Here is a 72,089-nt window from a genome sequence, read left to right on the forward strand (position 1 = left end):
ACTCATCAAATTTAAAATCTATTAGTCAATCTATGAGATAGTACTCCCTCTACTTCAAAATCATCACTTGTGTCTCATAAACTATCTTTGAATATTTTGTGTATTTATTCTAAAGATAGAGTGGGAGAAAAATGAAGACACAAAGAATACAAAGAATAATTCGTATGCTTGAGTAAATGAGATCTACGAAAGAAAGAATGATTTGTATACCTAAATAGATAGTATACATAAATAGATGAGATCTATGGTCTCGAATAGATGAGATCTACATGACAAAAGAGACCAAGTGAAGTAATCAAAAGAATATGTTCTCAAGATAACTACACGAGGAGACCAAAAGAAAGTTTTGAAAGAAAATGACTAAAGAAAAGTCTTAACAAGAGATTTGGCTAGTTTATGAACAACATATGACCAAGAGTTTCAATATTGATATTTACTTAAGAGCTTAAATGAAACAAAGTTTCATCCTTGAATATAAATGAGATTTATGATTAAAAGTTGCAAAGGAAGATATGCCGATATCTACAAAAGCTAAGTTAATTGTTAACCACGCTAGTGTCATTACTTAACCTCATTATGAAAATGAAATGGTTAAACCTCCTTCCGGAAAAGGGTATTTTGAGAAGGACGTGTATTAAATGGAATTTTACATTTAAATAATGACATTGCTACGCATCATTATAAAAATGAATGAGTTAGAGATTAAAATCTCTTTCCATAAAGTTTAAGACTGAAACCTTTTCAAAATAGGTATTTTGAAAGGATATGTTGGGAATATATATGGTTTTAATCTTAATAACTTGGCAAAGAAAAATGTATTTCAATTCTTGAAATGTTTCGATTGAGTAGTCAATTGCGAAACATGTGGAATTAAGTGGGAGTTTGAAATTATCATGTGAAGACATGAAATTTAGTGGGAGCAATCATCTTGTAAAATTTATAACTCATTACTCATTGAGAATGACGAGCTAGTACTATCTTTCACAAAGAAGTATTTGAGTTTTCAATTCTGGATGAAAATGGACTATGATGAATCCAATCACCTCATGGGATGTTGGATAGGTATTGAGATATACACATCAAATCAACGAGAAACGTAGGTTATTCATATCGATGAAAATGGAATTACCATAAGCAGTCATGGTCATTCATTGAACCTAAGAATGGTTGATCACATGATTACAGATTACTAATGTTTCCGCCATTAGAATAATCATGCACATGTCCAATAATGAATCATATGCATAAGAGCATGATGAGTCATTGGTAAGCCATAGAAGAATCGTCATGAATTCTCGAGGACAACTAATGAGCTATTCTAGTGTTTGACAGAACACTCTGTTATGTGACAAGAAGTTGCACATATTGAAATTCAAAAAAAAACATATAAGCTAATTAAGCTTAAAGAGAAATAAGAAGTTGGAAAGATACTTAGTTATAGTAAGAAGTTACTCAAAACTAGTATTTTCTAATATGCTAGGACTTATGAGAAGTGCTAGGCTAATCATCTTGACAATTGTTGCAAGACCCTACAAAACGTATACCTAGTGCATTGCGAGTTGGTTATAGACATGACCAGTGCAAGTTATATCATCCACCACAATTCGTTGGTTATGTGATAAACAAGAAAGTTCTTTCAAGATAAAGAACCTAAACCTAGGTTGGGAACCTAGATGTGTACTTGGTAAGGTTCATGCTATGTGAGACAAACATGAAAAAAAAAAGGAAAATGCAATTCAAGAGTTTGAACACATGGACACATGGTATGTTAAACTCATGTTGCAAACGACTAGTGTTTACACACTTATGATATACATCACAAGGTTGTAATATGGTATTGACTACCCGAATGTGATGTCGACATTCGTCGTTTGAGTTATTATTAACTCACCTTATACTTTGTTACATCCAAACGGGTTGTAGAGACAATTGAACCCCGTTAAAGTGAACACGGATTAGCATTGTATTCGCCCATAGTCACTTACATGAGGTGACGTCTCAAAGTGACTAGAGTGTGATGTGATTGATGGCAAGTTCAAGTGCCATGGAGTCATGTGAGATGACTAGTCAATCACATAGGCAGACTGTTAGGAACACTTTGTCGGGCCTTATGACCGCTTATAGAGTTCTGGAAAATTTATATAGATTGGTCGTGGCGAGAGCTACTATAGTATTCTAATAAGTCGATTCTTTTTACTAAAGACTGTTCGCCTAAGGTGGCACAGTTTCGGATTAACTTTGATTTATGTTACTACGACCTTCGTAAATGGGGTCAAATGGGCATATTTTGGGTTATGATGGCTGTGGCTAGTCGAAGGGAATAAGTGCGATAGGAATTGTCCACCCCTTGTCAGGGTTATAACAATATCTCAGGGCCACTCGAGGAGTAATGAACTTGAAATGCGTGGCCACGCTCGGAAGGTATCCATGGTGGATAATTCCGGTCAATCAGTTATTCTCCAGATCGAGGAAACCACTCTCGATATGATCACTTGCAAGTACGACCCGAAAGACACCTTGCATTGAGTGGGAGATAGTAATAGGACAAGAGAATTGGTGACGCACACTTGTCGAGGACAAGTGGGTGATTGTTGGAATATGTGTCCTCCGACAATAATGCGATCACAACTGTCGATCATGATGATCACATGTTTAAATCTCATTTTAAGAATACATGTGGGATGTAATATTTTACAGTCAACTGGTCCACACTAGGGATGGCAATGGGTCGGGTCTGGGTCGGGTCCACCTAGACCCGGACCCGAGATTTTTCCTTTGGACCCGGACCCGACCCAGACCCGCAAGGGTCTAAAATTTGAGGACCCATACCCGGACCCTATGGGTATGGGTCGGGTCCGGGTCTACCCACGGGTCTGACAATTAGATGCCATTTTTAGCTTTTTTGTACGGAGTAGCTTTTTTTAGCCTTTCAAACTTTCACTGATGCAAATTAGTATACAAAAACACATCTTTATATTCCATAATAGTATACAAATCAGTGCTAATTGAATACCAAAGACCCTAAAATCAAATCAATATGACTAAAATTAATTGAATAACAAATTAACCTAAGTTTAATACACAAATCGAAACCAAATTACCCTTAAACATTCAGTATTGACTGACATTAATCGAAAACAGTAAACAAACCCTAAAAAAATTGGGTTGAGTTGTGGAAGGAACGGAGTTCAAGATCTGGCCGGAGTTCTAGATCAGTTAGTTTGGCCGGAGATGTCGAACTCCTTGCGGTCGTCGTCCTTGGCGGTCTCCGTTGCCACTGTCCAATGTGTCAGTTTAGTGTTTTTGGGGATAGATGTGGCCATGTGGGTTTAGAGTGAGTAGTCGAAGGAAAGAATTGGGTTTACTTGTGAACGGAAGTAAGGAAAACGGCGTGTGTTTGTTGGGTTAAGAGTCTTTTTTTAATTTTTTTTTTTTTTTTTTCAAATTATACGGGTCTAAGGGTCGGGTCCGGGTCCCATAAATCAGACCCAGACCCAGACCCAAAATATTTTATCAAGACCCATACCCGACCCATACCCGTTGGGTCTCAAAAATTCAGACCCAAATCCAACCCATTAGGGTCCGACCCGAAGGGTCTGGGTAGGGTCCCCGACCCACTGCCATCCCTAGTCCACACATATCGGTAATGATTGGCTGACTAGAGTTTGACATTACTGTCGTTCGACGGTGGTGATCAGTTGATCCTCTTAGGTCATACCTAAAGGATAACACTCTTAATTGATTATTTAATTGATCGTATGTCGATACGGGTTAATTAAATTGCTTAAAATTGACGGACGATTTTGTGAGTATTATTGACGTATCTTATTGTAATTCGATTAAATAAGATACGGTCTAAGTAATCAAATTGTTTTATTACTTAGATAAAATTATTGTTTACGAAACAATTGGAACTGAATGAATAATTTATTATAAATACAAGACGTTGTGATTTATAATTGATAAACCGTTTTGGTACAAGTAATTATGAATTACTAAGTCAATATTGTACATGACGTATTTTTATTAATACGTTGATTTTTAATATGTTAAAAATACATGACAATTTCACATGACTAGTAACATGTGACAATTGACAAATGACAAATATAAAATGGACCTTCCATTTTATATAAGTGCCGAAATGGAGGGATTATTAGGTTAAAAATCGTGTTGATTATTTTTAAGTGGAAAGCATGATGATTGCAACCTAATATAGCCATGCATACCTATGAATTCTTGGGTAGAAAAACTTGCCCATGCATTGGCTCTCCTCCACCCTTCCCACCGGTTTTCAAAGGGAATAATAGAGGGTTTTTCCCTCTAATTATTCATTCACTACTTTACATTATAATTTCTAGTGTAAGAAATATAATTTCCTCTCTACATCTTATGAAAAATTAGAGAGATAAAATCTCCAAAATTCCTTCCTCTTGACCGAAATTGCAAGAGACCAAAATAAATATTTTGGGTCAATTTTAGTAAGATTAATATTGTTCTAGTTCTAATGATATTAGTCTTTTAAGAGGTTATCTTGGGTATTCACTTTTGGGAAGGATTCTTTTTTGGATCCTTTGTTCATCCATATAAGGAAAGCTCAAGAACAAGTGAGAAGGAGACTCATTTGTGCCCAAAAATCTGAAACTCCCATAGTAAGAAAGACGATTTCTTCTCTATTCTTATTCAAGTTTGCATGCATAAGATCTAGTTTTAATTTTATGACTAAATTAAAATGTCACATATATGAATATGTTGATTAATGATATTAATATTTCTAACAGAGGAAGCTATAGCCAGCCTCTCCGAGAGGATTACCCGACTTGACGATGCCTACCGTCGACTTATCTTTAATCCTCCGACACCACGCCCGAGGGAGAGTCCCCTGAGCGCCCAAAACTACCCTCACCGGAATGGATTGCTCCCGCGACCATTCTGGCATGCACCTCACAATAACCACCCTCACATTAATCACCCCCACAAAAACTACCCTCACAAAAATTACCCTCACAAAAATATCCCTCATAAAAACTGTCCGCCGAGGAATACCCCTCCAAGGTGCCTTCGAGATCCTGAAATAAATGGCATCTGGAGAGATGATGTTGAAGATGTATACCTTTTCCCAGATAAAGGGAAACGGGCGAAAGAGATCGGTCACCTTACCCGGTCCGGACGCCTCTATCAGAACCCGAACAATCCAACGGTCGTTCCAACAACGAACGACCAAGTCGTCCCGGACGTAGACACTCAACCAAGAGCTCCTGAGAATTCAATCCTCAAACAACTTCAGAAGGCAAAAGCCGAAATCTCAATTTGGCAACTGATCGCGACATCTTTTGAGCATTAACAGGCTTTACTGCAAGCTTTGGGAAAATTAACCGTGCCCTCCACCTCTTCCCCTGAAGAAATAGTGGCGCACATGACGAGGGACGCCCCTGATTTGAACAACCCAGTCGTCTTCTCCGACGAAGATATCCCTCCCTTCGGAGCCAACCATAACCTTGCCATGTACATTACCGTACAATGTCTCAGGAAGAATGTGCCCATGGTCCTGGTAGATGACGGGTCCGCGGTGAATGTCATTCCCTTCAAGACTGCTCACAGGCTGGGTATTAAGGATGCTGATTTGGTCCCAACAAATCAAGAAGTACGCGCATACGACGGCACTTGTCGCAAGGTCGCGGGGCTCATCACTCTGACCGTCGCAACCGGACCACTGGAAAGACAAACCAGTTTTCAGGTGGTCGACATCGACGCCTCTTTCAATATGCTCCTGGGACGACCCTGGATTCACGCTGTCAAAGCAGTTACCTCAACTCTCCACCAGAAAATCAGGGTCCCCTTCGACGGGAAAACAATCACGATTCCTGCTTCTCCGATCAAAGCCGTCATGAGAAAGGGAATAGCCTCCCAAGTCATCGAGGAGGATGACAATGAAATGTGGGGGATTCCAAGCCGTGAATGCCATAACTGATGAATCAACGTCCTTTGATTGTGACCCGTTTGCCAACCTCACGGTCAACCGTATCATGATGCGCCAGGGTTACTTCCCGGGTTTACCCTTCAACCTACTGAAAAACACCTTACCTCCCTTGAAACAGGCTAAGATCCCCAACGTTCCCTTCAAACTGGGATATGAGCCTACAGATGGAGATATCCAGGAGATGAACCTCCTTCCGTCCCTATCATCTAACCCTCAATGGATACTTTATCCCCGAGGGGGAATCAGAGCTCTACCATGGCTTTCCGGAGCCGATCTATGACCCTGTGGCCAAGGCCAAGTACCCGGGTGTGGAAGTCTTCCAGGACTGCTACTTCATCCTCGACAACACCAAAGCTGCTTCAACCGAGTCTAGGCCGTCGTCATGCCTTGACGGACAAGCTGTCACTCTCCTCTTTGGAGAAGATAACATCAAGCACCTCGACTATGAGGATCATCAACATCGCCCTGAAGGACAATCAATTCGACCCAACCGCCTTGATATCTGACACTGACCCGGAGAAAGCTACACAGGGCTAGAGGAAGACCGTCAAGTGGACCGATCGCCAAGGCCGCATTCTCAAGATCACAACTGGAGAAGGCCCTATGTTCAAGGAGGGAAGTGAAGAAGAATCAGAGTCTGAGACGGAGTCAGAGTCTGTCATAGCTCCTAACACTCCTGATGTCCCAGTCAAGGTCCCCTTCCCACTATTTTATCACAAGGTCGTGGCTGATTTAGAGGCTGAGTCTACTAGGTTCATCCCCACTCCCACGAAAGGTGACAACCTGGAGCCTGTTCCAGGGGCCACCTCCTCTGCTGTGTCGCCTCTGACTGACCACGAGATGTCTGTCCTCTCCGAGCTTTTCGCTCGTGTCAACTTAATGAACGCTAAGTTTGCTTATAACTCGTCTCAATTTAAATGCAATGCAATTCTGAATGACTATGAGGAATTTGACTTGAGTGACTACCCACCTCACCTAGCCAAAGAACTTGACAAACGGGAAACCAGAACCCCCATCATTGAGGAGACCGAACCTATTAACGTAGGAACCGACGACACACCTCAAGAACTTAGGATAGGGACAACCCTGGACCCTTCGGAAAGACAACAGTTCATTGACCTCCTCCACGAATACAAGGACGTATTCGCCTGGTCCTACAGAGACATGCCTGGGATTGACAGGGAAATTGCAGAGCACCGGATACCCATTAAGCCCGGAGCTAAACCTGTGAAGCAGAAGCTACGCCGGATGCGTCCTGAATGGGCCCTAAAAATCAAGGAAGAAGTGGATAAACAGTTCAAGGCTGGTTTCATCAAAGTGTCTGAATACTCCGACTGGGTGGCCAACATTGTTCCTGTACCGAAGAAAGACGGGAGAATTCGGGTTTGCGTCGGCTTCAGGGATCTGAACAAGGCGAGTCCAAAGGACGACTTCCCTTTGCCACATGTTGACATTCTGATGGACAATACTGCCGAGCATGCTCTCCTATCATTCATGGACGGGTATGCTGGGTACAACCAGATTAAAATGGCTGAGGAAGACATGCACAATACTACATTCACTACACAGTGGGGTACATATTGTTATACGGTCATGCCCTTCGGCCTCATCAACGCCGGAACAACCTATCAAAGAACCGCTACCACTCTCCTACATGATATGATGCACAAGGAGGTGGAGGTATATGTCGATGACATGATTGTCAAATCAAGAGAACGGGACGGCCACATCAATGCCCTCCGGAAATTCTTCGCTCGTCTGCGGAAATATAACATGAGACTAAATCCTCAGAAGTGTGCATTCGGGGTCACCTCCGGAAAACTCTAGGGACATGTCGTCAGCAAAAGAGGCATTGAGATTGATCCAACCAAAATCAAAGCCCTTCAGCAAATGCCTCGGCCTAGGAACGAGAAGGACATTCGAGGATTTCTCGGTCAGGTCCAGTACATCAGCCGCTTCATTGCCAAGCTCACCATGATTTGTGAACCAATATTCAAGAAACTTCGCGCCTCCGATCACACCGATTGGGACGATATCTGTTAAAAGGCCTTCGACAGGATAAAGGAAATCCTATCCAAACCTCCTGTCCTCATGACACCTCAACCGGGGATCCCTTTATCCCTGTACTTGACTATTACCGACACAGCCATGGGAGCAATGCTAGCACAAACGGTCGGCAACGAAGAACGAGCCATCTACTACATCAGCAAAAAGTTCATTGAGTACGAGACAAGGTACACTCAACTGGAAAAGACATGCCTTGACCTAGTATGGTCAACAAAGAAGCTGCGGCATTACATGCTCAGCTACACGGTCCACCTCTACTCCAAGATGGACCCGGTCAAATACATCTTCGAAAAACCCGTACTAAACGGAAGGCTGTCTAGGTGGACACTCATGCTGTCCGAATTTGATCTCAAGTTTGTACCCCTCAAGGTTATCAAGGGAAGAGCAGTTGCCGATTTCCTAGCAGAGAATCCCGTCAACAAGGATCCAACGACTGACACATGGTCACTTCCTGACGAAGACATCCTTTGTGCTGATTCCGACGCATGGGACCTATACTTCGACGGTGCATCTAATCTGAGGGGCTTCGGGGTAGGAATCCTTCTAATATCACCGGAAGGAGAACATGTTCCAATCTCGGTCAAACTAGACTTCGCCGTCACCAACAATGCCGCTGAATATGAAGCATGTCTCATCGGCCAACAAGCAGCCATCATACTGGGCATCAAGAGGCTGAGGGTCCACGGCGATTCCTCGCTCATCATCAATCAGGTGTCCGGATCATGGAAAATCCGATCTGACAGCTTAGCTCCCTACCGAGCAAAGATCAATCAAGAGGCCAAATTCTTCGACCAAATCGACTACTTTCACTTGCCGCGAGAGGAAAATCAATTTGCTGATGCCCTGGCGAAACTTGCCACGCTCGTCAACATACCTGACGACATGACATCGATGCCCCTATGTGTCGAGAGAAGGAGCGAGCCAGCCCACATTTGTGCCATCAACGACGACGAGGAAAGCCATGATGAACCTTGGTACCAAGCCATCCTCAACTACAAAACCAAAAACGAATTCCCTCCCAACTCTGATCAAAGAGGACAAAGAGCCATCCGTTTACTTGCATCACAATTCATGATAAACCAAAATCAACTATACAAAAGAACACCCCAAGGAATTCTCCTCCTTTGCATTGACCATCACAAAGCCAAAACAGTCATGGGAGAGGTCCACGACGGAGAATGTGGCCCTCACATGAGCGCAATGATACTTACCTGTAAAATCCTGCGGCTAGGTTACTACTGGACCACCATGGAAGCTGATTGCCATAACTACGTCAAACATTGCCACAATTGCCAAATATTCGCCAACGTACAACACAATACCACCATCCCTTTTATACACAATGACATCACCCTGGCCTTTCTCGTCCTCGTCGCCATTGACTACTTCACTAAATGAGTAGAAGCACAGTCATATGCAGTCTTGACCGCCAAACAAGTGGCCAAGTTTATCCAAAACAACATCATCTGCAGATATGGGGTACCCCATGAGATCATCAGCGATCAAGGCTCTCACTTCCGGGCGGAAACTCAGGCCTTGCTGGACAAATACAAAATCAAACGACATCGATCATCCCCCTACCGTCCCCAAATCAACGGAGCGGTCGAGGCAGCTAACAAAACTCTTGTCACCATTATCAAGAAAATGCAAGACAACTACCGCGATTGGCCGAGCAAACTCCCATTCGCACTCTGCGGATACCGAACCTCCATCCGAACACCGACAGGCGCCACACCCTTCTACCTAGCATACGGTATGGAGGCGGTTCAACCGGTAGAGTTAGAGGTCCCTTCTCTACGCATCCTACTGGAGAGTCAAGTCCCTGAGGCGAAATGGACCCGTCGAAGGTACGAACAACTCACTCTTCTAGATGAACGGCGACTCAACGCCTTGCACAACGTCCAGCTATACCAACGACGTATACAACGGGAATTCAACAAGAGGGTCAAGCCCAGGAACATCCAGGAGGGCGACTTAGTCCTCAAGTCAGTTCGAGCACCGTTACCCGTCGATCCGAGGGGAAAATTCAAACCTAACTGGGTCGGGCCATACCTGGTCAAGAAAATACTTTCGGGGGGCGCAGTGAGACTGAGTGACCTAGATGGGGAGGATTTTACAAATCCGACCAACCTAGACCAACTCAAGAGATACTACCCTTGAACCATAGCAACCAACAACCAAAGCCTAGTTCTACCACTAGCAACCCTCTTCAAGTCAAGTTCCTCAACATGTTCTGATTTGATATTGCATGTTTTATCGAGTCTAAGTTGCGGCACCTTGCCCGTTTCAAAGGTCCTTTGATCTGTCAAAGGCAACATCCATTTGCAAAACAAAAAAAAAAAACCCTGAACTACGAGTCTACGAGCATGGTTTGATTTCACCTCTTCAGGTGGATACGTAGGCAGTCCCTCTTATGCATGAGGGATACAACCACAAAACCCAATCAAATCAACAAAACCCCTGAACTACGAACATGGTTTGATTTCACCTCTTCAGGTGGATACGTAGGGAGTCCTTTCTTTCACAAGAAGGATATAACCATCCCCATAATAAAAAAAAAAAAAAAAAAAAAAAACAACAACATCCCCACATACAAAAAAACATCCCCATCAAAAAAAAAAGAGAAAAGGGAAAAACATTCCCCTTTCCCACAAAATACAAAAATAAGCCTTTCTCCCTTCCCACAAAAATTCCATTTTCCAAGTGCAAATGTTTAGGACGATTCATGCCGAATTGCCTTTACAAAATGGATGGAAGAAGCAAGCGCTCACAATTTTCGACACGAGCAATCCTCTTATTTAATTAATAATGGGAGGGATTACAATTTCAACAACAAATAAAGCTCGACGAGTCTACAACTTGTCAAAGCTAAGGTGTCGACTAAAACACCTCACATAATAAAACTAGCACAAAACACACAATAACTAGCTAGTACAACATAATAAAGGCTCACAACACTAATACAACATAATAATAAAGCGGGTAATGGAGGTCTTCACTCTTCCATTCTACCCTTGCCTTTTCCCTCGGGGTACATCTTCCCCTTGTTCTTCTTGTTGGCCCGCCTAGCATGGACTTCCTCCTCGGAACGGATCCTCAACGGATCTAAAACGGCGACGGCCTCCGGTCTAGCACAAGACCCCATGTTCGACCCAAAAAGAGCCAATGCACGGCCCACCATATTCTTGGGGCCGGAACTCCTCCTCTTCGGTGGTCTTATCACATCAGGAGTAGCTCCATCAATATACTCCTCAAAGAAGGCACGGTTGGCCTTGCCAACCTCTCGATACTTCAAGTCGACAACCTCGTCCTTACGGAATTTGGATCTCTCTTCCAAGGACGGAGCACGTGACCACTTGACATAAGCGGTAGTCACCCATGTCGTGGCAACGGGGTTTGGTACCTCCCAAAGCGGCCGAGTGGCCCACCATCTTTCGAAGAACTCCACGAGCTTGGAGTTCCGGAAAATATTCTCTTGGACAAGAGTATCTTGAGCGGGCACCTTTTGTTGACGCCCCATTTGCCTCATGAGCCTTTCGGGATAAATGAAGGAAGCAACCTTCAAACCCACCACCATCAAAGAACGAGGACTAGCACCCGAAGCAGTCAACCCCGTAAAGGACCTCAAATGCCACTATGGCACCACCCAACGGATGTGAGGACCACCCTCCTCCGTCAATCTTGCGGCCCAGTAAGCCTCGGTAGAAGCAAAACTATCCGGGTACAACTTCCTCCTCATGGTAAGGTGACGGAAGGAGTAAGAAGAAGGATTAACCGGAGGATCTACATACCTTAGCCTCTCCATTAGCCACACTTGAAGGATCCTTGGGGACCCAAATGAGGGAGCTTCTCCACAAGAGCCTTCCTTGTCCAAAGCTTGGATGATCTCTCCAAGCACCAACCACGATGGATCTCTACCATGCTCCATTTGCTCAACCACATGAATAAGGGTCATGCTACCATAGCATTTTGGCCCCTCCTTCTTCAAAACATCAACAAAGAGGTACACATGGACAAGGCAAAAGGCAAGAGCCCTTTTCCTAGCCACCTCTGAGACATTGACATCTAATCGGTTGGGAAATATGTTGATGAGAGCCAACATGTCCACACCATGTGGAGCAAGAAGGAAGTTGACTTGCCTTGTCGACAAACCCAACATGGAACGGAATTTCTCCTTGTAGCACAACCGAGTCGGAGGAAGCACTGGAACACAACCCGACCACCCACCAATGGCTCCAACTTCTTCGGTAAGAGGACAAATTTCACCTTTTGGGAAAACGAAAACATGGTGTTTCGAATCCCAAAACCGAGAACATGCTTCGAGGAATGAGGATTGCACCTTGACTTGACGGAGCACCAACAATTGACCAACTCCCATGCAAATGAGTTGATACTTTTCGGGAGGCGACAAATCCCGGCACCATTGTCGCAACGCATTCTCAAAGGCATCCATGAAATATTTTTGTGGAAGAAGAAGAGGAAGTTTTGTAGAGATATTTTTTTGTGTTTCGGATGATGAAACAATGAAGCACAAACATCACTATTTATACAAAAATGATCATCGCGTTTTTCAGAAAAAGGGGAGAGCTGGCTTCCATCGCCAGGCAGCTCGCGCCTCTTTGGGCCTTCCTCAGGATTCCCGTTGTTGACTTGTCTCTTTCAACTTGTGTTTTCTCCTGACACCTCAAACCTCCCGCCAGGACGCTCGCGCTTCTTCGGGATGATCCAGGACATTTTGTGTTTCCTCACACTTACATTTCCTTACTTTCGCGTCTTACGAAATCCGACACGGTTTCCATGACGCAGCTTTAAACAAACGGATTTTTCTTTCTTTTTTTAAGGGGGGAAGGGCTAGTCGCCCCGATCCGAAACGGATCGTTACCATGTCAGTCGAAAATTCCATGTCAGTCGAAATTCCGAAATTTTTTTCGCCTTTTCACAATTTTCCATCAAAATAAAAATCGAAAATTGATAACACGACCTCGATTTTCCTCAAATTTCAAGCACTCACAAATTCGAGTCTTGACCTCAAAAATTAAATACACTCGTAAAATACTTTTCTAAAATTCATCCGTGACGGTTTGAGTTTGAAAGTTTTCAAGTCACAAATCAATTTCAATAATTTCCGATGCAATTTAATTCAAGACACGAGTTAATTGCTCAATTTTCAAATTAATTCCTTTTGGGAGTCCAAACATGGCGACTTGTTGCAAAAATTTTCAAAATTCATTTTAAATTCCAAAAAACAAATTTTAACTTCAAGTCATCTTGGTTAATTTTTGTTTTTCAATCAAATACTTTTACGTGTTTGCGTTTATGTATATGTGCTATCTGTTGCCTGTTTTCTACACTAACGATGCAGGAACTGGTGCAAAGCAAAAGGAGAATTGACAGCCGACAGCGCTCCTCCGAAACACAACACAAAAAAGCCAAAAATCACAAATGAAACACAATCCAAAAACACATATATACAAACCGCCTCACGCAAAATGTAAATATGTACAGACAAGAGTCCAAGACACGGACAAGCTACTACAACTACTCAGCGCCTCCCGTCGGACCCGTCCCAGTCTCACGAGGAGTCGCCGCCAACGCAGATACTACCACCTGCTCAGACTCCCTCTCTGGGGAACTCTCCAGCGTCTCACACTCCATCTCGACGTGAAGCTCCTCCGCTGCAGCCAGCTGAGCCCTCAGAGAGGCAATCTCCGCGTCTCGGCTCCGTAACTCGTCCTCACGATGCCTCAACTCCTGGTCCCGACGAGTGATCCCCAACCCCTGGGCCTCGATCATTGACCTAGCTGCATCTAACTCAGCGCGAACCCGAGCAAGCTCTGCTGGATCCACAGTACTCTACAAAACGCAATACAGATCATCAAGATCTAAAAACGTGAAATGCAACACAAAATACACAAAAACAACACACAAAAAGTACCTGAGAAAGCCGAGCCTCCCTCGCAGCCAGGTCACCAGCAAGCGCCCTCTAGCGGTTAGCCATCCGCCACAAATCCTGATGACTAACGGTCGTCACCTATAAATCAAAAATGTCCTTTAATACAATGGAAGGCAAATCCCAAAATGAGGAAAAATGTTCAAGTCAGGAACTCACTCTCAAGATGATCAACCTTCACTCCACGCCGGCGTCGGTCACCTCAGCAACCGCAGGCTCCAGTAAGCACAGCTGAAGCTCCTCGCCGCCCGGCCCCTGAAAGGTAGTCTCCGTCGGGAAAGCTTGGGGCTGAGTCCTCATCAGCAAGTCGACTCCCTACCATTTGGATCCGTATCAAAGATGACAAACCCTCTTATCAAAAGGGGCAATGAAAACAAAAGAACAAAGGAAAACATACCTCGATCGGGTACCAGGCAAGCCTCGACAACCGGAGGGTGTTGTAGTCGACGTCCCGTAACAATAGCGCCTCACCTCCCTGACCGTGAAGGTGCTCCTCAACCTCATCAGGGGTCGACTCCTGGAACAACACCCTAGGCGGGTCGACCGGTACGACGAAAGTCTCAGTGAAGCACTGATGAGCCAAACGATCGCCCAGGTACCAAACAGGCTCAATCTCCATCTCCTGGTACAAGCGCAGGGAGCTGCGAGGCCGCAAATGCTCTGATGCGTGCATTTTATATAGGTATTATATACTTCATTTGCACGTATTCCGATGCATATTTAGTAGTGTTTAGCTACAAATTTCCCCCGAATTGTCTACTTTGGTTTCTCTTGTCTTATTTGCAGGAATGAACCAAAGAGAAGATAAATCAAGCTTAATACATGTCCCTATGCATGGATTTAGGAGAGGAGTTGAGTCGGAGCTTTAAGACTACTATTTTGAGATGCGCAAAGAAGTAAGATAGCTAGACTAGTAAAGGAAAAACTTCAAATTGCTAGTGCCTACTTTGAAGAGACATATCTCGAGTTCTACAACTTATTTTCAGGTTATTCCAATAGGAGATGAAAGCTTGTCCTCTTATCTTTCCAACGCCACTGGAAACGCCCTGTTTGCCCAAGTAACGAAGAAATGGCAGCCGTTTGAAGTTCAGTGCGCGAAGCAGGAATTGTGCGCTGGAAAGTACTCGATCGAGTACAATTATGTTCGATCGACTCCTTTTTCTACTCGATCGAGTAGTGCCTATTTAATAAGTGTTTGATCGAGTACCTAAAGTACTCGATCGAGAGGTTTTAGCTTGGTTTTACTCGATCGAGTAGTTTCAAATGACTCGATCGAGTGGTTTCTATTGGGCTCGGGCCTTTTTAGCTTTAATTTGTTTTTAGGTCAAATAAAATCATCTTTCCTATAAATAGGAAGACGAGATACACATTATAGCTCTCTATTATTTTTTTCTCTGTTACGGATCTTGGACACTGTTCCTAGACACTTCATAATTTCTTTCCTCTTTTCTACTCTTCACTGCTTTCCTCTCTTTTTCCGGATCTACTGTAATTCTCTCTTTTTCCCTTTTCTCTCTTTTTAATTAATGTTTATTATTTCTCTTCCCTTTATTTTCTGTTCTTTCCTTTATCATTATGTCTAGCTAATTATCCCTGCTAGAATTTAGGGGAGTCGATGATTATTGTTAATTGTTAATTAGTTTGCAGATCTGTCGTTGTTATTATGTCTCTGTTGTTTATCACTACTCTTAATTGTAACTAGTTGATTGAATCGATGCAATTAGCTTATTTAACATTGGTAAGCCTTGACCTAGACCGGAAGGTTGGAAGGGGTGAGACCTGCAGTGAGCATTAGGGCACTTTAGTGAGGGCGGAAGCTAAGCTATTAGTTTTTTAAGGCGAATTGAGACCGGAAGGAGATATTCATTGCCCCTTAGACTGACACATCGACTGATCTGTGACCTTAGCTGCAATTGACTGGCGTTCATTGATGACCCGACATCCTAGTTTTCTCTCTCTATATTTATTTTCTCTTATTCCTTTTTAATCTCGTTAGTTTATGTAATACCCGCCCCTTTTAGAGACCCGTTGACCAGCGTTGACCGACCATGGGAGCAGTAATAGTCCTTAGAAGTGCGTGCCAAAGTTATCCTATGTTTTGAGTCAGGGGTGGTACTCGATAGAGTAGAGGCCACTCGATCGAGTAGCTTGGATACTCGATCGAGTAGGGGCCACTCAATCGAGTAGGTGAGACACTCGATCGAGTAACGTGTTTTCAGCGAGGGTTTATAATCGTGTTTTGTTAAATCCGCAAATCATTTCCGCCTCATTTCTTCAGATCCTTAGGTCGCCTCTTTCCCTTCCCTTCACCATATAACCTTCATGGAAGCCTTTGAAGGTTCTTGTGCCTTAGAAGGGCATAGCTTGAGTCGGGTAGTGGTCTTTTGCCAGGTTTCTTCTTGTAGGTATGTCGTCATCATCACCCGTATCTTTGTCTTTGCAGTTAGGGTTTGCTTGGTAGTGATAGATAGTTGTGTTGTGTGTATAGGTGTTGATTGATTGCTGGGTTTTGCATGTATGAGCATGGAATGGTTGCAGTTGCTTAAAGGTAGGTTCGCCTACTCAGTTTATGTGGATGGTCTAGTGTGTCGGTTGTTGTGTCGTGGTTGTTGTGTTGTAGTTGTGTTTGTGTGGCAGCGTATGTGCGGTAATCGGTTGGTGTATACAGTTTGTTAGTTGTTGTTGTATTGCAGCTGTCTGTGATTGTTTGTCTCTGGTTCTCGAGGTGCGTCCTCGGCTGAGTGGAGTCACTTGCGGGAGTGGCTTCCCACCCTAGTTTCGCCCTCCGTGGAACCCGCCACATGAGGGGATGTGCACATTAATGGGACAGGGTTATCGCTCGGTATGATGAGCGGGGATTTGGTGGGTACGGCTGCGGTTCCCCACTGGCAGGGCTGGTCCAGTGGACAGTCGGTGACGGAGGTTGATTGGAGTGGGTGTGATTGTGTGTGACTGGTTGTGCTATGTTGTATTGTTAATTGTTGTTGGTTCATGTTGAGTCTTGCCTCGGTTACTGACCTTGTGTGGTTGTCTTGTTTGTTTTATGTGTCTACCGTGATCCCTTATGGTGAGCAGTCAGTCTTAGCAGGTGTTGATGTCGTTGATAGCTGGAGTCCTGGTGGGGATGAGTCCTCACGAGTTCTGATAGAGATAGTGTATAGCTGATGAGTTATATCTTTGTGTTGTTGGTTTGATGTAACACTTGTAAATATAACTATAAATGTAACACTTGTAAATATAACTATAAATGTTCTGTTATTGACCTTTGATGATTACTTTTCTCGGGCAACCGAGATGGTAGCGCTCTTATATGATAAGGAAGGTCTAGATAAGGCTCCTCGATATATGGGGGTGTTACAGTTTAGTCAAAACAATCAAACCCCCATCTTGTGACCGTAGACAGGCCGAATAGACAATTAGATAGTGACCGCCTCCCTGTGGAGATCGACCCTACTTACTGCTAGCTTCTGTTAGTGTAACTGGGTATTTTTATTTTTAGTACCCGACGACGGTATCAAATTTTGGCGCCGTTGCCGGGAAGGCAACTACTTTATTTATTTGTTTAATTCTGTCTGTTTTTAGCCTCAAGGGATTTTTCCCTTGAGGTCGTTCTAATCTTTTGATTTAGTGCTGTTTTGATAGGCCCTACAGGTCCTACCTAGACAGTTCTAGGTAAAAGATTGTCAAAGGGAAGGCTTGAGTACCTTTGACCCGTCACCTATGTTCCATTATATGGCGCAGCAGGTGATTTACTGCGGGAGATGTGGTGTTGCTGGGCACAATGCAGCTATTTGCCCAGCTGAGAACGACGAGGTTTACGCATTCAAGCAGCATAGACGAGCTAGTCAACCTCCTGTAGTTGTGCCGCCAGATCCACCCTATCAGCGAGGCTATCAAAAGCCTCCATTTATCTGGCCACCGTGACAAGAAGCTCCTCCTCTTGATAAGCGGAAAGAAGAGTTTGCCGAGTTGAAGTCTTTGGTGAAGGCACTTGCATTCAAAGTGCAAGAACATGATAGACGATTTTTTGCGCAAATTGATGAGCTCGAGTCCGACATAGCTCAGCTAGCTGCTGAGTCAGAAATAAGGCAACTAGAGGAAGCTTGCGTTACCTACGCAGAGAGCGGTTTTTCCCATGAAGAAACCGTGTTGCCTAATGCTGATGATGACTTTTATGACTCGGATTACGAAGTTCTACCAGATAATGATGCCTTACACGAGGATTTTAGCACTGTACAGCAAAAATCACTCGATCGAGTGACATATATTAGTCAATCGAGTGAAATACCTGAAGAATCGTTCGATCGAACACTTTATTCCACTCGATCGAATTGTTGCTTAGAGGAACTACTCGATCGAGCTGTTTCATGCACTCGATCGAGTGAAAATCAAAAGGAGAGTCTTCGATCGAGTAACATTTCTACTCGATCGAATGAATTGGCCAGTGTGAGCAATACAACGTCATGTGGGTTTGTTCTAGATGACGATTTTGCTGAAGATAATGGTTACGGTGAATCTCCCCTTTTCAAGGCCGAGCTAGATACGCTCGAGGCTGTGATTTACGGGACGGTTTACACAGAGGAGGATGACGAGGCAGCTGAGTCAGTGATTGCTCCGAGCACGGAAGAGGTAATATCTTCCTTTGTTAAGGATTCCATCATTGAGAGCAACCACACCGAGGTAGTTAGCGATAATTATATTATTGTTTGTTTGAATAGTACATTGCCTCATTTGACTCATGCTTCGTATTTCAATACTATACCCCCCTTCCAGTTGGACAAGTAATTTAACGATTTTTCACCGTACTTGTCATCTTAAATTTGTTAATCTGAAACGATACTCTAAATTATTGATAATTACTCCCGAGCTCCTTTATTTTGTGGATAAATTTAGGAGCTGTCATAGGAAATTTGTTAGACTCAAACAATTATACATTTTATTTTCCTATGCTACTGTTATACTATGGTGCTACTTACAGTTTTGTGTAGCACATGAGCAACTGTTTGATCGGCTACTGCGCGCTTTGAGCTGTTTTAACTGGGATAGATCAGGATGGCTGGAGGAAGAAAAGAAGGTCGAGCTGGGACCTGTCTGAAACTAGAGCTATCCGGGAGGCAACCCGGAATTTACGCTTTTTAGTTGTTTTTCTAACATTTCGGTTTTTGGTGTGTGTTTAATAATGTGTCTTCTCGATCGAGTGCCATACTTTCTCGATCGAGCACTTCTACAACCCATTGCACTCGATCGAGCAATCTTCTCTCTCGATCGAGTTGGTTTGCCTTGATTCGCTTCCTGTGATGATGTCCTGCAGCTGTTTGTGACCTCCCACGTTGCTGGCTGCTTTGGGGAGGTCCCTTCTTCGCGTATTTTTGTGATTTTTCCGCATCTCCACTCTCTATATTTTAGTTTGCATTTCCTTTCCTTATTTTTGAGTACAATGAGGGCATTGTACGGTTTGGTTTGGGGAGGTTATGCATCCATATCTGTGTCTGCATTCAGCTTTTATTGCATTCTTGTTATCACGTTTAATTTTCATATTTCATATGCATTGTTCTTTCCTAAAAAAAAATATATATAAAAAAACGAAAAATTAAAAAAATTCAAAATTCACGTTTATTTTTGCATATAGGTTGAGTCGGAATGGTAGATTTCCGTGATGAAATTGCACTTTAACTTGTCATTTTTACTTAAGCCTTGCATCTAATTGATAGTTAGTAGCTGAGTCTTACGCATATCTACGAGTTTTTGTTCAAATTTAGCTGACCGTGTAGACTTGACCTGATAAATTGGCAACCTACTTACAATTTCTGAGTTTTAGAGTTGTATAAACTGGTGACATTCATGACCAGTTTACATAGGAATTGAGAGTAGTACTCCTTGCATAGCATGTTCATCACTTTTGCACATTTATGAAATTCTATTTCTTGTCAATTGCATACATTCAGGTTTGTGGTCGGTGTCACATGCAGGGAGGCGCTTGCAAAATTCCCTTTCTTTCATTTTTCACTCATTTAGCTCCACTTAAGCCAAATGTAGCCTTTTTGACCCATCAGCTACACCCAAAATTTAGCCTGCTCATTCAAGCTAGTTTAGTGTGACTTCTTGTGGTATATATCCATGTTGCGAGTTTGGCTCAGTTGTCCAATTGATTGGAGTTGGTAGAAAAATGAGGAAGGATGACAAAGAAAAAAAAAACGTGAAAAAAAAAAAAAAAAAAAAAAAAAAAGAACACGTGTGAAAAAGAAAAAGAAATGAAAAGAAAACCAAAAAAGTGAAGTTCACGTGAAACAGAAAGAAGAAAAGAAAGAAAAAAAAATTGAATTGAGTTGTATGAATAAAAGAGACCGACTATTTTTATTTCTATCTTGTGACGATCTTACTCCTCTGTTTTATTTACATCTTTCTGAGGAGATAGTGTTTTGGGTAGTGAGATGTGTGCCAATGAAGGGCACTTGTACTTTATTTTCTAGCTAGTTGAGAATTGGATAGTCTTATATGGTCCTGTTTAGGAGCTAGCTTGACGCTTTACCTCCACATTTCCATAATTTGTTTTGCCTATTCTCGCCTGTAGCCTCACTTTCCCATATCTTTTGTAAGCCCTCGGCTGTGACGGACATTGTTGGTTGGAATGTATGTGTAGTACTTGAATCGTCTATCACTTTTGTTGCATCCATGTTATGTAGGTCGCAGTTTAGGTGAGTGACTGTTTCTCTGTCTCTCTTATACATATATAATTCACCCTTTGCTTCATGAGAGAAGAGTGACCCGTGAGAGTCCGATTTTAATAGTCTTTCAAGGTCAACAGGTCAACTTATTTATGGACATCTTATAACTCATTTGCGTATTGACTGCTGTGGCTATAACTGTTAATTGTTGACTGCATTAAATTGGTTTAAGTAGATAAGTTATAGCTAGCTCTGAGTTTTCTTTTCTGTTCTATTAGTTTTGCATATAGTTTGCTTGGGGACAAGCAAAGGTTTAGTTTGGGGAGATTTGATGCGTGCATTTTATATAGGTATTTTATACTTCATTTGCACGCATTCCGATGCATATTTAGTAGTGTTTAGCTACAAATTTCCCCCGAATTGTCTACTTTGGTTTCTCTTGTCTTATTTGCAGGAATGAACCAAAGAGAAGCTAAATCAAGCTTAATACATGTCCCTATGCATGGATTTAGAATAGGAGTTGAGTCGGAGCTTTAAGACTACTATTTTGAGATGCGCAAAGAAGTAAGATAGCTAGACGAGTAAAGGAAGAACTTCAAATTGCTAGTGCCTACTTTGAAGAGCCATATCTCGATTTCTACAACTTATTTTCAGGTGATTCCAATTGGAGATGAAAACTTGTCCTCTTAGATTTCCAACTCCACTAGAAACGCCCTGGTTGCCCAAGTAACGAAGAAATGGCAGCCGTTTGAAGTTCAGTGCACGAAGCAGGAATTGTGCGCTGGAAAGTACTCGATCGAGTACAATTATGTTCGATCGACTCCTTTTTCTACTCGATCGAGTAGTGCCTATTTAATAAGTCTTCGATCGAGTACCTAAAGTACTCGATCGAGAGGTTTTAGCTTAGTTTTACTCGATCGAGTAGTTTTAAATGACTCGATCGAGTGGTTTCTATTGGGCTCGGGCCTTTTTAGCTTTAATTTGTTTTTAGGTCAAATAAAATCGTCTTTCCTATAAATAGGAAGACGAGATACACATTATAGCTCTCTATTATTTTTTTCTCTGTTACGGATCTTGGACACTGTTCCTAGACACTTCATAATTTCTTTCCTCTTTTCTACTCTTGACTGCTTTCCTCTCTTTTTCCGGATCTACTGTAATTCTCTCTTTTTCCCTTTTTCTCTCTTTTTAATTAATGTTTATTATTTCTCTTCCATTTATTTTATGTTCTTTCCTTTATCATTATGTCTAGGTAATTATCCTTGCTAGGATTTAGGGGAGTCGATGATTATTGTTAATTGTTAATTAGTTTGCAGATCTGTCGTTGTTATTATGTCTCTGTTGTTTATCACTACTCTTAATTGTAACTAGTTGATTGAATCGATGCAATTAGCTTATTTAACATTGGTAAGCCTTGACCTAGACCGGAAGGTTGGAAGGGGTGAGACTTGCAGTGAGCATTAGGGCACTTTAGTGAGGGCGGAAGCTAAGTTATTAGTGTTTTAGGGCGAATTGAGACCGAAAGGAGATATTCATTGCCCCTTAGACTGACACATCGACTGATCTGCGACCTTAGCTGTAATTGACTGACGTTCATTGATGACCCGACATCCTAGTCTTCTCTCTCTCTATTTACTTTCTCTTATTCCTTTTTAATCTCGTTAGTTTAGTCAAAATAATCAAACCCCCATCTTGTGACCGTAGACAGGCTGAATAGACAAGTAGATAGTGACCGCCTCCCTGAGGAGATCGACCCTACTTACTGCTAGCTTCTGTTAGTGTAACTAGGTATTTGTATTTTTGGTACCCGACGACGGTATCACGCTCCCTGATGGCAGCAGGTACGCCCGTGTAGTGCTGCCAAGGCCGCCCAACAAACTACATTCAAGACAAAGCTACTCAGCCGATTGGGGGCTTCATAAGCTACCTAGTCATCATATCTCTATCTATTTCTATAAAGAAGGGGGAGAAAAGAACGAGAACTTACGTCAGCAATCCGAAGCTTGTTCACGCGGCACCTGCAGTCCTCGTATGTCGACTTAATCGACTTCTTCCGAGCCACCGTCCAGCCCCTCACAGCAGGGTAGGTCGAGGGAACACCGCCTGTATTCCCGGGACGCAGAGGGGTGAAGTAAGCATACAACCAAGCCTGTAATCAAACACAGCAAACACAAATCAGCCAATTTCTCAAAAATTGGCAAAATCAAAATCAAAATCAAACTAAAAAAACGACTACAAAAAATACTCGTACCTCAAAGATGAGGCCGGGACCAACCAAAGCAGGGGCACTACCGTCCCTCACTGACTCCGGACGCACCGCCGCGTGCAAGTATCGGGTGAAACTCGCCAAGGCCGGCGTAACCCAGTCAAACTTACCCAAAGTGTCAAGGTCAGTGAGGAGGGGAAGCACTTTGGTCGACAAGCGCTCACCCTTGTCACCAAAGTACGTGGCACCCAAGAAGTACCACAACCACAACCGCGCCTCCTGCGCGTCAGCCTCAACCTCTGCCTTCGGACTCTCCAACGGCGCCGGAGTAGCGCCTGCCACCCTCCCACTGAAGTGGTCCTTCACGTACGAACTCGCGATCAGGTATGGGGTAATGTCGGAAGGCTCCGGCAAAGCAGTACCGATCAAACGAGTAACCGCAGGAGAAGACACTCTCTCTGGCATCTCGGTAAACTCAACAGGCACCTCGCCGCAGGGAAGGCCGGATACCATGGCGAAGTCCTCTAAGGTCACACCGACCTCCCCGAACTCCATATGGAACGACGACGTCGTATCCCAGTACCGATCCAACATGGCCCGGATCAGACACAGGTTCGACCTAATCGAAGACCCGTGAATATCCCGCCAAGCGGCCACCAATGGCCCCAAAGCCGACCTCTCTATCAACGCTCTCGTCCCGGCTCGAAGAACGTCGTAAACGCCCAGACAGGTAGAGAAGCCCGAGAAAGTCCTCATGGTGCCAATCTCCTGAAATCAAAAACAAACAACGTCAGAATGCCTATTCAGGCCTGACACTTCAAAAAGTTCAATCGAGGGACACGACTCACCAAGCCCTCGTGGGCACGGTAAGAGATGTGCCTGTCCAGTCGAAGCAACAACTTGCTGCCATCAAAACCCTCGGCCCAAGCAGCGCGCGCCCGCAGTTCGCCCTCGCGGAGTCAGAGTCTGCCTAGCTCTCCAACTCGCGACGTCGGCATCATCCTCAACTGTCTCCGCCCTCCGTCTCTTCTGGCCACGAGACTCAACGTGGTGGATAGGGCCCATCTCAACGACCCTGGTGACGTTCCGTAACGTCCGTCTGGTCGCCTGGGGTCGACGCTGCCTCGTGGAAACCCTCCTCCGGGAGGTACCAGCCTCAGACCCAGTCTGAGCTCTCCCAGTGCCAGTAGCCCCAACGACGGGCACCCCACGCTCCTCAACGGCCCATGTGGCCCCAACAGTCTGCTCAAGAGGTCGCTCCTCCTCGGTAACAACCTCCACTACTGCAGCGGGTACACTAGCCGGAGTACTAACCGGCCCCGTCCCGAACAACTCCTCAAGAGTCGCAACAAGGGACCCAGCCTGTCCCGAACACTCTCCTGCAAACAAAAAACGTCAGCCGAAAGGCATTATGACGGCGTAAAATGGACAAATAAAAAAAACCAAAAAAACAAAACAACAACCTGCAAAGCAAAACAAGGGCAATCTCGCCCAAACCCAGCCAAACGAAACACCTCACAAAAATACACAGCCACAAAACAATTCACAAAAAAAAACGCACAAAAAACGACTCGCCCCTCTTTTCAAGCAAAAGACGAGTCAAAACAACCACAAAAAAAACGGCATTTCAAGACCCATACAAGGTCCGCCAACAAACCAAAAATACATTCCCGATGCAATGGAAAATTTTTCTACGGCCCAAAAAGGCAATTCATACGCCAACTTGAGCACAAACCGGTCAAAAATTCAAAAACGACGGCACAATGGCAAACGTGATTTTATCACGCCTCAAGGTGACCTAAACTACCATTAAGGTCCATTTCAAGGCAAACTGACTCAATTCAAGCCCAAACAGGCGCTTATTTTGTCAGACATAAGACCGTCACAAAAGGCAAAAATTGCAATTTCGCCCACAATACCCAACAAAGGTCCATAATGGCAAATATGATCTTTCCCGACTACAATGCAACCTAGTGGGACCCACTACCCAAGCAAATAAACTTGGCATTGTGAAATGAGATGGTTCCTTCGCCTCACTCACGTTTTTCGGGCATAGGGAGCGGGAACGAGGACCAAAATGCAAACTAAAAGCACCCCTATACTCCTAAACAGGTTTCTAACCTAATGCAATCATCAATTTCACTCGAAATGGGCTCAATAATCAAAAACGCCCAAATTGATTTTCTAGGGTAAAATTTCGCCCAATTCAATTAAGCTAAAGACCAACGATTTCAAATAGATTCAAGAGGAAATACATACCTTGAGATGACATTATGGTTGATAGCACGAATGGAAGTGAGCAAAGGTCCAACAATGGCGATTTTTGTGGGATTTTCGTGTCGAAGGTTGAAGATGAATGAGGAATGGAATGCAGCCGAGCCTCGCGTCTTTTACACAAAAATAGGGAAGCCCCTTTGGTTCGCAAGGTGGCTCGCGCCTCAATCAGGCCTCCCCTTGCTTTTTCCCCGAAATTTGGGCTTTAGCCCAATTTCCCATATTAAACTTCGAGTTTTCGTTGACGACATTAAGGACCGTCATTTTTCAAATACAAAAACAAATAGTAAAATTCCAAAATTCACTATTTCTTCAAATTTCAAAAAGTAATAGTGAAATAAAAATTCACTATTTCGTCAAATCTCAAAAATAATAGCGAGAACTCAAATTCGCTATTTCTTCAAATTTCAACGACGGTAATTAAAACCGTCAAATTTCAAAATAATAGTGAAATAAAAATTCACTATTTCCTCAAAATTCAAACGACGGCAATTAAAACTGTCAATTTCAAAAAATAATAGTGAAATCAAAGTTCATTATTTTCCTTCAAAAAATTTCAAAAATAATAGCGAAAATTCAAATCCGCTATTTCTCCAAATTTTAAACGACGGCAATTAAAAACCTCATTTTCAAAAATAATAGTGAATATTCCAAATTCGCTATTTCCTTCAATTGTCAATGGCGGCACATAAACCGTCACTTCAATTAATAGTGGAGATTCCAAATTCACTATTTCCTTCAAATGCCAATGGCGGCATATAAACCGTCACTCCAAACGTGATAGCAAAATTTAAAATTTGCTATTTCATTCAAAATTCAAAACAGACGGCGATCAAAACCGCCCCTTCAAATTCAAAAAAAGAACAACGAATGGTGAAGATTCCAAATTCGCTATTCCTTCAAATACCAACAGGGGCTTCCTCGTGGAACCCACTCATTTCAAAAACAGTGATAGTGAAGATTCGAATTCACTATTTCCACAGCGGCATCACGAGTTCGCTACTTTCAAAACAAGCCCATTTGACGCGGCTATCCTCACGGTCCATTAACCGACCGCCCAATGGCTGGCGAGCCTTACAACGCATCGCGGCTGGCGAGCCCTCCTCAGATACGCCCCATGGCTGGCGAGCCTTACAACGCATCGCGGATGGCGAACCCTCCTCAGATACGCCTCATGGCTGGCGAGCCTTACACCGCATCATGGCTGGCGAGCCTTACTACGCACCATGGCTGGCGAGCCTTACTACGCACCATGGCTGGCGAGCCTTACTACGCACCATGGCTGGCGAGCCTTACTACGCATCGCGGCTGGCGACCCTTCCTCAGATACGCACCATGGCTGACGAGCCTTACTACGCACCACGGCTGGCGAGCCCTCCTCAGATACGCACCACACCTGGCGAGCCTTTATCCGCAAACGTGCAAGGACGTATCCGAAGATGCCTCAGGTATGACTCCTTCTTATGGCTGGGGAGCTTTTGTACGTAGTCTAACGGACTTTAAACGACCCGCACGGATAGTCGACAGACTCTAAACTATTCTCGACGACAGGTCCTTGGCTCGTACCCTCGAGTCACCTTGGCGTCACCCTTCCCGATGGCAGGTCCTTGGCCCGAATCCTTTCGAGCCGCCTTGACGTCGCTCGGGTCTCCAGGTTGTAATCTTCGATTGACCTGGGGGCTCCACTTTGACTTTTGCTCTGTCCAAGCCTCAGTCAAAGTGGGGGCTCTGTAGATACCCAGTATCTACTGAGACTCCAACAAACACTCGATGATTATCGGACTATAACATGTTTTGGAATCGCGGCGTTTGATCGACAGTTTGTGTACAACTTTACATCGGAAAACTTAAAACGATTTCGAAAATAAAACATTTCAAAACATTTCAAAAATACCTGGAGTGTTTAATGCACAACGACGGGGTCGCAATGACACTAACTAGAGTCAAAACCGACACCGGGCCAAAAACCGACTCAAAAATTCAAATCCCGACTCCAACAACGAGTCAAACCGAGTCAACCACAAAAAAACAACCATTTCAAACCTTCTATGCTAAGATTTCCCGGTTTTATGTATGGTCAAGTACCAAACATATGACTACAAATCCTAGGATAGAACAAATCATGATTGCACTTGTGCGAAAGCGACAAGACACCTCGAAGACCCGCGACGTGGCTCGCGCCTCTTTGAGTAGCCCAGGTGGCCACGTCGCTCAAAACTCACACAACCACTCATTTTCCTATAAATACCCCTCAAATGCCCCCATTTGAGAAACTTACGCGAGTGTCCGCCTCCTCTTTTCTCCCTTAAAATTCTCGACTCGACTTCTTAAGTCACAATCCGACGCGTATTTAAGACCTACCGATCGTAAATACAAGCCTTACACATTGTTTGGTACCATCATCGTGCATTAAATCACTTGACCGACCACTTCGACCACTACACCGTCACTAATCTTAAAACACTCTTTTTATTTACCAAAACGGTTTAAAACCGAGTTTTTTCCGACCAAACGAGTTTTTACACTTACGTCGGTCACTCGTCATAACCAAACATGTAAGTATGAGGGTGTAAAAATCCTCCTTTTACCATGTTTTTATTTGTTTCATGACTACAACATGCTAAAACATGCTAAAACATGCATAATACGATCCAAAACATGGGAAAAACGAGTCAAAACTGATTTTTGGCCTCCGGCAGAAGCCCCTTGGTTCGCCGGCTTGCCCGCGCCTCAATGGGGTGTCCAGGTCAGAACTCAACCGTGTTTGTTCTCGTCATTTACCTTTAATTTATTTTCATATTTACAATCGGTTTTTACTATTTCAAATATTTTCGAACCTTTTTATTTTATTTTATGTGTTTTAACCATAAAACATTTTTCACCCTCGGTTTTTACTATTTCAAACATTTTATGTGTTATGGGAGCGGGTAATCGAGCAAAGGCTTAGGAGATATGTAGACATCTCGGAAAACCAATTTGGATTTATGCCCGGGAGATCGACTATGGATGCGATTTTTATCATGAGACAGTTGATGGAATACCATCGGGACAAGAAGAAGGATTTGCATATGGTTTTTATTGACTTGGAAAAGGCATATGATAGGGTACCAAGAGAAGTACTTTGGTGGGCTTTGGCGAGAAAGGGTGTGTCGCGAAAATATATTGACCTCATAAAGGACATGTATGAGGGGGCTAGTGCAAGTGTTCGCACTAATGTTGGGAGAACGGAAGAATTTCCTATTACCATCGGGGTGCATCAAGGTTCCGCACTTAGTCCTTTTCTCTTTGCTATAGTTATGGATGAGTTGACAAGGGATATTCAGGACGACATCCCTTGGTGTATGATGTTTGCTGATGATATTGTGTTGATGGATGAGACAAAAGAGGGGGTGGAGAGAAAGTTGGAATTGTGGAGGCAGACTTTAGAGACTCGTGGGTTCAGCCGAGCGGGAGTAAGACCGAGTATTTGAGGTGTCAGTTCACTAAGGTGGCGGGGTTGAGATCGACAGAGGCGGGGAGTATTATTTTCGATGGGAATGTTGTTGAGGTTCGGATTTCTTGAGATATCTAGGATCTATTATTCAAAAAGATGGGGAGTTAGACGGAGATGTGGCTCACAGAATTAAAGCGGGATGGTTGAAATGGAAAAGTGCTTCAGGGTTTCTATGCGATAAAGATATGCCCCAAAGATTAAAGGGAAAATTTTATCGCACGGCAATTAGGCCTGCCCTACTTTACGGCTCCGAGTGTTGGGCCGTGAAACATTGTCACATTCAAAAGATGAGTGTGGCGGAGATGCGCATGTTGAGGTGGATGTGCGGACATACAAGGAAAGATCGGTTAAGGAATGAGGTGATTAGGGAAAAGGTTAAAGTGGCGCCAATAGAGGACAAGATGATGGAAAACCGACTAAGATGGTTTGGCCATGTGAGAAGGAGACCTATGGACGCACTTTTGATTAGGAGGCCGGAAACTTGGAGAACAGAGAAAAAGGTCCCTAGAGGAGAGGAAGACCGAGACAGACATGGTTGAGAGTGATAGAGCACGATATGAGAGTTCTGGGGCTTGAGGAGAGTATGGTGACAGAGAGGGCTCAATGGAGGGAAAGGATACATGTGGATTTTTAGTATTTGATGTTTTTTGACAGATTTAGTGTTTTTATTTATTTATTTAATTTAAAGAAATTAATTTATTTATTTTTCTCTCCTTTATTACACACTTTTTCAACAACCACTTTCTTATAGATTTTACCTGGTTCATTCCGGACCCTTAACTCTATTTCGGTTTTTAAAAATCGTTTTAATCTTTTCTCTCGATTTAAATTTTAAGTTTTTATAAAAGAAAGACGGAATTCGATTTTAAAACCCCTAAGTTCACCTTGACTTTCCATTACATTTTCGTTCTCCCTTTTGTTTTTTATCTTCCCTTTTTTATTCGCATTTTGAGGCGTGCGTTCACCCATGGACGGTTCGAAAGGATGATTCATGTCAGCCGACCCCAAATCATTTTGGGATTAAGGCTCTGATGTTGTTGTTGTTGTTGTTGGTTCCTCATACCATGACGGTTAAATCCGTGTTTCGGTGATAATATTTGGTTAATGACATTTAAAAGGTATTTAAACCCTTTTATTTCATTTCTTTACATTTTGGGAGGTATTTTAAAGCCTTTCATCACTTCTTTACATTTTCAAAATAAACATATTAGTCACCAACACAAAGTAATCCTTGGTTCTACATACCATGCCGGATTTTAACCCGGGTACGATGATGAGTATCGACTAATTACATTCAAATGAACTTAAAACAATTAGTTCATAGTTATTCTCAAAACTATCCATGTCAAGTCGAACCCGACACCGAATATCGTCAAAATAATGATGATTATTCGGGTCTAGTTCTTCAAATCAACAAATGCGGTCTAAACGACCCTTTCAAATCAAATCGGATTCAAATACCCATTTCTCAACACATTTTATAATGTTTTCTAAATGGCCAGAATACGACATATAACCGTAGATTGACCCGCGCCTAAACAGGCCTTTCAATTCTCATTTTCAAAATCAGGGGAGGCCCCTTGTACCGCCGGCTGGCTCGCGCCTCATGTAGTCGTCTGGTACAGGGCCTGTTCCCTTTCCAGCACTCGTCTAGGACGATCCCGACTCCGGTTAGCCCGGATATAGGACGGATCAGATGACTATTTGCTTATTCAAAATCACATTTGCAAAATGCCTTACTAGGACAAATGGATCACGTTATGCACCATAAACCTAATTTGGTAAATGGATGTTTAATTTCCGTCTTGCATGCAAATCAATCATTAATCCAACTCGAATCTTATACTTGATACTTGGATTAAATCAACTGACTTAGAAAGCTCTCACATGTTAGGTTTAAATTATTGGATGCGCATTCATGCATTTAAACCGTTTTATCAACTTTTGCATTCAACCGACCAAGATCGATCAGTAGAGGCCGCTACCGCGGGCGGGATTGGGTGTCTGATTAAAGGGCTTCCCAATACGTACGTTCACCTCTTACTTAGAAACTTTGGATAGTGGACGACCTTATCCAGGGCGTATGAGAGTCATTCTAGAGATAGGATGCTAAAGAGGGACGATTTCCTTATCTTTAGTACCTATGTCAAACACTGCTTTGTGCTTCGATTTGACCGAGGTATAAAGTGGACTTCGAACGGGTTCCAAGCATCCCACAAATGCTTGGTGGCGACTCCGAACATCTCTGATCGTTCTGAGACCCTTACCGAGACGAAACCGACCGATCTAAAACGATCCGGTCGAAAGCATTTTTACGCCGCCGAGCGTGGCTTTCAAAAGACCGCTGCATGTCCACAGATTGAAGTGGGCTCGCAGGTGGGCCGCGTCCACAATAAGACGAGTTTAATTAGTCGTATACGTATTAGATTTGTATATTATACGTATTGGTATAATAAGATTCATATAATTATACGTATTTGTATACGGATTAGATTAGTATATTTATACGTATTTATATAATTATATTAGTATATTTATACGTATTTATATTATTATCGTATTTTAGGAAATGGGTTTTATGAGACGGTTATACAAGACGGGCCTAGCTTGTGTGACGGATTGCTTATGCGGATATGCTATGAGGTAGGTTTATCCTACTCAGTTTCATTGTTGCATTTATTTATAAAATGAGTCTTTTATCATTCATTTGCATTGAGTGAGTCGGTAATTGACATGTTATATGGTATAACATATTTGTTGTGTTGTCTTGTATGTTGGAGGACATGGTGGTTTGATTGGTTACTTATTTTGGAGACGTAAGACGGTTGGGAGACCGCCTTACGCTTGAGTCGCCTCTTGGAGCTTCCCACTCCAAGAGGGATGTGCACATTAATGGCTTGAGTCACGGAGGGACTCGTGTGGTTGAGACACGACGTCTGGCAAGGGATCCGTTTGGCTTCCGGACCCGGTACGTCTGGGCGTGTCCCGGTACCTATTTGTGGTTATCGGTATGTATGGGCGTGTCCCGGTACCAGTGTGGTTGTCGGTATATCTGGGCATGTCCCGGTATCGTGGTGGTGGTGGTTTGATAGTGGTTCATTCATGTATAGTCATGTTGTATGTTTACACACTCGAGTCGTGTCACACTTTATTTATTTAAATGAAACTGACGTTTGTTGTGGTTATGTAATTGTCACCTATCTCTTTTGGGGTGGCCTGTGTCGATCCATATGATATCCTTTGGTCATATAAGGAGCAGGTTAAGTACAGGTTGTTTGTATAGCACGCGGGAGACGGGACGAGCTTGATGAGTCACGAGACGAGTCTAGTTGCCTAGAAGAGTATAGATGTCATGAGTTGTACTTTTATTCATTTGTTTACGTTTTATGTAATTTATTAAACATTACATTAATAAAATGTTCTTTGATTGAAGTTTTGAAACATTACCTCAGGAAACTGAGATGGTAACGCTCCAATTATCTTGCTGGATAGTTGGGGTGTTACATCACAAGCTCAAGAAATACCGGTGGTGGGGGATTTCGAGGACGTGTTTCCGGAAGAGTTGCCCGGACTACCTCCACCGAGAGAAGTCGAATTTGGGGTAGATTTAAAACCGGGAGCGGGACCAATTTCTAAGGCCCCGTACCGGATGGGTCCAAAGGAGCTAGAGGAACTAAAGAAACAACTTTGGGAGTTAGCGGATAAGGGATGCATTAGATCGAGTGTCTCACCATGGGGAGCACCGGTGCTATTTTTGAAGAAGAAAGACAGAACCTTGAGACTTTGCATTGATTATCGGGAATTGAATAGTGTCATCGTCAAGAACAAGTACCCTTTACCAAGGATCGACAATTTGTTTGACCAACTTACTGGAGCCGGAGTGTTTTCAAAGATCGACCTAAGATAAGGTTTGATCAATTGAAGATCAAGGATGAGTACATTCCGAAGACCGCTTTTAGATCAAGGTACGAGCACTATGAGTTCCTGGTGATGCCATTTGGATTAATGAATGCACCAGTGATGCGGTCGTTTCTACACCAAAAATAAATTACCTAAGTTACTACTAACAGAAGTCAGCGGTAAGTAGGGTCGATCTCCACAGGGAGGCGGTGTACTATCTATTTGTCTATTCTATCCGTCTGATGTCACAATTGGGGGTTGAATTGATTGTGTTGACTAAACTAAAGACTAAAGCGAGGGAAAAAGATGAGAGAAATTAACAACAAGAGAGAAGGGAGTATGCTAGGAGTCGGTCCACCGTGGCAGCTATCAGATCTTACACTATCAGGAATATTAAGGCGATTAGACTATTAATAAGAAGAGCTATGGTCGTCACCTTTCGGTCCTTAAACCGCCCTAGAGCGTAAACAGCTTAACTTTCGTCCTCACTGCAATACCCTATTGTAATTAGGCAAGCCTTCCCTTCCAATCTTTCGATCTAGGTCGGGGTTAACTAGATTTATGGTCTCCTGCATGCATTCATTCGACCGGATAACAGTTAAATTGCCTAATACAATTCTTATCGCAGGGCTAATCTATTTAATACAATTAAAGCATCGCTACCACGGCTTCCCTAATCCTAACATACTAGGGGGAATTAGCTAGACATAAGTAAGGGGGAAACGAGAAATAAGGGAAGAACGATAAACATAAGTAAACAATAATTAAAGGAGAAAAGGAAAAGAAAGAATTACTGAATTAAGTCCGGGAATTAAGAGCAAAAGTGGCAGTGTATAAAGAAGAAAAGTAACGTAAGGTGATCCTTCGATGATTACAAATGACAACCCTTACTCCTATTTATAAGAAAATAGGAATAGGATTAAACCTAATGACGGAATTAGAGCTTAAAAGCCCAGCCCGAAGCAAAGTCCACTCGATCGAGTGGACTAAAACCACTCGATCGAGCAAACCCAGCCAGAAACTGCTCGATCGACCAAGGAAAGTGATCGATCGAGTAAGGGCATATAAGGAACTGGTCGATCGACTTAGAATAGTGCTCGATCGATTGATTATTGACTCCTAAACCACTCGATCGAGTAATAAATCACTCGATCAAGTGAAACTTGACTTCAGCAGCTCATCATTCTTGTCAATTTGACTTTGACTTGTCCTTTTAGCTCCCGAAACGCCTTCACGCATCCCAAGACAGCAATATTTCCCGCTCCAAATTATCTCTTCCTCCAAATGCATGCTAAACGGACGGTAAAAGGCTTGATTTCGCTACTTTATGGCTCATTCCTGCAAATAAGACAAGAACTTCCAAAGTATGCAATTCGGGGCATTTCGTAGCATGAAACCACGATAAAAGCATAGAAATACGTGCATAAAATAGGCTAAAAAGACTATATAAAATGCACGTATCAACCAGCCGCATTCATGGACCTCGTGAATAGGGTGTTTAGTCCGTACTTGGACAAATTCGTAGTGGTATTCATAGACGATATTTTGGTTTACTCTAAGACCAAGGAAGAGCACGAGGAGCACCTAAGAATCGTTTTGCAAACCTTAAGAGAGCACCAACTTTATGCAAAGCTTAGTAAGTGTGAGTTTTGGTTGGAGAAGGTGGCTTTCTTAGGCCACGTAATATCAAGAGAAGGAGTTGTTGTGGATCCTACCAAGATTGAGGCCGTGTCTAAGTGGGTAGCACCCAAGAATGTAGTGGAAAGTCGAAGCTTCCTAGGCCTAGCCGGGTATTATCAGCGGTTTGTGGAAGACTTCTCCAATATTGCTAGACCTTTGACCTCGTTGATGAGAAAGGAGAACCATTTCAAGTGGGACGGGAGTTGTGAGACGGCCTTCTTGACCCTAAAGGAGCGCCTTACCACGGCTCCAGTTTGAAGTATACACCGATGCTTCAAAGAATGGCTTAGGATGTGTACTTATGCAAAATGGTAGAGTCATTGCTTATACATCGCGACAATTAAAGTCCTATGAGGAAAATTACCCAACACATGATCTAGAATTGGGAGCCGTTGTCTTTGCCTTGAAAATTTGGAGGCATTACTTGTATGGAGCAACTATTAAAGTATTTTCCGATCACAAAAGTTGAAGTATATCTACACCCAAAAGGAGTTGAACACGAGGCAAAGAAGATGGATTGAACTCATTGGGGATTATGATATGGAGATAATATACCATGAAGGGAAAAGTAATGTGGTGGCTGATGCCTTAAGTAGGAAGTCGGTGCACTCATTATGTACCGCCTTGTCCATGTTAAGATTAAAGGAAGAGGAACGGAAAATGGGTATCCATGTGATACAAAAAGGATAAACAATGGGAAACTTTACCTTGGAACCCGAGTTGTACGACGAAATTAGGGAGAAGCAAGCAAGTGATGTGAAGATCCAAGAGTGGAAATGCGTGCTACAAAGGGGAGAGCCTTAATATTTGAGTTGCATGGGGATGAAAGCCTTAGATTCAAGGGGAGATGGTGCATACCAAATGATAAAGAGCTTAAGACAAAGATAATGAATGAAGCTTATAACACACCTTACTCGGTGCACCCGGGTGGTGATACGTTATACAAGGACTTTAAGAAGACCTTTTGGTGGTCAAACATGAAGAGGGAAGTGGCAGAATTTGTGGCAAGGTGCTTGACTTGCCAAAGAGTAAAGGGATAACACAAGAGACCACAAGGGAAAGTGCAACCATTAGATGTGCCGGAATGGAAGTGGGAGTCGATATCTATGGATTTCATAATAGGTTTACCAAGAACTCAAAATGGGAACAACATGATTTGGGTAATTGTGGATAGGTTAACCAAATCGGCTCATTTCATTGCAATGAAGGACACTTGGAGCAAGGTGGAGTTAGCTAATGCTTATTGCAAGTATGTGGTCAAACTTCATGGATTCCCAAAGGACATTGTGTCGGACCAGATTCACGATTCATTTCAAGGTTTTGGCAAGAATTTCAAAGCTCCTTGGGTACTCAATTGAAGATGAGGATAGCTTTTCACCCGGCAACGGATGGACAAACGAAGTGGACCATTCAAACGTTGGAAGACATGTTGAGATCTTGCATCTTAGAATTTGGAGGTTCTTGGGAGGTTAGGCTACATTTGATTGAATTTTCTTACAACAATAGCTAACATGCTAGCATTGGCATGACACCGTTTGAAGCCTTATATGGAAGGAAGTGTCGAAGCCCGATTTTTTGGGATGATAGCATCGAAGCCGTGTTGTTGGGGCCTCAAATGATCCAAGACATGATTGATCAAGTCCATGTAATCCGAGAAAAGGTGAGAGCGGCACAAGATAGGCAAAAGAGTTATGCTGACTTGAGAGGAAGTGACATTTAATTTGCGGTAGGAGATAAGGTATTACTCAAGGTTTCACCCATGAGAGGAGTTATAAGATTTGGAAAAAGAGGCAAATTGAGCCAAAAGTTCATTGGTTCCTATGAGATATTGAATAGAGTCGGGGAAGTGGCCTACCGTTTAGCACTTCCCCCGACCTTGGACCGAGTTCACAATGTTTTTCATGTGTCTCAATTGCGTAAATACATAAGTGACCCTTCTCATTTACTTGAGGCGGAGATGACCGGGCTAGATGATGCTTTAACATATGTGGAAACGCCCAAGGAAATCCTAGACCATACCGGAAGGTAAAGAAGACAATACATGGTGAAATGGTGTTGGTAAAAGTATTGTGGTCCAACCATCTTGTATAGGAGTGTAGATAACTCATTTCTGCACCTCCCGCAAGCCACCCGATGATGATTGGGACGCATGTTTGGTACGTGGAACGATTTATGACAGTTCGTAAGTTTATCGTCAAGTGATAGCTCAAATACTTGTGTCTACCCCTTGGTTGTCATCTACGCGCCGTTACGGTCGTTTTGACAGTAATTAGAGTACATTTGGAGTCCGGGTCAAAAACCGTCTTCATTTTCTAATAACCGTTTAAAATGCCGAGTCAGAAACCAGCTTCGTTTTGCATGACCGACCAATTTGACCAACTCCACATCAATCAACTTAATCAATTTTGTTCGTTTTCCTCTTAGAGGGCACTTTCGTCGTACATTCGAGTCGAGCATCACTAAACGTTAACTTAGTTAATCTCGTTTCGTCAAACATTTAAGTCTGAGGGTGTAAATCCCATCTTTTATTATTGTACTTTATTTTTGTAATCATTGTTGTAAGGTTTACGTCGAAAATATATTCAAAACCGATTTATAAAACCTTTATTCAAACCCTTTTTAACGGATTAACGGGAGACAGATGTCGAGAAGGAACGCAGCAACTGCTGTGCCTCTTCGAAGGGACGCAGCACCTGCTGCGCCTCTTCCTGAGGCTGCCGCAGTTCCTGCTTTCCTTCTTCTTCCTTCGTCTTTTGTTTAGTTCGTCTGTTTATCTTGTTTCGTCTTTGCTTGTTCTTATTTTATTAGCATGATAATTTTGACATATGAATCATTATTAATTTATCATCTTTTAATTCCCGACTTAAATCCCAAGTAATTTATATTTGCGGGTTTTTGTTATTAAAATCAATCCGGTTTTTAGAGATTCGATTCATCAATATCAAGTCTTTGAAATTCATCTATTGTATATTTTCATCTGTTAATTATCGTCATCATCATCATCAATAGTTTAGCATTAATAACCTAATTAACCTAACTAGTTTGTTAATTTGTAATTAACCTTGTAATTAATCTTGTAATTAATTTGTCCTAATTAGTTTTATCCCGTCTTTTATTGTTTTTATGGCTAATTTGCATGAAAATAATATATTAAATCACTTCTATCAGAGTCCAATATCGATAATCAAGCATTAAATTCACCAATGAACATTAACGATATGCAATTCTTGTTTCACAGCCAGAGTTCACCTCAGGAACAGACGCAGTGAGCACTACGCCTCTTCCAAAGGACGCAGCACTGCTGCGCCTGTTCCAGGTTGAGTTATGTCCCTGAACTTCCGTTGTTGCTTTGACTTAGTTATTAGCTTACGTATTATTTAACTATTATTCGTATTATCACCGATAATCTGTTCGTTAATTTCTTTTCCCTTTCTTTTCTAAAACCATCCGTTTTAAATGTATTTTCGACATAAATCAATTAATCCATTGTAATTATTGTAATTTTATTGTATTTCTTTATTATCATATTGTTTATATTTTCTCACATGCAATTAACCTAAATCTCTACTTCGATCCAATGTATGCTAAATTACATGTTCACCGACATAGTTTAATTCACATGCTAGGATTAATTTATTGGATGTTGCATTACATTCATATAATCTACAACATATCAAGTATAAATGATTTTCCTTAATCATTAGTAGAGGCCGCTATCGAGGCGGGCGAGATTAGGTGTTCGATCAAAAGAACTTCCTAATACGTACCCTCACCCCTTACTCCAGATCTCTGTGAACATCCGTGTTCATTGGCATCCACGAGAGTCATTCTAGACATAGAATGCTAAGGGTAGCGAGTTCTTGGTGTTCATGTCACTACTTTGTGTCTTGACATGACATGAGGTATTCGAACGGTTTCCAATTTTCCACAATAAATTGGTGGCAACTCCACAAATGCAAAGCTTGCTCGTTTTCACCGAGCGACCCCCGTGGGCCCATCATTCTCTAAACTCCCTAAAATCTCTCTAAAACATCCACCAACTTATCCTCTCAAAACCTAGCATCCACAAGTGAAGGACTCTTGCCATCTTTTCTTCCTTGTTCATCCACTTTGTTTGTAAGTCAATTTATATTTCATTTCCATTAATCTTGTATTAGCAACCTTAATTTATCTTAGTAGATTATCCAATAATTAATTAAGTTATGGGAAAATAAGATGGGTAATTAAGGGGTTTAATTAGTATGTTTATCATAGTAGATTATGACAATGAACGTAGTAACTAATTTGTGTAGGAAGCTTCATTGAGGAGCATTTCTAGTGGTTAGCTTGGGGGATTTGTGAAGATAAGTTTGAGGTGGGGTTTCCCTACTTAGCTCTAATGATATGGGTGTTTAATTATGCATTTATTGTCATTAATTGCACTTGTCTCATGGTAGTTGCATTATAACATGATCTTGGTAATTAGGGTTCATGACATAATATGGTTTCATGATAATTATGTAAATGTAAATATGGTTAATTGTCACATGATGGTTACAATGCATTATAACATGTTAAGAAACAATTACATGAGAAGATGTGAATTAATGAAGAATTGAGTATTTTGATTCATGTTGTGTTTAATGTGATTTACATTAGGGTTGAGTAAAAAAATATACGATCCGATTTTTTTTCCGAATCCGATCCGAAATCCGAAAAAAAATGATCCGAATATATGGATACCATTTAAATTGGATATTCGATCCGTTTTTTTCCGAATAAACTGGATCGGATGTGGATTGTGATTTTCTTAAAACCGGATATCCGAATTCGATCCGAATTTTAAAAATTTATATGAAAAAAAAAGAAGGAAAACTTTATGTTTAGTTTATGCGGTATTTAGACTAGTTTTGAAATTTGTAATAAAGACTTGTAATTTATGCAACTATGACTTGTAATTTATGCGATCGAGACTTATAATTTATGCGATCAAGATTTGTAATTTATGCAATCGAAGATGTTACCTTTTTTAGTGGGTCGCAAAATGCGAAATGGACCGAAATTGCCTTTAGTTTTAGTCTACCAATAACCCAATTCCACCAAGATCCGGATCGAATATGGTTTCCGAAATCTGGATCTCCGAATTTTCGGATTACAGATTTTCGGATATCCGAATTATTCAGATCGGATGTGGATCAAGAAAAATGATAATTTTAAATTCGGATATCCGATCCGGTTTTGAAATCCGGATCGGATATCCTGTTTTGCTCAGCCCTAATTTAAAAAATTGTCTTGGTTGGAATTGTTTGGCTTAATTGTTGTTTAGTTTACAATGGAGGATGGTGGAGGATACTTGGTTGTGGTTATGGAGACGGAAGGCGGTTGGGAAACCGTCTTCCGCTTGAGTCACCTCTTGGAGTTTCCCACTACAAGGGGAATATGCACATTTAGTAATTGAGTTTTGGAGGGACTCGTGTGGTTGAGGCACGACGTCTGGCAGGGGACTCGAGTCGCTCTAGTGCCCGGTACCACGGACGTGTTCCGAGTACTTAGTGTTGGTTTGTGGCGTCATGGGCGTGTCCTGGCCACCGGTATATGGAGGTGGGTATGTTGGAGAATGATTGTCATGCATTTCATCCAACTCAACTAGGGTTGTTCACTCAGTGGTCCGGACCAAAGACCAGACCGGACCGGACCATTTGGTCCGGACCAGACCGGACCGAATTTTTTTTGGTCCGGTCCACGGTCCACCTATTTACGCTACTTTGGTCTTCGGTCCGGTCCTGGACCAACCCGAATTGACCACGGACCGGACCATGGACCGAAGTTATGTAATAAAAAAAATTTTAAGTTTGTAATATTACTGATTTTATTTTCTACTTTGTTTACACGTATTATAAGATGTGTAATTATGTAGTTAAATCTCGTAAGAAAATAGTGTTGTTTATTTTGATCATTACGAACTTCTCGAGTTCTAGTTTTATATGCTAAAACATGTCAATGACAATAATATTTGGTCCACTTTGATCCATTTGGTCCAGTCCGGTCCGGTCCACGTGTTTTTATGGTCAGACAGGACTGCACAATATTAATATGGTCCGGTCCTCGGTCCACCTCTTAACCCTTATTTGGTCTTCGGTCCAGAGAGTTTGGTCCGGTCCGGTCCGGTCCCGGACCAATGAACACCCCTAAACTCAACTTCTTTTAATTCAGTTCAGCTCGTTCAGTCGAAAAGAACAGACCCGGTATTCAGTCGAAACAAGCAAAACAGACCGGACGTAGGTGGGTTGAGCCCATGTAAATCCATAAACACAAAAGCCCAAAATGAAGAAGATACAATAAAATTAGGGTTTTATGTTGTGCGACAATTGAGCATATAAAACCCTAATTTCACATCCACTTCCGTCTTCTTCCTTCCATAATCCCCCTTTCTTCATACTCAAACCCTAGGTACTCTCCCTTTCTATCTCCTCTACGATTATCAAATTAGCTAATACTTTCGATGATCCGATTAGTTAATCAATTAATTAATGTGGGTATTTATTTATTTAATTGATAGTGCAGGAAAAAGAAGAAGAGGAAATGGCGACAGTACCAGGAGCATTGTTGTGGGAGATCGTTAAGAAGAACAACAGTTTCTTTGTTAAGCAATTCGGAAATGGTTCTGCTAAAGTTCAATTCAGCAAAGAGCCCAACAATCTCTACAACATTCACTCTTACAAATACTCTGGTATTTTTTTTCATTCATTTCATTTTTTTTTTCATTTATTGATTCGGGTATTTTTGTTAAAAGTTTATATTTTGTTCAGATTATATTCGTTATGTCTAATACAAATTCTGGGCTTTGCATTTCATATCTGATGTTCCATTTCCGTCTCAATCATTTGTTTGCCTATCTTTTGTTTGTTTGGGTTATTTTAATCAAAGGTAAACAAATGATTGAGACGGAGGGAGTATATGATACTATTCAAGTAAATAATTTGTGTATATTAAGGTGGATGAAGCCGTTGTTATTAATTGTAGGCTATTTTAGTTTTAACTTAAAAGATCCATTTGTTGTAGCTGAATTTTAACTGAGATCGTGTCATATTTTTCGAATAGATTGAAATAGTTGGTGTTCTCTGTGAAGAAGTCGATCCTGTTAGTTTTAACTTCCTCTCTATAAATCTTTTGTTTTATCGATTTTATTCTTTGCGAGGGCGATTTAATCAGAGTTTAGTAGTTGAGATGTATTTTAGTTAGCTACAATCTCAAATAGATTGATTTAATTTTCTGGAAAACTTTTCTACGATTTTATGTTGTATGCTGGATGTTTTAAGCAGCCAATGAAACGCGGAGTTTTTTTTTTTATTTTTTTTGATTCCGGTTTAAAACATATGCAAATTATGTTTACCCTTTTATAGGGAGATATTTTGGAAAGTTGTTTTAATTAAGATTTCATTTTGTATGATAGGATTGGCAAACCCCAAGACCGTCTCTGTTCAACCAGGAGGCAAAGACTCTGTCGTGCTCACTACCACAAAGACAAGGAAGCAGAACAAGCCCTCGAGCCTACAACACAAGTCTGCCATGAAGAAAGATTTCCGCAGGATGGCAAAGGCTGTTGAGAACCAGGTAACTTTTGTTACCCTTCTTGTCCAAGTGCATCTATTTTGTTATACATAGTTAATTCTGATGTTCTTATCGCACCTAGACCCTAAGCATCGATAAATAACTTGGGTAGACATGTAGGTATTATTATGCATCATTCCTTGTTTATAATTATTTCAGATGTTTTCCCAAATTGACTGGGTGGAATAATTTGTCGAGGTTATCTTTTGTTGCTGTGTTGTTCCACACATAAACACGCATGATCTTATGCCATTCGAAAGCGGTCGTCCTTGTTCATGATTTCTTGGTTCCTGTTGTGTCCAAATTCTTGTATAGAATACGTCTTATTAATTTTCTAAACTTGTCATTACGACCTTTAATCTAGCATCGATTTATTCCCGAAACCTGGCTTGAATCTAAAGTGCTGCCTTTACCCGATCCTCAAGTCTAGAGTGGCGATTGAATCCGAACTCCAACCCCAACTTGTGATATTTCTTCGTCCACCCCGGCAAACCCATGCGAAAGCCTGATGAAACGCTTGTAGACGAAGTCGCATTTTGTGCATTGTTATCATTGTTTATTGCCTAATTGTCGATCATTACTAGTGCACCTACTGGTAATCCTTTGCTGACACCATGAAATATTGAAATAACTAGTCAAACTTGTTTTGGTATTTTAATGTTCTACCTGATTCCAAAATCCTCCATTTGTTCCCAAATGGACCAACCTGATACCAAAATGACTTGATTTGAAGCCAAACGTATTCAAAATGATCGATACTTGAGTCGAATGTGTCGTTTATTTCATTGTTTTCTAATCATGTTGCTTCTTAATGCAGGTTGGTGACAACCACTACAGGCCTGATTTGAAGCAAGCAGCCCTTGCTAGGTTAAGCGTTGTCAACAGGAGCCTTCAAGTGACCAAGTCAGGTGTTAAGAAGAGGAACAGGCAGCCTTCTAAGTTTGTTGGCAGGAAGTGATTCAGGATAGAATGTTATACTCAGCGATTACCTTAAGAAGTCGTTTATCTGCAAGCTATATCCTGTTTTGTTTACCTTTCTAGTTGGCATGAGACTATTATTTTTAGTTTGTGTGAGAAATAGACGCGATTTCCAGATCTTTTGGTTCTTTTTTGAGCTGGTCTTCTTTGTAGACGTGAATTCAATCCTATCGCCAAGTATCTTTCGTTTGGAAAGTTTTGAAAACTTGTGTTCTTCTTAAAGAAAGACCCCTGATTTCTTGTTTCCTTTCTTTAAGTTCTTTGGTTTTGGTTAATGATCATTATTTAAAGCGGGCCCCGTATAATTGTAGTGAGTTCAAAACATTCTCATTCACAATAAAAACTGAGCCTGTATCTATGATCAGTTAATATTTTTTTATTGTCGACGGTTAACATCATCGAGGTGCATTAAGGTTCTGCACTTAGTCCTTTTCTCTTTGCTATTAAGGTTCTGCACTTAGTCCTTTTCTCTTTGCTATAGTTACGGATGAGTTGACAAAGGATATTCAGGACGACATCCCTTGGTGTATGATGTTTGCTGATGATATTATGTTGATTGATGAGACAAAAGAGGCGGTGGAGAGAAAGTTGGAATTGTGAAGGCAGACTTTAGAGACTCGTGGGTTTAGGCTGAGCAGGAGTAAGACTGTAGGTGTCGGTTCACTAAAGTGGCGGGGTTGAGATCGACAGAGGCTAGAAGTATTATTTTTGAAGATGGGGAGTTAGACGGAGATGTGGCTCACAGAATTAAAGCAGGATGGTTGAAATAGAAGAGTGCTTCAGGGTTTTTATGCAATGAAGATATGCCCAAAGTAAAGGGAAAATTTTATCGCACAACAATTAGTAGGGATGTCAGCAGAGCGGGTACAAGTGGGTACCGCCCCGCACCCGCTCCAGTTGGGGCGGGGATGAGTAGAGCTTTGGCGGGTGGTGGGGCGGGTGCGGGTACGAAAAGTGTACCCGTCATGGGTAATGGGGCGGGGATGGATTTTGCATCTTACCCGCCTCATACCCGCCAATCATTATAAAAATTAATACGATTATGACAATTTTTTAAATCTTATTTAGTTATAATTAAGATATTATGTTAATAATAGCTATTTTATAAAGTTTTTTACCAACTTTTTTGCTGAAAAATTAAAATTATAAAGATAAATTCACAAAAAATGGAAATTAATAGGGATTAAATCAACTTTTGCGAAAAACATTTATTGAATAAAATTATGGTGTAGCGGGTTAATGGGTAAGCGGAGCGGGTACAATTTTATATTTTCGCCCGTTGGGGCGGGGATGGTTTTGGAAACTTGTACCCGCTGCGGGTGGTGGGGCGGGGATGGGTACGAGTTTTTCTTGGTGGGTACACCTTAGAAATGATTTGTTCTGCAAATTTGGAGGATGCAGTCTGTATATGATTGGATTGTTTGTATGCCTGACATAAAAAGCAAAAGTTCAGTTGCACAAGCTTGGTGAGATGATTGAGTGAATTTGCCTGTGAACGGCCTGAAACACTTGCGAATTTTGTACCACTTTATTAAGCAAAAGTTCTAGCTATTTTCTACGAAGTATTTGCTTGCCTTTGTCTAAAAAACAAAGCAATAAAGAATAAACCTAGTCCTCTCAACAATACATCTCAAATTTACCAAAATTATTCGTGTAAATTTAATCCGAATGCAGACCAATATGCGGGTAATACAAGTTAGTTACGAAATTAGTGTTTCCTTCCAATTACTTTCACTAAAAACAAAGCACTGATTAGTAAAACAACAGACTTTCCGATACAAAATAAAGAGAGACGAGACTTTCAAAGTCACATAACGCTGCCTTCTATTCATTGCCACACCTGTTATCGAGAATTTGGTCTTTACAGTTTCGCCTAACAGCCCAGCAACGAATCCAGGATTCAACGCTAGAATAGTTGCAGATATACAAAAAGCAGCCCGTCTTGCTTCAGACCGCAAGTTTCGTCTGAAACAATAAGACCTCTCACAAGTGTGAAGCACATGAGTGATGGGACACCCCCATGTGCTTTCCCACTCACTCCCTAAATGGTTTTTTTGTGAGAGGAAACGATATCTGTCTTACCATTTCAGACGGATCTTGCGGTCTGAAATAAGAATTTGTGTACAAAAAGACACTTGGATTAGTGACTATACCATACCCCACCTACAGGACGATCTAACAAAATTTATATACCGGTGCCAAGGCAAACACCCTTCTCAGCTATTCTCTCTGTTCAAGATGGCTCATTTTGTTTTCTCCACCAGAAATGCTCCTCAAAAGCTCTCTCGATACATCTTGAGCATGGGTTGCATTCTTCACTCGGCTTTCTCTTACCCAAGCTGGTTCCTGAAAGTTTAAGCATTCATTCAGTTCATGTTTGCATTAATTCTTTCACAGTTTGGTGTGTTGAGGAGACCTCCAGACCATATTAAAGTCGAAGTTATGAGCGGTGATACTTATGGTTTGAGTTGGAATCTCAATGACATCAAAACTGCTGTTAGGGTTCTCTTTACCTTCCTTAGGTCCCATACCTATCTCATGAATTGAACATTTGTTTAAAAATAGAATGAAATTGGAGTATAGATAAGATAGCAAAGAAAGTTCACCTCCGGAATAATGCGAGAAAACCCAAACTTAATGAGGAGGAGGATATGCTCAATGACTAGAATGGCAGCGAGTCCAGGCTCTAATTTCCAGTTCCCTTCCACGTCGTATAAGCAAACCAAAAGAGCACAGTTTGTGCAAATTGACATCACTATTAGAAACTGCAAGAAAAAAAAAAACGTAAATATCAAAATATTTCCAAAGAAAAATTCAATCCAGAGGTGTTTCTGAAGAAATTGCAGCATTTGGACTAGGGAGGGTTTAAGGTTTCCATACTCGGCTAATATGAGTATAGCAACGGACAGGTAAACAAAAAGGTAATCACCCTGAGGTGACTGAGGGTGGCTTAGACAATTCATCCCTACACAAATCTTGTCGAAATTAAACAAACAGGTAAACAGTCTGTGATTCACAGGTAATACCCCATAGCAAGAAACGGCCAGTGATGGAGCCAAAGTTGTCAGATTATGGAGTCATTTTGAGTTTATTTATTGTTTATTTGTAAGGGTCTTTAATATGAAAATTCTAAATCACACAAATTTAATGTTTATTTGTAACTTGCAAGGGTCCTTCTAATATGAAGTTATGAACACCACCTTGTCCAACAATCTGTAGGGTCTCAAAACAAACAGGTATGCCATTTGAAATACCAGAATTAGTTCTACATTTTATAGAGTTATTAACCTCCTACTAGGCCACAACTGGCTGAGCGTAAATTTTTTAAAGGTCACAACAGCTGCATATGAGGGGCAGTATTGACCACATTTAAGGTAAACGACCCAGATCAAGCTGATGACCGCTTTCGGAATGAAGACCAACAAAGATTTAATACCATGCAATATGTTTCACATTGTTTTAATTCACATAAAGGCCTCGGAATTTTGCATACTTGCCTGAAATATATTGAGCCATGCTCCAATGGTGGCTGCAGCGCGAGGAACAGGTCTTTTGTGAATGACAAGCAGCTTCAGAGCATCTGTCCTAATCTCCATAATGTTATTCTGCACCATGGCAGAGATCTATAATTTCATGCATTTCCTTTTGGAGGCATGTTACATGACGTTTCAAGAGAATCTGAGACAGATGAATGTAAGGTAAAACTACTTACTATCACCGCAAAAGCAAATGTGAGAGGAAATGCGCATGCAAACATCATAATCATTCCAAACTGCAGAGCCAACTCGAGAAAGTCTGCAAGTAGCATATTATGAGAGTAAAATAAAATCAGACGATTGAGTTTTTCTCCTAATGCCTAAGATGCCTTATATGGAAAGCATATCACCTTCAACCATGGTTTCATGGGCTTGATTTCAATCATGGCCAAGCTACCAAGGTTTTGAAGGTTATTGCGACAAATATGTTTGTATCAGCCGCATTTATAGCGCAATGACAGAGATCAGGCAGTAATTACTGATTTCAAGATCATGTCTTTAAATGGATATTTATACCATTCCTCCAACTATGATAAGTAAACAGAATAGTCGGAAATGATAAATTGAGGTAAGCAACTACTGATGCATAAATGTTACCATCAAAAAGTCCATCTTCAAGTTCTCCACCAATGCTTGCAGAGTAAGCAGACTTGAGATACTCTTTCTCCACTCTTGAAGTAACCTTGACCTTCCCGGCTGATGACCCTTTGTCATGTTTTTTCTTATACCTGAGTAGAAAAAAATTAAAACAAAACTATCAAGATATTGTAGGTGTATAACAATGAAGCTATTTCAAGAGAGTCAAGAGGCTAACCTAACAGCTCCAAACTTTTTGTAGCTGTATTTGAAGTAAGGCAGAGAATTTTCGAGCAGGTTCTCAAAGACCTGGACATAGCTTATAATTTGTAATGTAAGAGACATGTTGAATTCTATCTGAATAAGCGACATAATATTCCAGTTTGTTTCATACAAAATAACTCCATCCCAAATTTATTATCCTCATATGACTTTGGCGGTTAACGGATCTCAACCTTGACCATTAAATCATCTAAGAGTTATTGTAAATATAGACATAATGTAAAATTGGCTTTGTAACTACGACAAGTGGTAAATTGTGAGAAATATTGGTCAAAGTTGATATCGTTCGGTAACCTCAGTCAAAAGGGGACAAGTATAAATGGAATGCAGAATGTAGTTATTTATACCTCGGAAACAATTAGCCGCTGAATCAGAACTTTACGCAGTGTCAAAATATTGCGATGAAGCAAGGCATGATAGAAAACACCAATATACGTTTGCATGAAGTAAAGCCCAAACAACTGCATAACTTAAGATTTGGTTAGAAAATCTTCCGAAGAAGAAATAAACATTATAGTACCAGGTATACAATCCATTCCTCACCTTATAAACCAAGCTGTCAGCCCGATACTCTTTATTCTCAATGTTTTCATTTTTAATGAGATCAGCAGATACTTTGCCCCCTATTCTCGTAAAATATTGAAGGATAACTAGGTAGACAGCTGTCAGACCAAACCTAACAAGGAAAATAGAAACAGTCATGATCTCCAAGTACTAGATTCCACATCCACAATATAATACATGTGATGGTGATAAAGAGCATGAATTATTTGTTCCTACAATATTTATTTTTTTGCTAGATGATCTCTAACTAACCTTACCCTAATATTTTGCTTCGGCAATCCGTTACCTACTTACCTACATGCTAAATGGACAATATGATGGCATTTATTTTAGAAGAGTCATCTGACTCATATCTTGGGATTTCACTTTTTGTTCCAACATAATGCATGGAAAACACACGAATATTTCATCAGAAGTATAATACGAGTAAATCAAATCGAATTCTTCATAATCACGGTAGACTTAGAGTACAGCAACGACAACAACACTACCCTAGTGCCTCAAGAGCTCCCGCAAATTGCGGGCTAAGGTGGGGTTAGATGTACAAAACCTTACCCCTGTGTCGGAACAAAAAGAGACTGTTTCCGGATAACCTAAAATAATAATTGCATTGAGAGTTGTATCAAGGACTGCTACTTCATAATAAAAGAAGAGCAGCCAATTTAGTGAGCCATTTTACTTTATTTCAGAAGAAGCACTAACTCACATAAGCTGTAATCACACATAGCTAGCAAATGCAGAGAGGATCTATTGCATTAGAACAAAAAAAAGCAGCTATACTTTTGATCCTCAGGCTACCTATGCTATTCTTTTGATCCACAGATATCCTATATCCAAAGGGTACTTTCTAAGATAAGTTTGAGACAGAAGCAAACTCAAATAGCACTAACCCGTTTATCAGTGTGCACATTTAAAGAAACAAAGCATTAACAAGTTAACACAAGCTTCTTATTATATACTCCGTTGCAAGAAGCATAATTCTAAACACAAGCATGTTCTTATACTCCGTTGAGAAAAGCTTTATATTAGAGCATGTTAGTAAAAATTCTAGGAATCAATTTTAAAAAGAGAGAACTACAACTGACTGACAAATAATAGAGCTAAAATTCTACCAAGTTATACCTCGAAATAACAAGGTGTGCACATTTTATAAAAAGAATTTATAGAAACAATTATTGCAAATGAATGTTATACTGGTAATATATCTCGCTCACCAAGCACACTATTGCAAACTCATGCATTTATGTTTGCCAAAATTGTCCATAAATCAGTACTTACAAGCCTTGCTGATATTTAGGTCTTAAAATTTCACCAGATAATGAATATAATGAAAAATTAACATAAACAGCAACAGTTCAAGTTTCATGTGGCAACTACGGTCATAATCCAATAATCAGTGGAGGCAACACTGGGTTGAGTAAAATTAATCCCTAAACAGGGGGATAGTAAGAAGCTTACTTAATAATATCAGATCCAACTTTTTCATAAAGATGAGCATATGCTAACTCAAAAGGCAACTGGAGACAAATAATGCTAAGGATTACAATAGCATCATTCCTGATTCTCTTTAAACGTCCTGTCCATTCATCTCTTTGATAAGCTTCTTTCTCCTTAACATTATCTGCCTCCAGCTTCTTCTCAAACTCCAAAGGATGCTGCCGAGAGTTCATGTCCATACCAAAAACCTTATATCCAGGCCCTGTTCCCACTGTATAACTAATTTTCCACCTGGCGTATAAAATAAAACAAAGACACTCTTCAAATAAATCAAGTATTTAACAAAGAAATTATGTAAAGATGCTTTTGATAAACCATTACACATGAAATGTACCTCGCTAAAAGTGCATAATTTTTGCGTTTCCAGAATTGGAAGAAGAATACAGCCCATGATATAATACATATGAAAAATACTGGGAGAACCAGAAACTCCAGAGATCTGAGAAAAGAGCAAAACAGTCAATATCAACTCTTTAAGAGATTTTTTGTTCACCAATAAACTTCCTAGTGTTCTGTGCACAAAAGTTACGAAACATGAAAATAGGTAAACGCAAGTTGTTGGAAGATGCAGGTCATAACCACAAATCACATACAAAAAAGGGAAATATTTCAAGTAGGAAGTTTGCTCATCGACATCCCAAAATGGAAGATGTCAAGTTTATTTATGGACAAGTACAAGAAATATAAGAGAGCTGTTGTTGCCTACCCGAAATCAACTATTCGAAGAACAATCCCTAGCGCAGCTGGAAAGAGCAACCATCGCGTATACATTCCAAGAAACGCAAAATATATTGCAATCTGCACATTATCATTGTGGAACCCGTGTTGAAGAATATACAGTCACAGAAATTTGATAGAGAATTTAAGATCATTTCGACTAACCTTTGTACCAAAGTATAGGTATATGTCATCAATTGGTTGTGCTGTAAAGTCCCACCAGTTAAGTGCCCAGCTCCTTAATAAGCTCTTCTTTTTCCTTTCATCTGTTACCATCAAAGGAATTCCATACTTGATACATACCTCAAACAGATAATAAGTAAGCAGCTCAGCGATGACAATAATCTCCTATACCATGCAACGGATATACTTTCTTAAGAATGCTCTCTTTTTCCAGTCTTTGAAGGAGAGGCTCCCAAGGTTCCCAAGAGAAGTTTTTCCTGTCATATTGTAGGGATACAGCTGCCTTGCTCTTGTTTACCTTCAAATTTAAGTTTATTAGAGGAGTTCACAGAGAACGTAGATTAAATACTACTTTAGATGGCACATAAGTGATAAGCATCAAGATCAAGCAAATATCCTTCAAGCATCATCAAATTCAAAATGTTTCAAAACTGAGAAAACAGAAAAGGAAAACATGTTGACGATCAATGCTACAACTCCAATTCCCATTTAAGGGAAAAATAAAATGAAAGGAATAATACAATGAGGAAAAAGGAAGACTGTTAAATTAGTAATGACTTGGATAGTATGTTGTGTAAAGCTTAACCCAGTCCATAGTAAAGCTAGCATTGACATTTAACAACATGTTTAGTTCTTTAGAAGGTTGTATGCACAACGGACATTAAGAGAGGCGCAGTCGAAAGGTAAACTACAATGCCATAGGCCCATTTTAGTATGAGTAGATACTTGAATAGCATAAATACGCTTACAATTCTAGAAAGCATGTGCTGGTAGCAATGATAACGTTCACACCAACTGAACAATGAGCCATCGGCCTGTCTAGCAAATGCTTTAATCTGATCCCACTCGAAAGCCAAATCCATCCCTGACAAAAAATAAAGAAAATGAAATGTCAATGTCATACAGAGTATGTAAATCCAAACACTCAGCTACTTACTTAGTTTTTTATCCCTTCCAAAGTATGTTGCTCATTAGTCATGACCACTGAGTCACATTAGTCATTTAAAACATCGAAATTAATGGAATGGGTCTGGGAAGCACCCACAAGTAGAAGAGATAGTCTATTTTAGTCCACTTTATAAGATGGACTGAGGATCCACCCAAAAACTAAGTCACTTTAGGAAGAGTAAATCCTAAATTTACAAAGTGATAAGCTCTCATCTTCATTCAATAAGTGGGTAAACACAATAGGAGCTCTTAAAACAACTAAAGGCTTCAAGCTAAGAAATGTACCAATATTTGTCCGTTTTCTTATCTGCAATTCTGCTGCAGCCTTTCCAATAACCTCCAAAGGCGCTGCCAACTGAGAAGCAAAAATAGCGAAACATCGCTTAAGCAATTAGTTATGGACCATTCTTCGTCAAGTACTTATAGTAACAGTTCTATATCTCAACATGTAAACAAAAAAAGCCATATATAGAAATTTGTCGTTTAAAAGGAAACCAAGATAATTGAAACTTAATGTACACTCTTTAGGTCAGAAAATTTGAGCAATATGCTACAAACCAGATTAAATTAGAACTTACTACACTACACTAGTAAGTGAAACCAACTCGTTACCTTTCGTCAAGAATGACTAAAGATCACATTTTAATGACAACATACTACCCTAGTGCCTCAAGGGAACCCATAAATTGCGGAACAAGGGGAGGTCGACGGAATGCAGCGTTATCCCTATGTTAGTACTAGCACATAGAGACTATTCCGAGATGACCCACAATATATATTGGGTCGCAACTTGAATCAAATAACTACTACTTCACCATCAAACAAAAAAGAAAGTGCAACCGCTTAAGTGAGCCATTTTACTTTATTCCAATACAGCCATTCACAAAACCTATTAAATACTAGAAGCATGTGAATTAATTAAAATAATTCAGCGATTAGAGGGCTAAACCTCGTTCCTTAAGGAAATCCATATTTTATCAAAAGAAAGTCCAATTTTACACACAAACTTCAGAAAAATCTCCACAATACAAGCACTAAAATGGTAAATGATACCAACACCTGTCAAAAATCTAAGTCACAAAGTATAGAATAAGACTACTTGAACACTCATTAATCACTAGTCATTTCGTCTCAATAATTTCTTTACCTTGAAATTAAATACCTCACAAAGATTATAAAAGGTAAACAAATGATCGGGACTAAAGGAGTCCTAACAATTGCTTTTATATATAAAACGATCGTCTCATACTGAAAACCTACGCCATAAATATAGTGAATTAAGCGAAAATAGACATAAGAACCTATGAAAAGAAACAAAACCTAACCTTGATGAATTCATGAGCAAGACCAGGAACTATCTCAACCAAGAAACCGACATTCTTAAACTCATTAACAAGAACTTCCATAGCATCACATGAACCTTCATTATCTTCAATTACCCCTTCTCCTCTTTTTGGAAACACCAATGCAATTTCATACACAGGTTGTTCTTGCTGTTCATCTTCTTCTTCCTTCAACTCCCTCATTTCCAATACACCCAATTAAAATTGGAAGAAACCCCGTGGCCCAAATTAGAAATTGAAACAAACCCAGAACCCAAAATCAAAACTTTACTGATTTTGGTCAAAAAAGTTGGAATCTTGGATTTGTTGACAATAAGACAATTGACGGGAAATGGGACAGAAATTGCATGGATTTGTGAATGGAAATTAAAATTGTCGAGGACTTGCAAGGTTTAATGTTGTTAGAAGAGATGGGAACGGCTGGATTTTTAATATTTTATTGTAATTTTGAAAAAAAAGATTTGGAAAAAAAATAAAGACACGTGGTAGGGTTGAAGGAATTCAAGTAACGGCCTCTTTTTCTGGTGTACACTCACATATTTGGTGTCATCGGTGTGAGGAGTCTCAAGACCAACATTCTTCCAAGTCAAAAGCTCTGGTTTCCCATGCTCTCACTTACTAGTTGCTACTTTGTCTTGGGTTTTAGACTTTTAGTAACAAGTTGTATAGGTTATCTAGTTCGATTTCCGATTAAATCGATTTCATTAAAATCATGTTTACCTTAATTAACGTCGATCTCACTTCAATTTCAATAGGGTTTATTATGGATTTGTGATATTTCAATTCAGGTACAATTAGGATAGGGTCAAATCGGTTTGAACTCTCGCCTTCTTTGATTTATCGAGTTTATATATACACAAAGAACCCGAGTTGCTTAAACTCGATGGACTCTTTTAACTATACCAAACCAATACATGATTTTGGAACATTAATATAGTCCTTATAAAAAAGACCTTAATTCTCAAGCTCTAGCATCTTCTTCATCTCAATTCTCATATGTTGTTCAAACTTTTCCTCATCAAAGAGTTGTTGTTTCAAAACCCTTTCTTCATTTTTTAAGGATTCAATGCTTGATTTAGCAAACAAAGCCTCACTACTAGTAGCACAAATATCCTTCTCCAATTGCATAACTCTCAACAACTTCATTTCCATATCCTTGTGAAAACTTTCACAACTCAAAAGTTGCTCTTTAAGGACATTTTCCTCCTTTTTCATGTCTTCAAAACAATCTTTGTCAAATATTGCTTGAGATGAACTCCAATGAAGTTGTTTCTCGAGCTCGAGTATGTTATGCAACTTAATTTTCGTGTCTCGCTCGATTTTGTCAAGGGCTAGAAATTCTTTTCCTAGCCCATCTTCATATTCTTTGGAGACTCTTAAATTTGATGCAACATCCTCCACCTCAACATTAATAGACGAAAGTTGGGTCTCAAGCTCTATTACCTTATCGAACTTCCTTTTCATGTCTTGATGGAACTTATCACACGACGCAACTTTTTCTCCTAGAGCATTTACATCAACATTTGAGACTTGTAAACTTATTCTAGTTGATAATACCTCAACCATTCTAGAATGGACTTGATTCTCGAGGTCTATCAACCTATAGAACTTGGTTCCCAAGTCACGTTGCAGTTTTTCCCGTGCCAACGTCTGTTCTTTGAGTTTAGACACCTCGTCTTCCAAGGCTTTTAATCTAGAAACGGTTGACATCACCTCAGAGTTTGTGGAAGCGAGTTGCTTCCCAAACTCCAATGCCTTACGTAATTGGATATCCATTGCTTGGAGAGTGTTTTGAGATGTTGAAAGTTGTTGTTTAAGGGCCTTAACTTCATGTCTTGAGTCTCCTAAACTAGCTTTGGTAGATAACACATCGTTCCGAATAGAAGAAAGTTTGTGCTCGATCTCGTCTCTTATTCTTTCTTCTATGCCTCTTGATTGTCTCCCTCCCATCTTAGCTTGCTCCTTCAATCAATCCTTATCATCAAATTAATTATTGGTTAAAAGATGAAAAAGAAAATATGGAAACGAAAATTAATGCTCTATTTATTACCGACTGATTGTTTTGTCAGTCGATATTTTTCAGTCGGTATGAAACCCGTTTCTTGTAGCGATGGACCTTTTAGAATTGGTTGGTTACATAGTTGTCACTAGTCATTTGCACATGTTACTTCTACATCACAAAAAATAGCAGCACAAGAAAAAGAATAGTAATCAAAGTAAAAATTCACAAACAAACCAATAATGAAACAACGTTAACTCTAAAACTTTGCTCCACAATTTGTGAGAAGTTGAAAAATTTCTAAAATTGTTTGATTGTTTATTAAAAATAGAAATTATTGTTTAATTATAGTGAAGGTGGGTTGTTAATTATATGTTTTTGTATGTGCTAAACTTGATGTATATTAAGAAGAGAAGTAAATTCTTTTGAAAGATGTTTGATGGAAGGAAAGCATAATGTTTGTCAAGTGTGTTAATCTAATGGATGCTTAGTGTGTAGGATGAAGCCAACAAGATTCCAATGCGACTTCTAAGTTTTTTGACTTACTGATTTCATATATAGTTATGTCATATGTGTAATTGAAAATTTGAAATTTTTGCAATGTTTGTAATTTGTACATTACATTAGTTGTATACAGCAGACCGTCTTACTTATGACCGCCACAAATTTGTAACCTTTCACAGACCTTCTCCTACTTACACCTTATGACTTATGAGAGATCACAAGCTTGTGACGGAATAATACTGTCATAAATGAGAATTTGTGTACTGATAAAGATCCTAAAATTGTAAATTTAAGACATAACTATACATTTAAAATAAAAATACTTGTGTTAAAGTAATGAGGATATTGAGGAAAATTTAAGGCATTATTGAACTCCTTCCGTTCCGGTCATTTGTTTACCGTACCTATTCCGCCGTTTTTAGGTATCTCAATCAATTATTTATCTTTTTAATTCAGGGCCGTCTCGGGGTTTTGGGGGCCCCTGTGCGAACCCTAGATATGGGGCCCTATATAACATTTTAAGACATAGAATCTTAAAAAAGAAGGATAAAAAAAGTCCATAAATGTAGCTACCAAGCCTTGAACCTGAGACCTTATGTATAGAAACTCAATTACTAACCACAAAGACACTATCATTCATTGAATATTTAGTGTACTGTATTTATTTATTCTTTCTTTTACTTTGATTTCTGACCCAAAAAATTGGGGGCCCTGTGCAACCGCACGGCCCGCACGGGTCCAAAGACGGCCCTGCTTTTTATCTGGTCCTCGTGTCATCAAATACTTAAGCCATCTCCTCTAATCCTCTTTTTAATTAGTTTTTGTGTCAAAATCAAAAGTAAACAACAAATGACTAGACGGGAGGACTACCATCTTATATACATATATAACTAGCTTTATTGCGAGTTCTTTTTTTTTTTCCTTTTTTTTAACGCTTCACCTATAAAAATACATAGTTTTATTTTCTTCTCATGTTACGTTTAAATTATGTCCAATCATATAGTAGTAGAATAATTTTAAAATTACATCCGACCTCACTTACCACGCAATTTATAGGAGCTATTAAGAATTTAAGATATTTGGATAATGTTATTGTAACCATAAATTATTCACGTCATGATCTAAAAAGAAGACACGACTTTTTGACAAAGGAAATAAATATTTATATTTATATGGTGTTATAGAGTACAATTGTTCATAAATATTTTGTAATTGGTCTTCCTTCACTCTGATAAACTTTGTGATCCAACTTGCTCTGAACACTCGAAATTATTAACAGTTAATCCAACATTTGATGGCTGGAGATCATTCACCTGCAAATCAATCGAGTTATTAACATGTTACACCAACTCTTTTGTAATTGGTCTTCCTTTTCATAACACCTAATTTGTTCCTTTAACTCTTCAATCTCTTTTCTTAAGGACTCCAAAAGGATCATTGTGCCTTCTACCTCTTTATTTGCCATGCAAAGTTGATCTTGCATCTTCTCAAACTCCTTTTCAATACCTTGACGTTCATTTTCGCAATTTATAAGTCGTTCGTCGACCTCATTCGTGTGTTTATTCGAGGACTCTAGTTGATCCTTAGTTGTTTGTAATTCGGACCTTATTAAAGAAACTTCATTCTCCATCTTTTGTACTACTGCCTCCATTCTTTTCTTTTCTTTCATAAAATGATGAAGTGCATCCATATGCTGGTCCTTAGTCAACTGTAATTCAGAACGTACTAGAGAAAGTTCATCCTCAAGCGTTTTTGATACCACTTTTGATTCCATCTCTAAATCTCGATTTTTAGAAGCTTGGGACGAACATAAACCTTGCATTTTGTGTAATTCTAACTCCATCTTTGCATTTTCCTCCTTACAATTGCAAAGTTCATCCAAGAGTTGATCTACTTCTTTTTTACATGACTCCAACTCAATCTTGTAAAGATCAAGTTCAAAATCAACCAAAGTAATTTTTTCACATGCCTTTTGCAACTTCACTTCCATATCCTTTTTTACACTCTCATAACCTAATACTTGTTCTTGTATCTCATGAAACTTGGAACTAACTAAAGAAAGTTCATCATTTACCTTTTCTACTTCAACCTCCATTTTTCGTCTTTCGTCCATAGAAGACGAAACTTCATCTTGTAAACCCTTTAAGGTTGCTTTAGAAGAAGCAAGTTCTTGGTTCAAATCATTAATCTTGACATCTTTTTGCTTCAACTCTTTTGTTAATAAATCATTCAAAGAATTTGGAACAATAACTCCAAAGGGAGACCAATCAAATATAACATTATGAATTGGTCTTAACAAACTAGCAGGCTTCCCGTGTTCCATGATATAACAAGCTCCATCACAATTTACAAGAATAGCCCCTGCCTTTTCTCTTAAGGTTAGGGAGTCAAATAATTTTTGAAACATAGATTCCTCAATTTCGTTTCCATATATCCTCAATTTATCATTTCTTAGGTCTATGGAACGTATTTTTTTTCTATTATCATCCCCATCGACTTGAGTCATTTGGTAGATAAACTTGTTGTTGTAGAAACCTATAAAAATGAAAATATTTGGAGTTTCCTCTAGATTGTAGACTGCCATTGAACTTATTTGGAAAAAAAAAATGATGAATAATGAAATAAGCAAATGATGAGGTTTGGTAACTCAAGGGGTTGATAATGATGATAAAATGTGTTCCAAGATAACGGGCACATGTTTAAATAAGTTCTTTTCCTACACTCATGTTTTAAATAATTAATTTTATTTGTTAGTAATTATTATGGGAGACGGTTTTATATAAGACGATCTATTTGTACAAAATAATTTATTTGTTAATGGCAATTAATGAATGAATTTTTATAAAAAGAGATCGTCTCATGGTGGGCAAAGGCTACATGTACACGGCGTGTACAAGCCCCTTTGTACACAGGCCTGTAGTAACGTGCCACGTGGAAAGTGGTAGGAACCATATGAAATCTTTTTTAATGGTTAATTTTAGGGTTATGATAAATACAATCCACTAGGTTGTATTTAAGCAACTAAAAGAGGAAATAAATAGTTAATATATGTATTAATTGTATTGATTTATGTGTAATTTACTCTCTAATTTCTAAATTAATGCTAAATATAAAAAGGTATTAAATGCTTAAATACAACCCATTGGGTTGTATTTATCATTTCTCTTAATTTTAATACCTAAATTGAAATATTTTGAATTGGAAATTCAAATTTAAAGAAGTTGGTGACTCATTTATTTTTATTAGTCTCTCTATTTTTACAAAAAAAATTCAATTATATTTTATTTTATGAATATTATTTTTAGTAAACATTTTAATATTTTATCTCTCTTGAGTCATTTTTTTTCTCCCACCCATATCTCCCTTTACCACCGTCCGGCCATCTTCCGACCACCACTGCACCCACCATCAGAGCAACACGTCACCACCATGCCCCTTTTTCCCCTATCCCGACCTCCTTTCCGCCACCCCACTAACCCATCCCTACTTCTCACTTATTATTAACGATTTCAGATCCACCACCGGAGCACGTTGTCGGCGATGGTTTCTTTAATGAGTAGTACTCATAATGACGGTGAATTAATGCAGCCATAACGACCCAAATGCGAGCCTGCTGGTGGTTGAATGGAGTACGAATTGGTGGAGGCGAGATGTGTGTAGCAGGTGCGAAGATGACGGTCTCTATCGGTTTATTGATGTGTGGTGGTTGGTTTCAGGCGATTTGCGATGGTTGGTTGATAGAATGAAGCTAGGCAGGCATCGAGCCGAGATGCAGGAGGTACACAGCAGGCCTGGACTCGACAAGAGGAGATCCGACCGGTGTTTGATTGGTGAAATAAGGTGAGTAGTTGAATTGGTGATTGATGTCGCTAGCCGAGATGTTGAACCGTGGTGTCCGAGGTAGTGCTCACGGCTCATGGTGGGCTGATGTCGAGCTTCGATATGGTGGCTTGTGTGAGATGGAGGAGGAGTTATGGTGGTTATCGGTCATGACGGAGCGGTGATTGTCAACAAAAATGTTGGTGGTTGCATTTGTGTGTCGATGGATTTGATGATGAGAAGCCATGGTGATAATGCTAGATTGCAGGAACAAAATCAACATGACTTCGCTTTCAATTGATTCAATAATTTCTCCATTTCACCCGCCTTAACTCGTCTCAATATTCCGTCTCACCTACGCATTATATTGATAAAATAATAGTAATATTAATAATAATAACATCATGTAAAACCCGACTAATTATTAAATCTAACCAAGACGCCTAATTATTATAAATTAGTAATTAAAATGAGCTATTTAACCAATTAAGCACGCAAAATCGAGTCGGAATAACGTATAAATAAGGGGTAAAATGCGACCAAAATACTACTCGTCAACTCACGATCAACTCCATATTGTTTTGTAACACCCGCTCTTTTCGTATAATAGCTATTAAAATCTTTTAAATTATTTTATTTAATTAATTTTATTTTAAACATAATTCTTATTAAAGCTATAATTTTAAAGCTTATTTTATATAAAAATATACGTTTTAGTCGGATAGGAATAGTAGTGATAATAATAATTGATGGGGCATATTCTGCACCCACTGACCGAGTCAACATATTGAGCAAGGTCAAAGATATCCACAGCAAGTCAACATATTGGACAGCCTAACCGACGCGACAAACTGTCGGCATTTTACTGTCACTTGTATCTCTACTGGGTAACTAGCCACCGGGAGGCATATCCGCGTACTCACATCCAAGTCCCCTCGGCATGGAGTCAACCATGCCGGTAGGCTGCCATGGGTCCCTCGGCCGAGGGTAGAACAGTCTTTCCACCTGCTCTGCCACTTGGCCACTACGTGACAAAAGGTGAAAGTCTATAAATACTCCTCAATCCTCATTGAGAAAAGGATCCGATAATCCACAATTCATCCATAAACTCACTATTAATCTGGTATAAACTCCCTTATCTCTCTACAATATACTTTGCCAAGTAACACACAACTTAATCTCTTTAAGTTTACTGACTTGAGCGTCGGAGTGAGTACGCTCGGTACCAAGCCGAGCCCTCAGTTTGTTCATCTTTACAGGAGAGACAGAAAGGAAGAGTCAAGCAAAAAGACGTCATTCACCAAGCTTACGTGGTCACAAACACTGCTCCGAAATTACACCCGGAACAATTCACAAACACTGCTCCGAAATTACACCCGGAACAATTGGCGCCGTCTGTGGGAAGAGATACTAAAAGCTAATCACCTACCTTACACAAAACCAAAAAAAAAAAAAAAACCATTCAAAGAGCTAAGAAGATGTCAAAACAGCCAGAACTTGTGAGTGTAGAAACTGAATTCTACCAGGATGAGACATTCCCTAATTCTGAGATCGGGCAGTCCCCCACCGGCCGAGTGATTGAGCCGGTGAAGTACGGGATGCCAAGAGAGCCAGAAACACCGCTGCCCACCGGCCAAGTCACTGTCATGGGACATGTGGTCGATGCAGCCAAACTGAAGCTATTCCTGGACCTGATGGGTGGTACGCCGGTCACCCCTGTCATGACGACGGTGACGGCAGCGCCTCCACTGATGACCAGGGCCCACAAAGTAACTCCGAACAACTTGACCAGAGTAATACAAGGAGCTGGGCATGCAAGGACGCCGGCGGTGCCCGTGGTGCCAGTGGCAGACCAAAGTCCTTCCCCCACTCGTGGGAGGACAGCGTCGCCGCGGCAACAACGAGGCCACCCCCGAAGAAATGAAGAAAGATGTCCGACTCTCCAAAGTCGGACAACAAGAAGCCCTTCCCGCCACGGGGAGAGAAGCCGGACTAGGATTGCGAGGAGCCGATCGCCGCGTGTCATTCGGCACGTGGTCAGACAGCCCCTTAATGCCTTTGTCCTCGAAGTCCCGGTACCGACCAAACTGAAGCTGCCGCCCCTATCATACAAAGGGGATAGCGACCCAACCGACCACGCCGAGGCTTTCGAGTCGAACATGTCGGTATGGGAGCAGCCTGATGAGGTGTGGTGCCGAGTCTTCCCAACGACCCTCCATGACATGTCTCAGAGTTGGTACAAGGGGCTACCTAATGGCTCGGTGTACTGTTATGCCGACCTAAGGGACAATTTCATAGCCCAATACGCTTGCAACAAGCGAAGGGCCGTGGAGACATCAGATCTCCTGACTATCCGACAGGGGGAGGACGAGTCCCTCCGGAGCTACGTCAAGAGATTCGATGCTAAGGTTCAGCAGATTCGTGAGCCGAACACCGAATCGCGCGCCTTCGACCGATGAAAGGCCTGCCGATAGGCGAGTTCAAAAATGAGCTCATCAAGTGCGAGGACCTCAACCTAGACTCCGCCAGAAAGATGGCCGACCGAGCCTTAAAAGTGGAGGACTATCACAAGACCTGGGTAGGCCACGGTGAAGCTGGGCACCCAGAGAGGAGGAGCCGCCGGGACAACGTAGACGAAGGACGCCGTGACATGAATAGGTCACGGCCTGAGAGATTTAACAGGAAACAGAACTCGGCGGGCGCCGGGGGGAGTTCGGGACCATACACCCCGAAGCGGTAGAACGGTCTCACCCCCCTGGTTAAATCACCGGCCGAAGTCTTTGCCCTAAGCAAGAACGAAGGGCAGAAATGGGCAAGGCCCCCAAGGCGAGGGGGGACGGCGACCTTAGCCAGTTCTGCGACTACCACGGCCAACCCGGCCATAAGACCGACAACTGTCGGCATTTGAGGAACGCCATCGAGGAGCTTATCCGAAAAGGGGCCCTCAGCAAGTATGTAGCTGGAGGCCAGGAAACAAGCTCCGACGGGGCGAATAGAAAATCAGTATTCCAGCGCATGGGAGTGATCCAGGTTGTCATCGGAGGAAACGAGAACGGTGGGTCAGCTAATGGGCACAAACGGCACCTGAATGAGCTATACCAAGCCATCAACTTTGTGCCCAAAACAGCGACCCCCGCTTCCACCGTCCCCGATATAACCATCGGAAAGAAGGACTACGAAGGAGTCATCGCCCCGCACAGCGACCCTCTCGTAGTCCACCTAGACATAGCCAACCACTTGGTGAAGAGGTGCCTGATTGACACAGGCGCCTACACAAACATCATGTTCAGGGAGTGCTTTCTCAATCTCGGTCTCGAAGATTGAAGACCTCACCCCGCACCAACCCGTCGTACTGACTTCTCCGGGCCGGCCTGGTACCCTCGGGGTCAATCGGGATCGCCGGTGATGTTCGGCCAAGCAGATGCGGCCAAAAATGTTTGGTCTGAGTTCGTGGTTATTGATGGTTCGTCCGCCTACAATGTCCTCATAGGCCGGGTCACTTTGAGCGAGGCCGATGCTGTGATGTCCATCCGGGCCCTGACATTGATGTATGTCTCGGACCGGGGGGAAGCGCAAAAACTCGTCTCAAAGGACGAAAGAGACGAAATTGTCAATGTCCAAATATCTGCCAGTGGGTGCAACATGCAATCCCTCAAAGTGGCGAAGAAGTCAGAGAAAGGGAAGAGCCCATCCTTACAATAGGAGGGTGATCCGATGAGCACCAACAACGTCGACATGGTCGAAGGAGCCCAGACCGAGGAAGTGGAGATTGACCCAGGGCGCACCGTAACTGTCGGTGTCGGCCTGGAGCCAAAATTCAGAGCCGATCTCCTAGACCTGCTGAGGAAGAACAAAGACGTCTTCGCGTACTCGGCCCGCCGAGATGCCGGGCGTGAGCCGGGAGGTGATCGTTCACAAGCTGAACGTACTCTCCACCGCTCGCCCTGTCAAGCAGAAGATGAGGAACTCCTCGGCCGAAAAGGATGAGGCCATCAAGGCCGAGGTAGACAAACTATTAGAGGCGGGCTTTATCATGTCTTGTACTTACCCTGAGTGGCTAGCAAATGTTGTAATAGTAAAGAAGTCATCAGGAGGGTGGAGGATGTGTGTTGATTTTACAAATCTTAATAAAGCATGCCCCAAATATTGCTATCCCTTGCCTCGAATAGATATTTTAATTGACGCAACGGCAGGCTACACTATGCTGAGCCTGCTCGACGCCTTCTCAGGGTACCATCAGGTATTCATGGCCGAGGAAGACATGCCTAAGTGCGCATTCATCACCATACACGGCACATACATGTATAAAATGATGCCGTTCGGTTTGAAAAACGCTGGCGCAACTTACACTAGGCTGGTGGACAAAGTGTTTCAAGATCAGAAAGGGCGAAACATCGAGGCTTACGTCGACGATGCTATTGTAAAAAGCAAGTCTGACAGCGAGCACTTGGCCGACTTGAGCGAAACATTTTGTTCACTAAGGAAATATAAGATGAAGCTTAACCCAATGAAATGCAACTTCGGTGTCCGGGCCGGCAAGTTCCTCGGCGTACTAGTCAGCGCCAGGGGAATTGATGCCAATCCAGAGAAGATCAAAGCAATATTAGACCTGCCGGAGCCGAGGAATCGAAAAGAGGTTATGATACTGACCGGGAGAATGGCGGCTCTTGCCCGCTTTATATCTCGGTCAGCCGACAAGAGCACTCCGTTCTTTACGGTGCTGAAAGGGAATAAAGACTTTTGTTGGGGGGAGGAACAGAGTGCGGCTTTCAAGCAACTGAAAGCCCACCTACTAACTCTCCCGACCCCCGTCTGTGCCGACGGGGGAGACGCTATACCTATATCTAGCGATTACCTCGGCCACGGTCGGTCGTAATTGTCGAGAAGAAAACAAGCAGCAACACCCAATCTACTTTATCAGCCATACACTGCTGCCCGCCGAAAGAAATTACCCGCTGATTGAAAAAGCGGCCTTCGCCGTCGTCGTTGCCGCAAGGAAGTTAAAACCCTACTTCGACGCACATCCCGTGACGGTCTTAACCGACCAACCATTGGAGAAAGCCTTAGAAAAATTAGAAAAATCAGGCAGCTCAGGAGCCGGCATCCTTATCACCAGCCCTAACGGGGACGAGTTTGAGTACGCCTTGAAGTTTACCTTCTCGGCCTCAAACAACGAATCCGAATATGAGGCGGTGATAATGGGAGTCGAGTTAGCTAGAGCTGCCGGGGTGTAACATATTGTGTTGAATACAGATTCACTCCTAGTGACCAATCAAATCAGAGGAGAGTATGAGGCTCGAGACGACGGGATGGTGAGATACCTGGAAAGGGTAAAAGCCGACACTGCAAAATTAAAATCTTTCCAAATACAGTGCATCCCCAGGTCTGGGAACAACCGAGCCGACGCTCTCTCAAAACTTACCAGTTCAAGCATCAAGAATGTCAGTCGAACCGTGCTGGTGGATATCAGGAATGCTAAAAGCATCACTGAGACCGTCGGCATGGTGGGCGACATCGAAGCCGAGACGACGTGGATGACTCCGATAATGAAATATAAACTAACAAAAGAGTTACCGGAGGACCGCAGTCTCTCTCAGAAGATAAGAAGGATCGCCGCAAGATACTTGGTGTTCGAAGGAGAACTATACAGAAGGTCCGTGATAAGACCACTTTTGAAATGTGTCGGCCCAGCCGACGCGGAGCTCATACTGACAGAGATTCACGAAGGCATCTGTGGACATCACATGGGGGCAAGAACGCTAGCCCACAAAGCTCTCCGAGCCGACTACTTCTGGCCTACCATGCTTGAGGATTCCAGAGCTAAGACCAAGAAGTGCAAGAATTGTCAGATGCATGCTCCGGTGATACACGCACCTTCCCGAGACTTGCAACCAGTACTTAGCCCCCTACCATTTGCACAGTGGGGGATGGATTTATTAGGGCCATTTCCGATGGCCTCCGGAGGAAGGAAGTACCTAATCATCGCCGTTGATTACTTCACCAAATGGGTCGAGGCTGTCGCGGTACCTGCCAAGACCACGACGGCCGTAAGAAAGGTGATTTGGGAGAACGTCATAACTCGATTTGGGTTGCCCCAAGTCATGGTATTTGACCACGGCCGAGAGTTTTGGAGCGACATGGTAATGAACTGGTTGGAGGAGCTCGGTATCAAATTTGCATATTCCTCCGTCTGCCACCCTCAGAGCAACGGGCAGGCGGAAGCAGCTAATAAAACAATCCTAAACGGGCTGAAAAAGAAGGTTGAGGATCTAAAGGGAAGGTGGGCTGATGAACTACCCGGCGTCCTGTGGTCCCTTAGAACCACGGAGAAAGAAGCAACGGGGTACAGTCCATTCCACCTAGTTTATGGGTCTGAGGCCGTCCTGCCAATTGAAGCAGCGGTGCCGACATTCAGAACGCAAACTTTTGACCCAGTCGAAAATGAGGAAGGCCTGAAAGCCTCCCTAGACCTGGTCGAAGAAAGTCGAGACACGGCACGGCTAAACTTGGCAGTGTATCAAAACCGGATGAGAAGAGCATACAACCGTAGGGTCCACAAAAGGGACTTAAGAGTAGGAGATCTAGTCCTAAGAAAGTTGGCCGCCACAAACAAAGGAAACGTCCATGGAAAAATGATGGCCAACTGGGAAGGACCCTACAAAGTGGTTGAAGAAATGAGGCCGGGGACATACCGGCTGACAGACATGGAGGGTGTTCCTCTAATGAGCCATTGGAACACAGACAACCTAAGGAAATACTTCGTATAGCGGCGGAGGTGTCCGAGACCATTGTGGGCACCCCAACGCTTGATTATATCTTATGAAGAACAATCCAAGTTCTCCATCAAAGTACTTGTCCCCTCCATAGTCATGCCAGAATAGACGCCACGGCCAAAGCCGGGCAGTCACGCCAAATGCAGTTGATACTCGCGAAAGCGACCAACATGCTTAGGAACGTATAAGTACAGTTGAGACGCAATTCTAGCCACCTCGGCCAACCGAAGGCCCGGCAGAGGAAGCGATCAATATGTCTACAGATACGAACGCTGTCGAAGCCGTAACCTCGATTGCCTCGGCCAAAACCGGGAGTGACGGGGACACAACGACCGATGCGCTAATAGGAACGTATAAGTACAGTTGAGACGCAAATCTAGCCGCCTCGGTCAACCGAAGGCCCGGCAGAGGAAGCGATCAATATGTCTACAGATACGAACGATGTCGAGCCGTAACCTCGTTTTATCTCGGCCAACACCGGGGGCGACGGGGACACAACGACCGATACGCTAACATGTTCGCAACGGTGGTTGGGAAGCGCAAATCTGACCGCCTCGGCTAAGATCGGGGGTGGTGGAGGAAGCGACCGACATGCCAACATGTTTAAACGTTTAAGTACAATTGAGATGCGCCTTCTAACTGCCTCGGCCAAGCCGGAAGTAAAAACGAAAAAGCACTCAATATGTTGAAACGTAAGAAGACAACTTAATGGAGGCGAAATAAACAAACTTTATTGAAAAATGTTTACAGGATGAGGCAAAACAAAGTCGATGGCCGTCCCCATAGGGATAGCCTAAACACAACCTACCAAAAGTTTAACAAGAACAAAAAGTACAACAAAAGGTTACAGACATAAGACTTGAAGCGCCAAAAGGATGGCAGGGAGGAAAGGCTCGAGTTGCCCCCGACAGTGAAGGCATCGAAGGGCCGGGTGAATCGGTGACGACCGCCCGTCTCCCTATGCTTGTTTCTCGCTCGCCACCGGCAGCAGAATAAAGACATCACCGTCAGTGGGCGACCCAGAAGCCGACTTGGCAGCTTCACCTGTCTTTGCCCTCTCAGCTTCCTCCCTGGCCGCCTTCACCTTTTCAGCATGGGCCGCCTTGGCCTCAGCCTCCTCAGCGGCCTTCGCCGCCATTGCCTTCTCCGCAACCTCTGCCTCCGCAGCAGCGGCCTTCTCATCCAGAAGCCGGTCAAAATCTTGCCACGGGAAGTCGCCTTCCGGAAGGAGCTTCTTGATCACATCCCTGGTAGCATCTTCGGCCTGGTCCCGGTACTGGGCACACATGTTAGGGATGATGACAGTTTGGAGCATCTCAATGTCCTTCTCCCTCTGAGCAAGGATGGCCTTTGTGTTCCTGTGCTCCTTCGCCTCGGTCAGATGCAGGGACTTCCATTTTGCCCTCTGCTCAACCATAGCATCGTAACCGCCCTGAAACTTCTCTCTCTCCTCCCGCAGCCTAGCGGCGTCAGCCAACGCAGCCTCAACCTTGGCTCTCTCGGCTAGGACCCGCTTCTCAGCTTCCTCCTTAAGCTTTTGCTGAGTGAGGAGGTTCTCCATGGTGGCGACGAAGTCCTTCTTCGTCTTCTCGGCCTCTTCCTTAGAAGCAGCAAGCTCAAGTCTAAGCCGTTCGAGCGCAGGAGCTGCCTCAGTCATGAGCTTTTCTTGCTCCATAATGTGAGCGCCGGCTATTTCAGTCCACTTCGCCAGCCTCTTGGACAACCTTGCACCCTCCGCCGCAATCTGAGCGGGGGAAACCTTCAGGGATGAGGAGTCGACGATGACATTTTGATTGCCCGTCTGCACAGGCCGCTTCTCCAATTGCCGTTCAGTAGGACCGGCAGCATTCATTGACATGTCAGAGAGCCTGTAATCAGGAATGCCTAAAGAGCCCGCTAAAATCTGAGCCGTAGGTTAGATCCGTACCAGCCTTGGCCTTCTTGGTTGGAGGGCCGGCTGACCCTTTTTCTTTCCCGGCATCGGCAACAACAGCGGCGAAAGGCGTTGCCTCTTTTTTCTTGTTTGAAGGAGGAGGACCCTCCGCAACGGTGACCTCCTCTTCAACATCAACGATAACCACCTGCTCCTTTTGGATTACGGGGACAGAAGATTGAGCTGGAGCTGACGCCGTTGCCGCCGTAGACGTTGTCTTTGGTTTCCGGCGCGGCACGTTACCGGCAATCTGCGCCTGAGCCGCCGTCACATCCAGTGCCTTCAACTGCTGCTCCATAAGTTCGTGAGGAGCCGGTCTGCGATCACGTGGTCCGGCCTTAGGATGCAGCTCAACAACTCTCCCGTTCTCGTCAAGTCCCAACCTCTTGAGGACGGAGACAGGCAGTTCCGGGCCAAATCGGTCTGCAGAAGAAACGAAGCAGGAGTTAAGTAAAAGAAATAAACCAAAATTCAAATACAGAAACATAAAAAGCAAAGATGGGCCTCACACCGACCCCACTCACCCTGTTCGAGGGCCGGTATGAGGCCGACGTGGCAGAGCAGCTCATCCTGAAGAACGATCTGCGTCGGGGGCATCCATCCCTTCGGCGTGCCATCCTTCTCAGCCTCAAACAGCCTCATTGCCCGCGTTTCGTCCTCATTAAGATAGACCCGGTGGCGTCCATCTTAAGCTTACTCCGGGAGACATATTTGTCATGCTCCCCTTGGTTCTCACACCGCAAATTGACGCGGCTCTGAAAGGACCGGGGCAGCGAGTAGTCCTCCGGAACCTCAACGTATACCCATCGCCCCTTCCAGTCCTTGCAAGAAGTAAGCTTAGAGACGGTGATATAACCCGGCTCAGTCTGTATGCTATACCACCCCGAGCCACCTAGGACAGTCTGTCGAAGGTGGTGAAGCCGGCGAAAGAGGTTCACCGTTGGGGCCTCCCCTTTGAAAAGACACAACCATACAAAACCAACAATCGTCCTGATGGCCAACGGATGCAGTTGGGCCACGGCGACATTCATGGCTTTAATAATGGCAGCAACGTATTCATTCAGAGGAAACCGGAGCCCATACTCCAGGTGTCTGATGTATACGCCGATACAACCCTCGGGAGGGCAACAGACGGCCTGACCCTCCTCAGGAATAACAATTCTATACCCCCTGCCGAAGGAGTAATGGTGTTCAAAAAGATCAGAACCGGAGCAGCTAGCGAACTTATTCGTCCAGGCACGATCAGGACTGATCGAGCAGGCATCACCGTGCCACGAAACAAGCGGCCTCTCTACGGCAGAAGGGGTTGCCTCATCATCGTCATCATCAATACCCTCCAAATATCTCTCATCAATTTCAGGAGAAGGAGACTTGGGACCCCCAAACCCTATCGGGGTGACGGCCAGTGGCTCCTGCTCATCAAGATGCGACGGTTCGCCCCCCGGCGCAGAGGTACTGGGTCGAGCATCCGCAGAAGACATAATGACAACAAAAACTTGACAATTAAAAAGTTGAAAAAATTTGTTTGTTTACCTTGGAAAAGTGCTACGCCGAGTAACGCTTTGAAGACTAGAGAGAAGTTTCTTCGAAAAACTAAGAGAGAGGAATTTTTTTTTTGAGAAAATGAAGTTTGATGGCCAAAAAACGGGGCACACTGCTCTATTTATAGAGCAAAGCCCATGAAACGGACCAATCAGGGCAAGGCCCATGAAACGTCAACCAATCAATACCAAGCCACGCGTCAAGCATGCAGCCATGGAATGTCAATCGACATACAGTTACAAATCTTCTTCAACACGCTCCTTGGTATTACTTACTAACGGCCAGCTAATCAACAAAGCAAAGACAGCACCGGCCGGGGGCAATCAAAAGTACAAACGGCACTTTCAACCTTGGTCTCGGCCAGCGCCACTTTCTTTTCCACATAGGATGTCCATTACACATCCATGTGGAGGGGGGATATGGTACGGCCGAACGAGTAACCAAGCCGAGGAAGAAGAAGCGGGGAAGAAATTCAACTTGCGCAGAATACGCTCAACACTCATCGAAGGTCCATACCACGGCATAGACTACGCTGGGGGCAAATTGATGGGGCATATTTCGCACCGACTGACCGAGTCAACATATTGAGCAAGGTCAAAGATATCCACAACAAGTCAACATATTGGATGACCTAACCGACGCGACTGTCGGCTGTCACTTGTATCTCGGTGGGTAACTAGCCACCGGGAGGCATATCCGCGTACTCACATCCAAGTCCCCTCGGCATGGAGTCAACCAGCCAGCCGGCCTCGCCATGGGTCCCTCGGCCGAGGGTAGAACAGTCTTTCCACCTGCTCTGCCACTTGGCCACTTGGCCACTACGTGACAAAAGGTGAAAGTCTATAAATACTCCTCAATCCTCATTGAGAAAAGGATCCGATAATCCACAATTCATCCATAAACTCACTATTAATCTGGTATAAACTCCCTTATCTCTCTACAATATACTTTGCCAAGTAACACACAACTTAATCTCTTTAAGTTTACTGACTTGAGCGTCGGAGTGAGTATGCTCGGTACCAAGCCGAGCCCTCAGTTTGTTCATCTTTACAGGAGAGACCGAAAGGAAGAGTCAAGCAAAAAGACGTCATTCACCAAGCTTACGTGGTCACAAACACTGCTCCGAAATTACACCCGGAACAATTCACAAACACTGCTCCGAAATTACACCCGGAACAATAATAATAATAATAATAATAATAATAATAATAATAATAATAATAATAATAATAATAATAATAATAATAATAATAATAATAATAATAATAATAATAATAATAATAATAATAATAATAATAATAATAATAATAATAATAATAATAATAATAATAATAATAATAATAATAATAATAAAATTCCGTCTCAAATTATTGTAGATTTAAGACGTATTTCCGTCTAGCAAAAGCCGTCACATTTTCACATGTGAGAATAGTTTAATCCCGACCTATCCCATACCAACAACACATCACTCACTTTAGCACCTAACTAATTTAATAATGGTCCACTCACATACTCTCACACTCACACCAAAAATAAGATAAACCAATCCCAACTCATCTTTTCCCCTATTCTTTTTCGATAAATTCCACAGTAAACAACAACAATACACAGAACCTTTGGACACCATTTTTTTTCGATCTTCAAGCTCACATTCCGTCCTCGTTTCTCGACCGTTTCCTTTGCTTTTTGTGCCATTAGCTTCCCCTTTCCGTCCTTCAACTTTCCAGGTAAGAAAGTTCCGTTTTTGTTGAGTTTTCGAAATAACCCGTCTTATGGGAATTTCGGTTTTGAGATTAAAGATCTCGTCTTTCTCATTCTATGTGAAGAATTTGAAGACCCGGAGGAAGACTCGTGCTTTGTGGACCGTTTATTTGAGGATTAAAGCGCTTTCGAGGTAACGGTGATAGGTTACTCGACAGAATGTCGAATTACTTGTTATTATGTCGTTTTGTGTGCTAAATTCGTGTGTTGGATGTTTAGTTGCGGTAAAGTTTCATTCTTTATGAGATTTCCGCGTTACTTTCGTATGAAAACGGTAATTTAGTTGTGTAAATCTCAGCTTGTTCTTGTCTTAAATGTCGTCTTAAAATAAATCGGTTTTCGGTTGCTTTAGGCGTTAAAACAGAGTGCTATTGTACTGTTTTTGGGACGGAATTTGGGGTAGTGTGAATGATGGTTGTGGGTAGTCGAATGGTGGTCGTGTGGGGGCTGATCACAGCCTGCATTGAGGCTGTTACGACCTGCTTTAGCAGCCTGCTTTTGGTGGTGTTTTCATGTAACACTCTCATATACCGAGAAGCCTTAACAAGACTTTCCCTAGCATATAAGGGCGTTACCATCTTGGTTGCCCGAGGACAGTAATAATCAAATGTCGATTAAAGAACAATTAAGTTATATATATTACAAGTGATTACAAACAACGAACGGTATAGAAGGTACAACTCAAAACCACTAACTACTATGTGAACTATTTCTGTCGTGACTCGTGATAGACTCGTCCCTCCAAGCACCCAACTATCATCCAAACAACACCTATTAAGACTGACTGCTCACCACAATGGACCACGACAGACACAACAGAAACAAACAACAAAATAAAACCACACAAGGGCGGGAATTGAGGAAACAAACACACAACCACAGACACAACACAGGTACAACAATACACATACACACACACCACATCTCCTCCAATCAATCACCATCACCGACTGTCCACTGGACCAGCCCTGCCAGTGGGGGACTGCAGCCGTTCCCACCTAAGCCCCGCTCATCAAATCGAGCGATAAACTCATGTCCATTAATGTGCACATCCTCTCCCGTGGCGGGTTCCACAGAGGGCGAACTACGGGCGTGAAGCCACTCCTGCAAGTGACTCCACTCAGCCGAGGACGCACCTCGAGAACCATAGACAAACAATCAAAATCAGCTGTACCACAACAACGATAAACGAAACAACACAAAACCAACCAATTATCACAATCAGTCAACCATACCGACACTACATCAACCAAACCACATCAAAAGACCTCTAGACAACCAACAGTACTGAGTAGGCGAACCAACATTTAGCGCACCGCAGCAATTCCG

At 42.0% G+C, this 72,089-nt stretch overlaps 2 protein-coding genes across 2 annotated transcripts; one reads left to right on the plus strand and one right to left on the minus strand.

Annotated features, from left to right (window-relative positions):
• The first annotated feature begins 40,529 nt into the window (after positions 1-40,529).
• On the plus strand, positions 40,530-42,988 carry LOC141647937 (large ribosomal subunit protein eL28z-like). Its single transcript, XM_074456313.1, has 4 exons — positions 40,530-40,644; positions 40,759-40,924; positions 41,648-41,808; positions 42,623-42,988. Exons 2-4 carry the CDS (start codon positions 40,777-40,779, stop codon positions 42,761-42,763), a joined length of 450 nt encoding a protein of 149 aa, XP_074312414.1. The 5' UTR covers positions 40,530-40,644; positions 40,759-40,776; the 3' UTR covers positions 42,764-42,988.
• Positions 42,989-44,582: 1,594 nt separating this feature from the next.
• Positions 44,583-53,056, minus strand: LOC141647938 (anoctamin-like protein At1g73020). The gene is made up of 16 exons (XM_074456314.1): positions 52,412-53,056; positions 51,372-51,441; positions 50,888-51,003; positions 50,310-50,436; positions 50,121-50,221; positions 49,945-50,036; positions 49,573-49,677; positions 49,200-49,469; positions 47,721-47,853; positions 47,525-47,638; positions 47,134-47,204; positions 46,917-47,047; positions 46,496-46,578; positions 46,281-46,388; positions 45,390-45,548; positions 44,583-45,129 (listed from the first exon to the last, which is right to left on the minus strand). The coding sequence occupies exons 1-16, from the start codon at positions 52,610-52,612 to the stop codon at positions 45,004-45,006; spliced, it is 2,007 nt and encodes a 668-aa protein (XP_074312415.1). The 5' UTR covers positions 52,613-53,056; the 3' UTR covers positions 44,583-45,003.
• Positions 53,057-72,089: the final 19,033 nt, after the last annotated feature.

Source organism: Silene latifolia, chromosome 3 (assembly GCF_048544455.1).
Source record: "Silene latifolia isolate original U9 population chromosome 3, ASM4854445v1, whole genome shotgun sequence".
NCBI classification, from domain to species: Eukaryota; Viridiplantae; Streptophyta; class Magnoliopsida; order Caryophyllales; family Caryophyllaceae; genus Silene; species Silene latifolia.

Bases quoted from the DNA above. Each gene is read 5' to 3' on its own strand.
- LOC141647937 (XM_074456313.1), top strand. From the start codon at position 40,777: ATGGCGACAGTACCAGGAGCATTGTTGTGGGAGATCGTTAAGAAGAAC. The intron at 40,925-41,647 runs GTATTTTTTTTC...TTTGTATGATAG, and splicing joins TCACTCTTACAAATACTCTG to GATTGGCAAACCCCAAGACC. The intron at 41,809-42,622 runs GTAACTTTTGTT...TTCTTAATGCAG, and splicing joins CAAAGGCTGTTGAGAACCAG to GTTGGTGACAACCACTACAG.
- LOC141647938 (XM_074456314.1), bottom strand. From the start codon at position 52,612: ATGAGGGAGTTGAAGGAAGAAGAAGATGAACAGCAAGAACAACCTGTG. The intron at 51,442-52,411 runs GTTAGGTTTTGT...TTTGCTTCTCAG, and splicing joins TTGCTCATGAATTCATCAAG to TTGGCAGCGCCTTTGGAGGT. The intron at 47,048-47,133 runs GTTAGCCTCTTG...TTTTCTACTCAG, and splicing joins AAAAAGTTTGGAGCTGTTAG to GTATAAGAAAAAACATGACA.